General features: G+C 38.3%; 1 protein-coding gene and 2 non-coding genes across 3 annotated transcripts; all 3 read right to left on the bottom strand.

Moving 5' to 3' along the window:
• Positions 1-15,068: 15,068 nt before the first annotated feature.
• On the bottom strand, positions 15,069-15,223 carry LOC124171942. The gene has a single exon (XR_006868020.1). It is a non-coding gene; the product is annotated as a 5.8S ribosomal RNA (ribosomal RNA).
• A 196-nt stretch (positions 15,224-15,419) lies between these two features.
• Positions 15,420-17,258, bottom strand: LOC124171963. The gene has a single exon (XR_006868041.1). It is a non-coding gene; the product is annotated as a small subunit ribosomal RNA (ribosomal RNA).
• A 35,213-nt stretch (positions 17,259-52,471) lies between these two features.
• On the bottom strand, positions 52,472-61,020 carry LOC124171118. Its single transcript, XM_046550255.1, has 3 exons — positions 60,877-61,020; positions 56,692-56,805; positions 52,472-52,638 (listed from the first exon to the last, which is right to left on the bottom strand). The coding sequence occupies exons 1-3, from the start codon at positions 61,018-61,020 to the stop codon at positions 52,516-52,518; spliced, it is 381 nt and encodes a 126-aa protein (XP_046406211.1). The 3' UTR covers positions 52,472-52,515.
• Between the last annotated feature and the right edge of the window lie 11,069 nt (positions 61,021-72,089).

Below are 72,089 nucleotides of genomic sequence, written 5' to 3'. Positions count from 1 at the left end.
AAATTTAATTCTCATAATACCTTAGAGATCAGCTAAACATTATCCATAACAATATGTTTTCTTTTTTTTGCAGACGTATCGCATTGATTACGGCAATGCATGGGAAGGTAGAGAAAGAAGACATTATTCCCACACCATTGCCGTTCATCCATGGAGGAAAGAAACCAGTACCAAGGCAGAACTGGATTTCTGGGAAGAATGGTAGCTGGTGAAACCCAGCTGCGACGAAGACAGCGGAGAGGTACATCAGATATGGCTTCCGATATCCAAGAGTACGAAGAAATGGTACACGAATTGAAAATGCTTGAGAAGAAGAGGAAGTCCTTGATAACGGCATACAACGAAGGGCTGGAGAGACTGTCGAAGCTGAATGTACAACCCCAGGTTGTTAGAATACCACATGACACAGTGCTGGATAACGTCACATGCAAGATAAATATGATAAAACTACAACTATCACAAATGGATCAATATTATGGAATTGATATCCAAAAACATTATTCACTCTCGTCAACCTATGAGGCAATATTATTAGTTTCACGGTTCTTATGTCACAATAGGTGATCAAGTTATAAATTTTGTTCCTTTGCTCTTTGTAAAATCAAAATGGATAGTTGTCACGCATCCTGTTCATGCAATGGCACGAAAAATTGTGTAAGAGCAGTAGGTCATTCACGAAAAACGCTATATTAGCTTAAATAATATTAATTGAACGCTTTGATTTTTTAATTCGGTGTGTTACGGTGATTTTTCCCTGCATGGCCAAATTGTCTTACACATCACACGATTGATGTCATCAAAGGTATCGTCACAACATCACCATGCCATGCCAAAGCCAAGTTATATTTCATTAAATGTACCTAATGATGCATTAAAATTTGATGACTTAGTTGGCTATCTAATTGCATTGCATTCTAATTTTTTACCCTTATTCTCCCATTGATCTCCATAGATTACATATTCCACTGAATTTCATTATTTGAATGGCATCCAGTACGCGTTAATTTTTTATCAACGACCCAGAGCTCCCCTTCTCGCGTACTACCTCGTCGAACAATAGATAAAAAAGCGTTAAAAAGGGGGATGAATTGTCGTTCGTATACGTCACGGTTATGGTCAAGTGGAGCAAATTACAGATATAGGTACCTTCTTGCATGTTATTCTCGCCGTGGGGACAAAGGCTAAAATCTCGAAGAATTTCTTTCTGGGACGTCATAAAGGGATATTTTTTGAGGCCAGAATTAGTGTCGTATACTATGTCAGAAGGTATCTTTGTAGATGGTCACATTAGAATTTGTTTACGCTCATCCTATTTAATCTGACAATACCACGGTATCAATATTTGTGAATACCACGCCAGACAAAGGCGATTGAAATATTAAGAAGTGGGGTAGTAGTCGCCGCGAAATGGATAAACAAAAGTAGATTGACTCTGTAGAGTAGGGCAACTTTCAATTCTACCATCTTGCACGTTATTCTCGCTGTGAGGATAAAAGTCTTCAGTCTTAATATAAGATGTCTCTGCGACGTGATTTTGGCCTTAAAAAGGATATTTAGGAAGCCATCGCCCATTGACGTCACCAATAACCTCGGAATGAACACACCCCAATAACCCCACCCTTCCTCTCCCTCCCCCCCCTCCTGAAAAACCTATAAAAAGGCTGTCACCAACGGCTATGTGCCTTTACAATGGCACAAGCTGCCGAAATCATGGTCGGTGATATTAAAATAGAGTGGAAGCAAACAAGTTGTTTTAATAAGCAGAATATGTTTACGCTTTTTCTCGCGTTCTTACTATTTCGTGGTTGTTGACTGTTCACTGAACGGGTGTCATATCGTCCCTCTCCACAAAGGCGGGATATTTGTAAAGCACCCCCTTCCCTCAATCTATTTTAACGGAGTACCTCCCCAAACAATGGCAAACAAAGAAGTGAAAGGGGGATGAATACTCGTACGAATACGTCACGGTTATAGTCAAGTGGAGCTACTTACAGATATACCTTCTTACATGTTATTCTCGCCGTGGGGACAAAGGCTGAAATCTCGAAGAATTTCTTTCTGGGATGTCATTTTATCCTTAAAGGGATATTTATTTAATCCAGATATTAGTATCGTATAATATGACATAAGATATCTTCGTAGATGGTAACATTAGAGTTTTTTTACGTTTTTCCTTGCGTTCTGACTGTTTCGTAGTTGTTGACTGTTCATAGCCTTATCGTCCCTCCCCAAAACGGCAACCTTTTCGTAATAAACCCCCACGATAATCCTCTTCTCACTGAGTGCCTCGCCGTACAATACCAAAAAAATCATTGAAAATGGGGTTGAATTATCGTGCGTATACGTCACGGTTATAGTCAAGAGGAGCAGCTTACAGATATACCCTCTTACACGTTATTCTTTCCGTGGTTATACACAGGCCCGGTGATAGCTGATCTGGCGCCCTGGGCAAACTGGGATCGTGCCACCCCCCCCCCCCACCCCTTCCCCCCCCAAAACATTAGCATTAACAGGGGGAATAAGGGTCACTTTCGCACCGTTTTTTAATGATAGCCAGTTCCAAGGGCATGGGCGTACCCAGCGATAGATAGATGTATAAATGATATAAATGTATATTTCGAAGCAGTTGGAGATGAAGCACCTAAGAACATAATAGGCATTTTAATACTGCTGCATCTTCCTCCAAAATGCAGATTTTTAGTAATAACAACTTATGGAGACGAAGAAAAGAAACTAGCATAAGCAGAAGGATGTCTTTCTATGCTATTTTTCATTATCAATCCTTCAGATCTAAGGCCTGTACATCACAAGTTATCAAAACGGTTTTGCATTGGACATGATACATGTGCAATGCAAAACAGCTGTGTTCAAATGCTGTTCAAATGTGTGTTCAAACAGCTGCTGATTTGTTGCCCGCGGATGTGGAAAATATTGTTATAAAAATATTTTTTTATTTCCACATTTCACTGTGTGTATTCAAATGCTTAAAGAATTTTGTGAAACTGCGGAAGTCGAATGTAAGAAAATACTTGGTTACTGTAAAACGCGCTAGTTAGCTCTTTCGTCAACTGTAGATAGAATTTTGAAATTATACCACACTATGAAATCCTACTTTCTGTCACAGGTTTAATATCCTAGAATTTTAGAAGAGAGTTTTGAAAAAAAAATTCCCAAATTTAGCTAAAGTTTATACCTAATCAATTATTTATACACAATCAATCACCTATTTTTCAAATTGATATTGAAGTTATTGAAGGTGATAAAATTTTGGTAATCGAAGTAGCCAATGAAGTTTAAAATTTAAAATTTCTGTTTCAAAAGCGGTAAGGGAGTAATTTTCTTCCGTTCACCATCGCTAAGAGTAAACGTGAGCTCGAAGAACAGGGAGCAATAAATCGTGCAGATATCATGATTCACATTAAAAATGTCTACAATAATTGCATAGATTATTTACAAGCGCTTTAATTAAATATTATGTTGAATATTTTCATTGGCTTACATTAAAACATGAACTTAATTGGAATGATGTTCGAAAATCATTCGATCATTGTACACAAAATTTCCCATATAACAGTATTTCCGAAAAGGATCTTTTAACTGAGGACCATTATTTAAAAAAAATATTGGTTAGATAAGGGTAAATCTTGGGCTTCAGCACAAATCTTGATAGAGTACAAATGGTTATAAATACTTCATCATTTTTAAACAAAGCATGTTCCATACAATAATGCATTAAAATTTAGGAATATTCGTTGCCCTTACCACAAACTAATGCTGCGACTGAACGTGTTTTTTCTACTGTAAATGAAGTATGTGCATCAGAAAAATCACTATCAAGTGTTGACACTTTGAAAGAGAAAATTTCATGACCCCTTCCGCAAAAGAAATTAAGAAAAAAATAACTCAAATATAAGAAATATGCCAAGGAAAAAAATTATACTAAACTTAACTTCAAATGCATCATATTTGTAAATTGTAATTGTGTTGGCATTCAATATATAAAAATACTATCTTTGCGTTGTAATTTTTTCTTAAGATGAATTAATATTAAAAAATAAATTCAAATGAAGACCACATTTTTAAACAAGAACCCTATCCCCTTGGTCCATGGTGTTTGAATGGTCTATGAATGTTAAAATTTGGTCACCTTAGGTAAATATCTCGTAACGTTTAATGCTCTCGTATTACGTGTGAACATACAACGGCGTACCAGGATCGTAAATAGGAGGGGCGCCATGGTCTACAGGAGGGAAGCCATGGTCTACAGGAGGGAAGCGATGGTCTTGGGGGAGGAAAGCTATGGTCTAGGGGGTGAAGCCATGATCTAGGTGGGGGCGCAAGCCAAGTTGTGACATTTTAGCATGGAAAAGATGAATGAAACCGGGATTTTAAGAAAATAATAGCAGCGCTTTATTAGTTTATGAGATTATTTTCTCGAAAAATAGTTTTATTTTAGTTACTTATCTTATACTAATACATATCATTTTTCGCTGGTTTGCAGAAAATTTGTTGTTTACTTTCGTTTCAATTTAGTCCTGATTTTGCTTAAAGACTTGTACGATTTTTGCTTCTCGGGGGGCAGCTGCCCTTCGCTGGGTACGACTATGTTTACATATGACATTCTAATCAATGTATTTAGTACGATCGCTTCTTGTTTAATCTTGCTTTGTGTAACGTTTTGCACACAGTCAGGGCTATAAGATGCCTTAGTTCATCGTAAAATTATATTTTTTAATTCTATAATCATTTTGCCTGCCCAATATCTTCACTTTTTAGTGACTTTGCAGCGGATGAGCGTTCAAAAATCTCAAGCGCGTATTCGCTATATCGTCTGCATTCCAAACCGTGACGTCACGCTCACCCATCCCCCTCACTTCCCCGCTGTGCGATGTTGGCCACAGCGTTCCGCCCGAACGGCAGGTCTAATTGATTATATGGTATAAGTTCGCCAAAGGTAACATTTAAATTTGTTTACGTTTTTCCTCACGTCCTGACTCTTCCGTAGTTGTTTACTGTTCACTGAACGGCTGCCTTATCGTCCCTTCCCAAAACGGCTAGCTATTCCTTATGACATTCCTGCGCTCATCCACTTCTCACTTCCTACCTCGCCGAACAATAGATAAAAAAAGCGTTGAAAAGGGGGATACATTGTCGCTCGTATACGTCACGGTTATGGTCAAGTGGAGCACCTACAGTTATACCTTTTTACACGTTATTCTCGCCGTTGTGATACAAGTCACAAATCTCCAATAATTAATTTCTTCGACGTCATTTTTGCATTAAAGGGATATTTTTGGAAGCTAGATATTATTGTCGTATGGTATGTTAAAGGGCATCTTCGTAAATGGTAACATTAGAATTTGTTTTTTTTTTCTTGCGTTCTTAGCATTTCGTGGTTCATCATTGCTCACTGAACGGCTGCCTAATCATCCCTCACCACAAAGGCGGGATATTTGTTAGGCACCAACTTTCCTCAATTCATATCCTTAGTCATTGGGAATAAGAGAGAATAAGCACCGTTTTTAAAATACAACCAGTTCCAAGGACATGGGCGTACCCAGCAAGGGGCAGGGGGGCAGCTGCGACCCCCCCTCAGCCCCCAATAAGCAAAAATCGCATACGTCTTAAAGGAAAATAAAATTTTGCCAGCAAATGATTTTAATAACTAAAATAGAGCTGTTACAGTTTCCTTAAAATGTTGATTTCATTCCCCTTTTCCATGCTTAAATCTTACCTACAACATGAACAGCCATACCTTCTTACACGTTATTCTCGCCGTTGTGATACAAGTCACGAATCTCCAATAATGAATTCTTTCGACGTCATTTTTGCATTAAAAGGATATTTTTGTAAGCTAGATATTATTGTCGTATGTTATGTTAAAGGGCACCTTCTTAAATTGTAACATTAGAATTTGTTTTTTTTTCTTGCGTTCTTAGTGTCCCATTATTATTTTATTGCGTTCTTAGTAGTTCTTAGTATTATTTAAGCATGGAACTTAGTAGTTGTGTTCTTGCCCCCTCCCCCCTAGATTTTACCCTGGCTACGCCCTTGTCCTCGGAGCCTGCATGAGGAGGCGCAATTCAATCCTCGGAATAGTGGTTTTCGTCGCCACTTTGGTCGTATTTTAATCGACTTTGAATACTGTCCGCGACACGGTAATGAGTGAAACGCAATCCACTTTTCTTCCTTTACTTCGGAGTATAGTCTTGGCGAATGCGAGGAATAGTATTGAAGAGTTATGCATTTTATAAATCACACCATCATCATGAAATTATCACGAAATCCAAACGATGTAGTTTGCAATGATTCTGAAGGCCGTTTTCGCTTTATAACTCAACTGTGACATCATATGATGACGCGCATTAAGGTAAATTAAACAATTTCGATTATCACAAAATCCGCATACTTCACAAAGGTGCCAATGAGTTTCCAAGTCTTACAGAACAACAGAGAAAATCGAGGAGAGTGTGTAGTAAATGACTTCTATCAAATAATTAAAACCAACATTTTTCTGAGCAGAACAATAAGTTCCTCATAATAAAACAAAATATGTGACCCCTTTCGCCAGTTTATGAACTGCTCGTTAGGTAACGCTAACGTCGGGTTTTTATCCACCCTTTAAAATCAGCTAATCCCCTTTTACGGATACCTAGCCCTAATTAATAAGGAGGCCATTTAAAAACGATAAGACAACGCTTGCCCCATTCCTAATGTTTAATATGGCTCATGGCCGCATAAAAATTGAATTTATATAATGAGCTGCAACAGCAATTTAAAATGATTTGAAACCTTCAAGAAATTTAATGCGTGTGAATAATCTGATAAAAGTTAAAAACAAAGTATTCTGCAACGTGGACTCGGTCTAACAACCACAACCACTATAAGTCAGACGCATTACGATCACCACTCCCTCCGTGCATAATGTGCGTGTTGGAGTTCTTGTTCGGCGGGAGACGAAATCCAAGCGCAGTCGACTGACTTCCTCCGCTTACATTGTGCGTCTGAAGCTCCTTATTACACTTAAGCCTAAGGATCAATTTGACGTGATGGCTTCCCACCCTGTGGGCTCGGGTTCAAATCCCGGCGGTGGCAGAGAATATTCAGAGACTGTCCGATCTCTGCTTGAATTGTTGAAATTGCATGTGGGAATCTTATTGCATGCTGGTGATTGATCACCCCTTGCCAAACACCCTAGAGGTGGCTCGCAGGGTATTATGTAGATGTAGATGTGAATGTTGTGTGGAGGACATTTCAAGCTCAACACTCCGTCCGTCGGATGGGACGCAAAGCCCTCGGCGCCTTTCGCTAAGAGCAGGCTAATGTCGACGCCGGGTTTCCCTCCACTCTTCCTTACCTACCCTTCCCTCACGGCAAAATTGGCCTTAGCTGCCGGTAGCCACCGCCAAATACCATACTTATTGTCACCCGTCTTCCTTGAAAGATATAACATATCGTCACGTAGAGGGAAATAAATTTTAACCTAGTGGTATTTGCCTTTCAAATTACTTATAAAAATTTGTGAAAAAACAGAAAACCTCAGACTGATTACCAAGTACGAAGAAACTTTCCAACGAACTCATCCACTAGCTATTTGATATGACGAAAGAAAGGGTTAGAAAGAAGATTTAGAAAGGGAGGTACTCAAGTATATCTACATATGGTTGGACTTCCGAGTCGAATCAAAATATATTTCCCGTGACTGAGTACTTAATTGATGAAGAATTTAAACTGAAAAGTAATTTCCTTGAGTACATATTTCCCTTTTGCTGAGAAGAGTTGAACAGCAGTGTGCGTGAGTGTAGGATATTGAAAATAATGCCGTTGCGGTAATCAGTGAAATTGCTCCAATTATCGTCGCTGCCATTGAATTAGATTAATGGAGAAACTAACCCCTGCTTTGCCAACATTATAAATCCAAAAAAATAAATTAAATTGATGAGTAGTCATAAATCTCAGAACCCCAAACGATGTGACATGGCCGAAAAAAAGTACTTATAGTAAGCGGCGCAGCTAAAATTTAAGGCTAGTTGGGGCGCAACTAGTACTTTGGGGTGTGGGGGTATTGCATACCCGCCAGGGTAAGTGGGAGTTGCAGGTGAGTCCTCAAGAAATTTTTTTAAGATTAATGGTTCCAAATGGCGAGTTTCACGGTTATCTGAGGTATATTTGATTAATCCTAACACTTTTATATAATTAATACTAATCCATTACGTAAAATGGATTAAATTTAAAAATTTCTCGGAGCTCTGGGGAGGTTGCAACCCCTTTGCTGCGTCACAGCTTATAGTCACCGGTAGCTCAGTTCCAAGCGAAATAATCTTTTCTAAATCTGGGCAAAATATACCTAAGAAACGAAAGATACTTTCAGGAAAAAAGGTTCCCAGGTTTTGTTTCTGAAAGTGAATATGTAATTAATTTGAAATGAATACATCAATTAGTGATCCAGGAATTTTTTTATTTTTAGTATTCTCTAAATAATAGCCTCCTCACCATCTCCATGTCCCAGAAACGCTTTGCTGAGTCTCACTGTCGCAACGTCTAATGACATGGATTACATGGACATGATAACAGGCATGTATATCAAATCCACTCCTATTATAAACAAGAATTGTTGGGTTATTCGGTTAATACAAATAACGAATTCAATAACGACAGATTTTTTCAATTAACAAGACCAAATTTAATGCATATCGTTGGATGCTTTAAGAATATTTTCATTTTATTCGGAATGATTGTACACTGACATGACAGTTGTAAAAGGTAGTTAATAATTAAATGCCATTTCTTTTTACTGGATCTTTTCGTGCATTACTTTAATTTTCACAAAAATTCAATGTAGAATGTTTAATTTATTATAATATTCACAAATGAATAACAATATTATAATTTATATAATTCTTTAGACATATATTCAGATGTATACAAAAATTAACGCAACATCCTTCATTCAAGTAACTGAGAACAATAACAGGCATATAATTTAATGGCATTATAAATCACATCAAAGCACGAAATAGACTAATGGCAATGGGTACAAGGAAATTATATACAAAAAAAATTAAATAAAAAACAACTATATTCCAAACAAGCTAGTATAAAAAAATAATATCAGTATAAGTATAACAAATTTACAATGACATGGAATGTAATAAAGAACACAGAAGCTTATCAAATAGTTCAAAAAATCATTACCTTGATATACGAAGACCTGCCTAATCTCAGTTATTTCTAAAAGACGTTAAGATAAAATATAAAAACGCTTCTCTCCTGCCATAAATCTCTATTACGGCTAGAAAAATGCATGATATTTATGAAAAAGTAAACAAACAGACCAAGCTCTGGGAATTTATTTTTTCTTCAATGATCGTTGAAGAAAATTCTGTAGGAAGAGTCTTCATGCTCCTCCTCTCATGCATGGATGGCTTGCACCTGAAATGAAGAGATTGAGAAATACAATCAAAATGTGGATTGGGATTCTTAAATATGTGTCACTTCACCTTCCATTCAACAAACGATTATCACTTCAGGTCATTTATAATAAATTATAATTTGATTTGTTATTATCAGTGGAATATCGGATTATGTATAAATCCACAATTTCATTCATAAATACACAATTTTATTATTATTATAATATTAATTATAATACACCAAAGGAATACAAAGCAAATAAATATAATACATTTGTGAAATATCACATCGTGTTAATTATTTCGTATTTTTTTAAATATGATGTTTTCAAAATTGAAGTGACTCATAACATGAAATTTATTGACAGAAATTAACGAGTGTGATGTACGTACGTTACTAATTAAGCGAGGATCTTAATTTATCACTGCTAGGTTAATATAATAATTCAAAGCTGCTTTGTTCCTCTGAGATCAAGATTTACCCTTCAATCTTGAGCATATTCCCTTCGCGACGGAAGTACATTTCCATTTAAAAAATTAGTCATTAGTATTACACCGGCGGTAGGTCTGCGATGTGGAAGGCAAGAGGAAACATTATCATCCTGAGGAGTCGCAACTACTCCACTCATTTTATATCAAGACAAAATGGATTTCTCTATAGTAAAATATTCCATTGGTTACCTAGACCCAAATTCAGATTTCCTGGCACAAGGGTCAAATGTGGTAAAATGCTAAGGACAGGAAAGTGGGAAGTTACATTGCATCGTGCCTGTGGTAGGCTAGAAAACTTGGAGGTACGAAGAATGAACCTCAACGTATTAGGCATCAGCGTAATGAAGTGGCTTGAGGAGGAAGACTTTTGGAGTGTAAGCCACAGAACAATAAACACAGGATCGCTAAATGGTAAATAATAGAGTAGGGATAATGCGTTGGAAGAGCAGTGGGATGCATGTTAAAAGAAAGCTACCTGCATTTTAAGGAAAGGATAGTAATGGTCATGATAAAAACAAAACCCATAGCTTATGTAGTGGTGCAGGTTTACATGCCTTCATCAGATTATGAGGATGAAGAAGTTGAAGACGTCTATCAAACAGATGGGAAGAAAGCCTTACCATATTTAGTGAATGGATTGCTGCCGTCAACGAAGGTCGAGGCAGGATGATAGAAGGGAAATATGGATTAGGAAACCGAAATGAAAGAGGAGAAATCTGCTTGAATTCTTCACTGAACACAGGGCAGTGTTGGCCAACACCCCTCAAAAACCCAACACTTGGAAGATGCCTGAGGGGATCCCAAATCGACTACATTATATTGAAAGTTAGAGTCATGAACCAGGTGAAGGACTTCAACAGCTACCCCGGGGCAGATATCGACTGTGATTATAATTAAGTTATGACGAAATACCCCCTAAAATAAAAATAAAATGAAGAAAGCCGTGAAAAAACATGGCAGGTTGAAAAATTGAAGGAGGTTCAGCATCAACTGACTTTTAAAGAAGCAGCAGAAAAATAATAAAACGGTTGTCCAATAATTCAGGGGGAGAGAGGTGGGAAAGTCTACAGGCAGAAGCCGATTAAGTTCTTTCAGACGAAAAGACGTTATGGAAATTGGTCACGCAGGAAGTATTAGATCTCATTGAAGAAAGAAAAAAGTAAACATTGTGAAAACAGAGGAAGGGCAGTATCAAGAGAATGGGAAACATGATATACCATAAAGCGAGGAAAAGCTACAGGAGTGTGGATGAAAAATATCTGTGATCAGAACAATCTTGTGCATGGAAAAGTAGAGGCCACCAATGGGAAAGTGAGAAACTACCCTGAGGAGAGGATGTAATACCCTTAGGGAAAAAATGGAGAACTAACGATTGATAACAAAGGGATGAACAGCCTAGGAACGAATGCTAATGAAAACGAGAGGGAAGTAAATGAAGATGACATTATAGCCGCTATTCGTCAGAAATAGATGATGAAGTAACCTTTGGATAAATAAGCCATCCGCAACTGATGACACTCCAGCAATCTAATTAAAAATACAAGAGAAAAAGCATTGAACCAGTTTGAAGCAGCCTTGAACACGACATGATAGACAGATAATACGATCTCACGATACGAATGGGACTCATAGACCTGGACATAATTCGATTCGTATTCTTTCATGAAGATACTCGTACTTAAATAGATCATCGGCACTCCGTATTCATCCATCGCGTTAAAGCATGTCCACGAGAACCTCCCAGAGTAATAGGATATTCCTTAAACTGCTACATGGATTCACATCTACCGTCAGGCATACGACGATGTGTAATTGGAAACCCCATATTGCATACTAAGTGTTCAGGTGTAAGTCAAATTTCAACCTCCACTTCTTACACCTACCAAAACCTTATTAACCGATTGAGGATAAGCGTCTCTCACTTACAAACAGCCAACCAAATAACGTGAGGAGGAGGCTAACAAGCGATGGCTGGACAGCTTCTCATTGTAATCCAAACGAAAACAGATTTCATAGCTATTATGGCCAGACCCAGGATATCTTTCTGGGTGGGATACAAGGACAAGGATACCTCTTAATACAAAACGAACACAATGAGAATGGGACCATATTAAAAATATTGCATTGGCGTAACTAGGAATATGCTTTTGGGGTGATGAGAGGGCTGTGGGGGGATGATCCAGCATTTGGGGGGGGGGGGGTGAAGGGGTTATTGGGGTTAGCCCCCCAAGAAACAGGGAGGCCAGGAAAATTTTGAAAAACAACATGTCTGAAAATGCATGTTTCATCATTTTGGCATATAAAATTCAACTTTAAGAAGATGAAGTTATTATATATATAAAATCCAGAAAAGATATTTAAATGTTATTTTATTTCTCAGAGGCTCTGAGGGGAGATAAAACCCCTCATTCCCCCCCATAGTTACGCCACTGAAATATTGCTCATATTTAGAGGTTTTGTGGGGGGTATGCGCCCCCGTGCCACCCCCTAGGTACTGACTACGATCACATTAGACAATGATTTCCACCTACCAAGAAAAATCCTAGGAAATACATCCAGCCCAATAATATTTCCACGGGGGTGACCTATCAAAATAGGTAACTTAGGTAATAGGTATCAGATATAATCAAGAGCCCTAAAATTATATTAAAAATATATGTTTGCATACCTCGGTGAAAGTTTTTTTATTATTTTGTTATAATATTTCCACAGGGGTGACCTATCAAACTTGGGATTTGCGAGATGCAAATGAGAATTTTTTGATAATATATTGCGAGTGGGTAACTGTTGGAAGTGTAATTATGACCTCGGATACAACAACCGACTTCGAAAACGAGTACTGGATTTGTGAAAATTGAAAGAACAGAAAATTTAGAATTACCTCGAGAAATAGAGTAGATCTGTGGATCGCTCCCCTAGACGTTTACAGAATTATAAATTGTTCATTTCCTAAATTAGTTGTATCCGTTACCGAATGATACATATTTCCACTTAGCGTTCTCTCAAATTGGGACAATGTCTCTGAATTCAAAATGCAAGCAGCCAAGCGGAATAAAATAAATTCTCCCAAATCCGGAATTTTCAAGCTCCTTAAGGCTGCAAAGATTTCCGCAAATATTGACATAAATTGTCTTAACTCTGCTTATACATAAAAAATTTCTGAAAACAAAAACATCTTTTCCAAAAATGAAAACCGAGGAATGAGAGAATTAGGAAAAAAAATCGTTTAATTCTCCCCAGGAGGATGTATTATTGCACTTTGCCGAAAGGAATAGAAGCAATCATCACCAATGCCTTGCCTTGGAGAGAAGATATTAGATCCTAAAACTTTATATTTGCGGATGTATCATTCCATTAATTTACCACCGATTTAAATACATCACGATAAGCTGGCCATTAGAAAGCCACCAAGAAAATTTCGGAACGTCAATGGCTGGAAGTCTATATTTTCGAAACAGCACAGAGAAACTAGCTTTCCCATCCACATCACTCATGGGCAACATCAAACTGTCAAAAACAGACAAAATAAATTAATAATTCCCTTGGAACTCATTTGCCATGATAGAATCTATCTTATGCACGTCAGTGCGATAGCAATTATTGCTGTACTCATAGATTAATGGATTTTCAGCCAGGGAACTACCTTATACCAGGGAACGGGTCAATGTGATCTGGAAGGGAATTTATGAGGGAAGAGAGGATGGAACGTTTGGTTAGTGACAATCTGGGAATGGGCCAATATATGGATGAGCGATTTGAGTTCGAGTGGGTCTGCATGGAACTTTGAAATTTAGATTGGAGACGAGATCGGGACAGTCTATGGCACATTTTAGAATGCTATGTATTAGTTTTAAATCAGATTTGAGGAATAAACTTGGATTATTAGATATAGAGAGAGTGTGCAAAACAGTATCAGCGGACATATTACGGAGATGAGGGGCTCTTAACTATATTAGTGAACAAATTTGTCACACTTTTAAGAGTCAAAATATTGGTGGGGCTGAGATTGTCCAAATGGGGAAGCAATACATTACAACAGGAATGAATATAGTTGAAAATTAATCATGTAATGCTATCGGGTATGCAATTTCTGAAAAGGGGTAGAGGAGGCCAAGGAGAGACATAGCTTTGTTTTTTATTTTTGTAATATGCAAACAGTAATTTAATTTAACACCGAGGACACCTCCAATCGCGGACAGCCCCTCGGTGGGAACGGGAACGGACCGGGTCCGTGACCCGAACCCCCGCGGGCACTCGCGGAGGGCCGGACGCCTCGAGAGGCGCGTCGACTTCTCGCTTCATACCGTCGGGCACCCGGCCGGGGATCCCGGGGTCGCGCGCCGCACGAAGCGGCGCGGGCTCCACCCGGGCCCTCGAAGGCCGGCGCTCGACGGGTCGCGACGTCCTACTCGGGGAGAAGTGCGTCACGCCGACGACGGTCACGCGGAGGACGCAGGGTGACTCTCGGAGGAACGGGGGTTACGCCCCGCCCGCCGACGCGCCATCCGCCAAACGCCCCCCGCCCGCCGCCGGCGAGACATGAATCTCCCCTTTCGAAATTTCGGGTACCACCCGTTTACTCCCAAACGGTTTCACGTACTCTTGAACTCTCTCTTCAAAGTTCTTTTCAATTTTCCCTCACGGTACTTGTTCGCTATCGGTCTCGTGGCCGTATTCAGTCTTGGGTGGAGTTTACCACCGACTTTGGGCTGCACTCTCAAGCAACCCGACTCTGAGGAGCGCCCCTCCCGGGGGACGGGCGCGGAGGTCGCACGGGCCTGGCACCCTCTCCGGGCCGTGGCCCCGGTGCCCCGCGGGGGGCGCGAGCTTTGGCTCTGGATCCGATCCCCGTTCGCTCGCCGTTACTAAGGGAATCCTGGTTAGTTTCTTTTCCTCCGCTTATTAATATGCTTAAATTCAGCGGGTGATCTCACCTGCTCTGAGGTCGGCGTGAAAATTGAAAAATTTTCGAGTTCGGGATCGCGGGCGAAGTTTCGCTCTTCCGCTGGAAGCGATCGCCGTTCTTGCGAAGCGAAGCGATGCGTTCGTGGGAAGAGGAAAGGCGACGCCATTCCCTCCCTCTCGTTCGATCCGGGCGGGGAGACCGCAGAGCGGCCCCTCGCCCCCGATCGTCCGACAATCAAAGTCGGAGAACTCGATTGCCGGCCCTCAGCCAGGCGTAGCCCGGGAACAGAATCTGTGGGCTGCAATGTGCGTTCGAAGCGTCGATGTTCATGTGTCCTGCAGTTCACAATACGACGCGCAGTTTGCTGCGTCCTTCATCGATCCACGAGCCAAGTGATCCACCGTTTAGGATTTGTTTTTATTTTTAGATTTAAAAAAAAATTTCAAAGTCTTTTCTTCGGTAAGAACCGACGGGAAAAATCTTTCCCTCTCTCGTTCTCTCGGGCGAAGGGCATTTAAAACCGATTCTCGGTACCCGAGAAGAACGCTCTCGTTGTCTCTTTGACTCTTTGTCTCTTTCCAAGGAAACTCTCGTTTCGAAAAACACAGTAATGATCCTTCCGCAGGTTAACCTACGGAAACCTTGTTACGACTTTTACTTCCTCTAAATGATCAAGTTTGGCCATCTTTCCGGCAACGGCGGCGCCGCCGCGGTTAAACGGCTGAGCGCCGCGCACCAGTCCGAAGGCCTCACTAAATCATTCAATCGGTAGTAGCGACGGGCGGTGTGTACAAAGGGCAGGGACGTAATCAACGCGAGCTTATGACTCGCGCTTACTGGGAATTCCTCGTTCATGGGAAAAAATTGCAAGCCCCAATCCCTAGCACGAAGGAGGTTCAGCGGGTTACCCGGGCCTTTCGGCCAGGTAGGACACGCTGATTCCTTCAGTGTAGCGCGCGTGCGGCCCAGAACATCTGAGGGCATCACAGACCTGTTATTGCTCAATCTCGTGCGGCTAGGAGCCGCCTGCCCCTCTAAGAAGATTGCTACGTCGGAAGCGTAATAGATTCCGACGCCTAGTTAGCAGGCCAGAGTCTCGTTCGTTATCGGAATTAACCAGACAAATCGCTCCACCAACTAAGAACGGCCATGCACCACCACCCACCGAATCAAGAAAGAGCTCTTATTCTGTCAATCCTACCGGTGTCTGGGCCTGGTGAGGTTTCCCGTGTTGAGTCAAATTAAGCCGCAGGCTCCACTCCTGGTGGTGCCCTTCCGTCAATTCCTTTAAGTTTGAGCTTTGCAACCAAGAGCTTTGGTTTCCCGGAAGCTGCCCGCCGAGTCATAGAAGGAACTTCGGCGGATGGCTAGCTGGCATCGTTTATGGTTAGAACTAGGGCGGTATCTGATCGCCTTCGAACCTCTAACTTTCGTTCTTGATCAACGAAAACGTTCTTGGCAAATGCTTTCGCATCGGTTCGTCTTGCGACGATCCAAGAATTTCACCTCTAACGTCGCAATACGAATGCCCCCGTCCGTCCCTATTAATCATTACCTCGAGTCCCGAAAACCAACAAAATGGAACCGAGGTCCTATTCCATTATTCCATGCACACAGTATTCAGGCGACCAACGGCCTGATTTGAGCACTCTAATTTGTTCAAAGTAAACGTGCCGGCCCACCAAGGCACTCGGTGAAGAGGACCAAAGAAGGATGACGGGGCCGTGAGGCCCCACCGGCAGGACGTCCGGACCGGCCAGTTGAGCACCAACAAGCGGCGAACCGACCGTCCGAGACACACCTCCGACTACGAGCTTTTTAACCGCAACAACTTTAATATACGCTATTGGAGCTGGAATTACCGCGGCTGCTGGCACCAGACTTGCCCTCCAATAGATCCTCGTTAAAGGATTTAAAGTGTTCTCATTCCGATTACGGGGCCTCGGATGAGTCCCGTATCGTTATTTTTCGTCACTACCTCCCCGTTCCGGGAGTGGGTAATTTGCGCGCCTGCTGCCTTCCTTGGATGTGGTAGCCTTTTCTCAGGCTCCCTCTCCGGGATCGAACCCTGATTCCCCGTCACCCGTTACAACCATGGTAGGCGCAGAACCTACCATCGAAAGTTGATAAGGCAGACATTTGAAAGATGCGTCGTCGGTGCCAGGACCATGCGATCAGGCAAAAGTTATTCAGAGTCACCAAGGCAACGGACGAGCCGATTGGTTTTGTTCTAATAATAGCACCCCTCCCATCACTGGTCGGGGCACGAGGTTCATGTATTAGCTCTAGAATTACCACAGTTATCCATGTGAGCGTGGGTAAGATCCAAGGAACCATAACTGATTTAATGAGCCATTCGCGGTTTCGCCTTAAAGCGGTTTGTACTGAGACATGCATGGCTTAATCTTTGAGACAAGCATATGACTACTGGCAGGATCAACCAGGGAGCGCGTATCGTTCCGTTCCCCACCGACATGATCGGTCCGAGGCCGCACTTTTTCGATTTTTCGTTCAATGTTAATAACTTTAATGTGGGCATTATGCGTAAAACAGCTTTCTGGGACGCAAATTCTATTCTTATTCTATTCAATAGAATTCTAACGCAAGTTCTATCCACTGCCTCAGCCATCAGTGGATACCGTGCCGTGACGTCACGCTCCGATGACGTCGTGTTTTCAAGCAGCCGATGAAGATTAATTTTTAAAGACTCATAACTCGGCTAAAAACATTATTCATCCGCGAAATTTTCGGTGAGTACATTTGAGGTAGAGACCTTATTAAAGCACTTTAAAAAAATTATGCATGTTCCCCATTGATAAGTCGGTCAAAACTACAAATTAAATTATTTGTTTTGTTTTTACCAATTTCATAACTGGACTTCGTATAAAATTTTAATTATTAGATATATTCAAAATATTGAAATTGTATTTAAAAATTTAATTAGAGCTAATTGTAAGCCCAGCTTGAGTAGACTCTTCACTTCCGTGTTTGTAAACAAATCTCCAAGCAATTGTGACAAACGGTAATGTCCGTGTTCCTGTCGAGGAATCGTTTGATTTCACTTCGTCGGAATGTTTGCGAATTAATTTCATCGGAAGGTGAGCTCATCAACAAAGTGTTCCACAATATGATTGACCTCAAACATCAAAATTGGTTGATTGAGCGAACAATTTTGACGGCCTAGAACGAAGATGTGGATTACTCAAACTAGGTAAATCAGGATCAAATGGTTGGTACTCTGCATGATTTCAAATCTTTTAACTGTGTAACAAACGAAGACGAAATCGCCAACTATCTATCTGAATATTTGAAGTCCTTGGACGTACCTGGCTTACCAAGGCACGATTTACAGCTGAATGTAGGCTGTGATCATTATCTTTCGAAACCTAAACCAACCATAACTATCCAACGGAATGCGTTGGGTGATTTAAAAAAATGATAATGAATGATATTCACGTGACTTTACTCAAAGTAAAACTCAAAGATGAGAAAGTTATCATTTCAAAGATTCCATGATCCCAATTTATATGCCCTTTTGAGCTTAAACGTATTCAATTTCCAATTCGTGTTGCATTCGTGATAACGATTAACAAATTACATGGTCAGTCTTTCAGTTATTGTGATGTTTGTGATCATGCGCTAATGAAAACCCATGATTTTCTCATGGTCAATTAAACGTGGTATGTTAACGAGTCGGTAAACCATCCGCTGTATTTCTTCCTTCTATTCAAGAGCGCAGCTAGGAATTAAGGATAGGTTTTAGGCGCAGCTAATACTACGGGTCTGTAGGGTATAGAAAACTCGCTAAGGTAAGCGAGAGGCGTGGGGGCCCTCCCCCAGACATTTTTTAAGACAAATGGTTCAAAATAGTGGGTTTTGCGGCTGTGTGAATAGTTAAATATGTTTTGCTAGTGACTATCCGTCCCCCTAATATTATTAACAAAAGTTTTTATAAAAAATTCTCTGAGCTCTTGGGGGGGTTTTAACCCCCCAAAACCCCCCTCGCTGCGTCACTGCTTCGCTTCGCTGCATTTATTTAGCTTCATCCGCTTTATCTTGCGCCTGATAACAAAACAAAAACTGTTATTTATCAGAAGGTGCTTGACTCGAGTCATTAAGCACGAATGTGTAGGGTACACCGTGGTGCGTTTGCGCATGCAGCACGTTTACGCAGTGCGTTTTTTCCAAACAGAGATACTATAACTGGCGCACCTTAAGTCATTTGATACGAATGCTGCTTCATAGGGGCTTTTCTTACACGATTTTGAGAATCAGTCAAGCGTCGGTCTGGCGTTGTGTTAACCTTCCCCGTGAACGGGCCAAGTTTACGCAACGAATTTGGACCTAAAAACATTTTTTTACGGTTAATAACACAAATAGCCAACAACTGAATTCGTTTAATTTTTATTTTATTAAACGCTTTACAAAACCACAATGCCCAATATTTCTTAAACAAAATTTAGGAATATTTATTGAAAAAAAATCCGCGTAAACGTAGTCCGATCCACCCTACGTAGATTAAATAAAGAAAATGTCTATCTGACAAGCAATATTGATACTCATTAACGTATTTTTATTGAAATAGTATCCGTATTTCATTATAATTAATAAAATATGATTAAAAACAATGAAGCCACTCTTGATTTATAAATGGTGAATTTAACTTCAAGTTCAATGACTGGTAGGCGGTAAGAAGTTCGCCGAGTCAGTTAGTCATATTATAAAATTATACAATTATACGTATCATTATCCCTATTTTGCCTTCTTAAATATATGAATAAAAACCGTGATATGCACCGTCGTACGTACGTCAGCATTTGAACTATGAACTTCTAAATATGACAGCTGCAGTTGTACTCCTTATACGTCACCGCGTCGACATTGGTGAGGATTCGGAAAAATTGAGGTTTTCGTGAATAAGTCCCCATAAACAAAGTAGATAATAATCCGCTTAAGAGCTTAAGTCAGGCACATTCTGCTAAAAAGATTTTGAAAACGCATTTTGCTAGTCTTTGCTGCGAGTTGTAGTTGACCTTTGAATGTTTAAATATGTGAAAAAGAGAGGTCGGGTGTGCCCAGAGCCAATCACCTAAGAGTTCGCGTGTGTGGCATCTGAAGAGATGCTTCGGCACCGTTTTCCTTACGACCTACCTATAAAGCTCGACTGAATTGTGTTTGGGACATAGCAAGTGGCCCACTTGGTCACCCCGACCTCTCAATTACAAGAAAAGAAAATCCATCCGCTTATATCGCTTAAAATTCATCTCGAGGGTTACCAAGTTGAACGCTAACCATTGAGGGTATCACCTCAAAATCCTGTTTCTTTAATTAAAACCTGAATTTTAATGAAATTATTGAATTATAACGCGAAAATACTACCATGTCTTTTCTTCAATCAAATTAAGAGACAAAGTCAGGCACAATCTGCTAAAAAGATTTTGAAAAGCGATTTAAGAACATCTCTATCGAAAAATATATGCTTTGTTTACAGTCCTCACATTACCTTAGATTACTCCGCCTGTAATATTAGTTTATTCTCAAATAGAACAACAAGCCCTTTCGAAGATTAAATTTAAGTTATGTACCTTTATTCCGTCTAACGGTGATTTTTAGTTAAATATACCTCAGATAAAATGCGAATACATGAGCACATAAAAAACATACGCATCGAATCCTATGCTTATTTTCTTATCATGGGTCATGTATAGATAGACGTAGTACTATAAGAGTATGTATATCCCTCCCACCACGCAAAATATAAAGCACTAATAACAAGAGGAATGGTGATAAATTAAAAAAACATATAGCCCCCAAAGAAATACGCGTGGAAATTAAGTGCCTTTATTACAAAAACAAAATCACTCCGCTGTTGCACTTTTTGTAAATCGAGGATGAACAAGACTCGAAATCAATGTCGAGGCTTGTATTATGCTATTACCACAGACGTCCATGCTGAGTAATGCCTCCATCATAGCCTGAATTTGATAAATCACATCAACATGAATGTAAACTACAGTGGACGATCCTAATTATTCTTAATTTCCGCGTAAAAACTCGGATTTATAGCTCGGATTCGCAATGGGTAACAACACAGAAGCCGATTAGAAGATCCTCTTTCTAATATTCGAGGAAAAAATTGGGATTCTTTTACCCTAAATTATGACCTTCATATAAAGGAATATTGATTTAAGAATCAGATCCTTCCTTTACCTATTCATTTTATGAAAACCCCAAATGCCGAATTAGGAGTGAAAGCACTGCAGCGCGTAAGAAAGGTGAAATGTAACAGCTGTAAAAAAACCATACCTGCATAGCATATAGTCATTCAATTGTCCTTAGATCACAGTCATTGGAAAATCAGGAGTTTTAGGGGGTCAAAGAAAAAGAACTTTCACTAAAGTTAATCAAAAACTATTTCATTGACTCATACTTCCAAGACTAGGGTTGACAACTTGCTAGTCCAGATACTCCACCTCACCCGTCATTAACAAATGACCTCCGTATAGCCGTTGGTGGTGAACTGGGCGATCTGCAGACCTCATCAATAACTTTTCCAAGTTAAAACGCAATGGTAAGTCAGTTCGGCTGCCCAGGTAGTGCAAAATAAACATCATAAACATTTGCCGAACGCATTAACCCTGGCGATCACAAGTTTACAATATCGGTATGTTGACTTGAGCATGCTTGGAAACTTGGACATCTTACCATGCTGCTTACGCCATCCCTTTGACATCGGTGGTTACCACCCCTGTGTCCTCATTAGGGCCACGGTGTATTAAAAAGTACTGTTTTTACTTTCTCAAGTCCTTTAACAGCGGTTGTGTCATTTTCACCTAGGTATTCAGAAGTTTTTCAATCTCGAAATTTTTTAGCATGCAAAATTTTACTTATGGACCCACATTGTGAGGTCAACAATATTCTAATTTCTACTATTAAGTATTAGTGTAACTAAAATGAAAACTAGGAGTAAAAATGTAATTATAAATTTTTCACCAGTAAATGAGACAAAAATAATATTACAATATTGATACTCTCAGCGGAAGCCATCAACGCGGATGGCAGGTTAGAAACTCTGACAGGGCACATAATAAAAGCATCGAAGAAAAGCCTACCAAAAAGGGATTCAAAAATCGCAGTACTTCAAATTTTTATTAATTCAAGATAATTCTATATACACTTACAAAAAATAATATGCAAAAAGGTAATAGAAAAATTATTGGCATATTTTAGCATGTAGAGAAATTTGAATCATGCATTTTACAAAAAATCCCAATACTAACGAAAAGGAGGGACTAAAATGTATTTAACAACGAAAATGCTTAAATTGGAATATAACTCAATATTTAATTTTACAGAGTATATCATTACACAGCACAACATTATCAAGAGCAGTGAAAATGAATAAAGATAGTTAATAAATTTTAAATTACTCTAATTCCTTAAAAAACACAGTAATACTTTTTTACCATATCATTGTAATGAGAAAATATAAAAAAACAATACCAAAATTGGTGGATAAAATCAGCTAAGATAGTAAAAAAGTGAATGAAAAATAAATCAGTAATGTTACCATGAAACATATTTTAACCAAAAGAATTAAAATAACAAAAAGTGAAAACATTATAAACAGAACAAAATAAGATAACATTCTACCACTTCAAACCTCCTAAATACATGGCACAAATACAGAATTTGAAATTGATCTAGGATACCATACTGCTTTAGCCAGAGGAAAGTCCTGCGCTATAATTGAAGCAGGAGATAACATAAATGATTCATTAAAATCTATAATTGATTGGTATAGACTTTCCTCTGTTTATCCCCCTCCCCACGTAGAGGGAGCAGTTTGGATTTTGAGGGGGAGGGAGGGTGGGGAGGGATTTTTAGTGAAAGGAAAGGACAGTTAGTGTCAGTATTGCTACTAACACTACCATTAGTACTACTACTACTACTACTAGCAAACACTCATTCATAAAATCACTTCACATTCACTCATTCGTCAAATCAATTCCACTCTCTCATTCATAAAATCACATTCCATTCACTCATTAATAAAATCACATTCATCCATTCATACAGCCCTGCCTACCTAAATATTACTTTATACGCCTGAATTAATTAAACGCCTAAATACGGAATCGTGGCCACGATACACGAAGATCTGCCTAATTTGAGTTATTTATACTCGACGGTAGGACGCAATAGAAAATCCTTACTCTCCTGCCGCAAATCCTAACTATACCTGGAAAAAATACATGCATTATTAAAAAATATACAAACACCCTGTACAATAATTGCAACAAAAAAGGCAACAAAAAAACAACTATCTTCAGGCTTGGTGTCTTCTTTCTTCCTATCTTCATTCTTCCTTTCTTCACGATAAAATCCTCAATTCTCTAGTTGTCGCCACAGTAAACTTCATATGTCCATTTCATGGACCTGAAGAGTTGTCTCCAAAAGCAATCGCTGTCGCTGTCCACAAGCTTGACCTGTGGTCATATAACAAGAAAAAAGTCTCATAATCCAACAAAGGGGATACCTAAAAAGTTAACTGTCACCTCAGAAATATCATTTCGAGGATGAAGTTTAGAAAATATAAACTTTTTAAGTGTCTCAAGATTTTTAAAATTAAAAAAATGCAAGAGTGGGTAATTCCAAATCATTTGACGATTATCTAGTCGGCGACATTTCAATGTATTTTCATTATTCTTTAAAACTTTTATAGATATGATTTGGCAATATTAAAAATTTTCCCGGAAATAATTACAGTGAGCTGAGTGTGTTATTAATATATCTTTTTTACGACTTACTTGGACTCCATGGGTATTACTAAAAATTGATATAAAAAATATACCATTCTACATTTAATGTATGTACTATTTCATGAATGGAAAACAATAATGAAATCATAAAAATCAATACGATGAAAGTATTTAAAAAGACGAAAGCAGAAGTTACAAATATGGCATCCATATTAAGCACACTACACCTATCCAGGAGGATGTATTTTTATACATTTTTGTAGGTTGTAATTTAATAATTAAGTCTTCTGATACGAAAGAAATAATATAAGTTAATGCTCAAGATCGTGCAAAGAGCCAGAGGTCAAAGTATTACGTCAAAAACCGCCATCACGAAAAATTCAGAAAGGTAGAAAATATGACCGGAATCTCATGTTTCCCTCAGGTAGGATCTCCGAGGCAGTTATGACTTGAGTGCGCACGACGGATGCTGAGTTACCAAAAGCAAGGTCAATATGGAAACCTCGACCACTACATTACAATGAGAAAATTAAAGAGCAAAGTTAATACTTATGATACATTCACGAAAATCCCCATAACTGTCCTTCATTCGAATTATTTAATTTATTAGAAATGAAGTTTCAAATCGAAAATATTTGAAAATATTTATTTATTTTCTCACGCAATCATTACCTTTATCATCGAGGTTCCTAAATGTAAAAATTATAGTGTACCTATGTGATCACTAAATAATGGTTATGAACTGAATTCAAACCTTGTAAGAGGAATGAATGAAATCTTACCGTCTGCCTGCGCCAACGAGCTGTATTCGTTCGATCTCTTTGCACGTGCATTCATCGAGGCCTCCAGTAGTCAACTCACACAATACTATCCAACGAACTCTGCAATTGAAAAAAACGAACACTCATAAAGAGACAAAGCAATGTCCTCGAAAATCGGCTTCATGGCCGAATGAATCGATAAATTTTCTTATGGTGCATGGACGTTACACAGTGAATAGGCTCACCTTTTAATTAGTTTTAAAAAGCTTTGAGTGAAAAATAAACTTTCCTGTAATACAAAGGAAATTATAATAATATTCAATTAATTAATAATTCCAAACAAATGGAATTATATCTTTGTTTAAATAGGAAAAATTAAGGATTGATTGTGAAGAGGGTAAACTTCCACAAAACAATAAAAGTTAAATAATTGTGTTTCAGAATGCAAGAACATGATGGAGATTAAAATTTGTAATGATTAAACAGATAATTAGAAACCAATTATATATAAAAGTTATTCAGACTGCTTCATAATGTGAAAATATTTTGCGGACACTGTTAAGGGAGGTGACATTTTGACTCAAAAACATAAGTAAAGAAAATACGTCGATGCGTGATTATCAGTCATCCAGAAAAATGTTGGCACAAAAAAAATATTTGCAATATTTTTTCACAGTTTTTCAATTCAATTCAAAGTTAATAGATCAATGTCATATCGCTTCCAGTTACTTAGTACCAAGTACAATTTTCAAACTAAGTAGTCAATGACTAAATTCAGGAGGATATTAAGTTTATTTGTTAATTTTCATGGCATAATGGGCAAATTAGAAGTTCAGTATAAGCATGAGCACAATTGAGTTCCGTTAATGAATGCAAAATTGAACATTCTCAAACAGCTCGTAAACTTAAAAATTTATATGGGAAAAATGAACCAAATTTGAATGAATATTATGAGATCATACCGCTCCTTATATGCTGCAACTCATGTAGAGCCGCAAGAAGCCGGCTCGGTTAGGTGCACCATCCCATCTTCTTCCATGTATCTTCTTTCTCCTTATCATCATGTCCAGCGATGGATTGCGGACCTAGGGAGAGAGCGGGTTAGTGCAAACACAAATAAATAACCCTTCCGAGGATTTGCACCACTCCAAAGCAACACACAAGAACGTGACAATGGCATCCATAGGAAATCAAAAATTTCCTACCTAGCCGACGCCACATTCCTGCATGACGCAATGGAATACGTAATGCAAAACCACGGCACAAAAAACTAAAACTAACGCAGGGAAAAAACGCCTAGCCTTACGCAAATTTATGTTTTTTGGCCAGAAGGGCCCAAAGCTAAGAAGTCGTCTTCTTCTGGTCCCGCGATGCCATCCATCTTCTGTCTTCTGTTCTTCCTATGAATCTTCATTCTTCTCTTCACATCCAGCGATGGCTTGCGGACCTAGGGAGAGAGCGGGTTAGTGCAAACACAAATAAATAACCCTTCCGAGGATTTGCACCACTCCAAAGCAACACCCAAGAACGTGACAATGGCATCCATAGGAAATCAAAAATTTCCTACCTAGCCGACGCCACATTCCTGCATGACGCAATGGAATATGTAATGCAAAACCACGGCACAAAAAAAACTAAAACTAACGCACGTAAAAAACGCCTAGCCTTACGCAAATTTTTATTTATTTGCCAGAAGGGCCCAAAACTAAGCCGCAAATATCGCACGCGTCTTCTAACGATGCTCCTCTTCTGTCTTCAGTGAATACTTCCGTCTTCAATCTCCTCTCCTTCGTGCAGTCTTCACTCTTCCTTCCTTGAAGTCCAGCGATGGCTTGAATCTGTGAAGAGGTAAGATTAGTGCATGCACAAACAAATAAATAAATAACACTGACATGCAAGCCCTAACGCGACGCAACGGAAAAATACTCGCAGCACACGCAAATATAAAAAACCACACGCAGAAAAATATCACACGAAATCACACGATGGATAAAAGAAACACACGCAATCGGATTCTTGCCGTTCTTCGAGCTCATTTTGTTGTCTTCAATCTTCGTGGCTGGAAGGGAAAGAGTTACAGACATGTTACAATTAAGTACAAAAAAGCACTCTCAGTTCAGGCGAGGGACTATCAATGTCCACTCATTCCCAATACACACACACATTATCTTCCCTCTTCATTCTTCGAGGCCCCCAGCGATGTCTTCAATCTTCGGGGCCTCAGCTACGTCTTCTTTCTTCATTATTCACTCCTGCAATAAATGGTGTTAGTACAAAACCCACCCAAATACGTTACAAAACAACTACACACAAAAATACCCACGTGGATTTCCTGCCTAAGAATGCATTCTTTGTCTCCTAGGACCGGTCTCATTCGTAGTAAATAATTTTAAAGTGCACTTTCTGCTACCTTTGTTTCAGCGCTGTTTCGAAACCTTTTCAAACTTGCTCCTTCGAGCCGTTACCTTTCGTGTACTGTTGTTACCTAGAGCTCGTACTTTGATAATCGAGGGTGAATTCCCTTTCCACCAGGAGTCTCTCATAACTCCTGTTGTGTGGTTCAGGTCGGCCCTAATTTACCATTTCACGTTCAAGATTACCTGATGTAAAGCTGATGAAAATATACGGCAATGCGCAGCGTCCGAGGAAAACTGCACTTTTCCGAGCCTTCACCTCAAGTCGATGAATGGTGTTCTAACTCTTCAATATTCATTCTGAAATTGAAAAAGCAAAATTGTGGATTAAAATTAGAGTCAAATCTCTCCAAATAACATAAAGGGAATAAGCATTGGATGTCCCGCGAGGCCATCGTCTTCTTCTCTTCTTCATTCTTCCTGCTCCATCTTTCATTCTTCCCCTCACGTCCGGGGATGGTTTGCACCTAGAAGAGAGCAAAAAATTTAATTATATTCGGGGGTTAATTAAACATGGGTCACTCCACCTTAATTCAACAAGCGTTTGTCCCTAAGAGACTCAGATTTCGATACAGGTCTCCATCAACCTCAAACTAAATACACTCAGATCATTTTTTATATGTGGTTTTAATACCTTATCGAATTTTTTTCCATAAAAATTGGCTTAAATCATATAAATCCCACAATTTAAGTATCAAATTGTCGTAGAGCCAATATCTATTGCTTATTTTACAGCTAAGTCCTTTCGGAAGTCACTCTGAGTAAAAAATTTATAAAGTGCACTACTTCTCTATTATTGTTATATCTAAATGTTTAAAACATTGTTATTCAACTTTTCTCAAATAATACATCTCATAATTGGCCCAAGCATTTATTTTTTAGAATGTAGGTCATGCATTGCCTTAGAATTACAAAAATTAAATTAAAATCAACTCCTGAATGATATTTTTTGAAAATATTTAAAAGTTTGCTTTTTCTCCCGCGCGGCTTTCCGATTACTATTAATACCACGGATATGTACTCATAGACTGGTATTCTATATCATAGTAGTATGACCTACAGTTTCAACTATAAACTATCAACCATGAATTCATCAAAATCTGAGACCCTACGGGACAAGCTATTTTGGCAATGAGGCGGAATGACTGAAACTATTATACCCGTCTGTCTTTAAAAAGCGTGGAAATGGATGCTAAACAAAGGGTGTTTATTTAAAAAGAAGGACACCCAAAAAATTCTCTAGAAATTCACATTTTTGTTCAATGACTTTTAAACAACGGGCTATTTTTAGGGAGCTTGCTAACGTAATATTGAACAGGGTAGGTATATTAAAATCTCTCGTAAACAGATTTAATTATTGCACTTGAATGTGGAATTCTTTATATCCTCTTGATTTTAGCAGTGAAAGATTTGTATAAATACGTGAACTGAATGAGATATATGACTTTAATTATTATAAAAGCAACACTAGAGAATTCGTAGAATAAGCAGTACCAAATAAATATATAGCAAACTAACATATTGAGAAATATTACATCGCATCAACTATTTTGTTTCTAAAAATAGGCAGACAGCAAAAGTTAAATATGTAACTCAAAAAATTGAAGTTATTGACCAAACGATGTTAGTACTTATATTACAAGTTGAACAAGATTCTTTAACTAAATTGGATTTGTACTAATTGGAATTCAAAGTTGCTTTCTTCCAACGAGATCACGATATAACTTTATCTAGTTTATTTTGGATAACTTTTTTTTTGATAAATTAATACGGAAGCTCGATTTTAATCAATAATCAGAGTCAATAGTTACATAAAAGTTTCCTTCTCTCTTCACATAAGTCCTTGAAATTGATACTGGAAACAAAGGAGGCAATCAAGCGAACTTTATGTCTATATTTCACGGGTTATCTTAGTGGTAAAATGAAAAATCAATAACTTAAAACCATGACCCATAACCATGCGTTGTTATCACGAAAGAATTGAATGCGTATTTTCAGTGTAAATACGTTGATTTAACCTTCATTCGTTAGATTTTATAAAAAGCAATGTTTTATTATTTTTTATGAAAACAATACGTGATACTTGCAAGAACTCCCTGGTCCCGCACGTGAGATTGGGTGAGAATCGGCTTGATCCCCTCGCCCCTCCTAAACGCCAGATCTAATGAACCCTTTCGCTATTAACAAAGTAAATATTCGTCTGGACGGTCGTAACTTCCTCATTCCTCATCCTCAAAATTCTTCGAAGAATCACAAATGTAGACGGCTAAGCCGGACCCGGGGTTTTTAAGGGGCGGAGCCCCTTAACGAGCGCGCGCAGCGCAGCGAGTGCTCATGTAATGTTCACTTTACGATTGAACTTATTATTTATTAAATAAAAAATTAAGGAGGAATTATTACTTAATTCCTTAATTTCTTGCGTACACCACGAGTCACTCCAAAAATGTCGCCAAATACCGATTCACAATAGACTGGAGGATGTATAATTCGCCCCTACCTAGGTCGATGAAAAAAAACTGAAATTAGTGCAAGTACAACCTATTATCCCGACTATAGAATGAGGGCTCTTTTACCACTGGGTGAGGAAAAGGCATAAAATATCACATGATGACCCAAGGGAAGAGAGCTTTCTTCAATAAAATGAATTTACTTATAGCCGAAAATATTAGCGTAGAAGTATGAAAACAATTTATTAGAACTTACATTTGGAGGATGCGTCTTTTTCATAGTACGGTATGATCGATTGCAGCGTCGTAGAAGGCCAGTTTGGAAGCGTTCGATATGTTTTGTGACAGAAGAATGATGATCAAATGGATAGATCGTGTAAGTAACGTGAAAGGGGTTAAGAGGAGCGCGTGAAAAGACGATTGTATCGTTCATATAATGTCAAGGAATGAAGTGTATCAAAGTGATTGGTAGCTATAAAACACATAAAAAACATTTCATATGTCAATAAAAGTTCTTGCAATGACAATAGGATGGTATCCTATTACTTTTTTACTGCCTAAATCGAATGAGTATTACTCCTGGAGAACGCATTTCACGCTTTTAGATTTTTAAATGACGATATCTATTTTCCGCGATTAAATGAAAAGTGAAAAATTTCAAGCGTGCGAAAACACGACGAGTAAGTATGAATGATGGGAAAACCCCGTGTGACATCATTCTGGTTCCCGCTGTCGCCGTGTGAGGTGACCTTGGCGCAAGAATGTGTGCGCCGCTACGATGCAAGCTGCTAGCAGGTAGCGCTTGGCTTACATTAGGATTATTAATACCTTATCAGAAGAAGGAAACTTTCCGACCATAGGCAGTTTTAATAGGTGATTATTAAGAGATGTTCCCCTGAGCTCTGTGTCTCATGCATGTATTGGTAATCTCAGACGATGTAAAACTTCTATCTACTCGTATAGAAACTAGTTCCCTGTGACGTCCCGTGGAGCGGAATCGCATGGGCGCCAATCTGGCCTTTTTCAAAAGCGGTTAAAATTGACAATTGCCATTCGTCTAAACTGGGATTTGTGAAACCAAATAATTTGTATATTATGAATACACTAATGGTGGGTTACAAATCGCAATCAATGACTTTCTTTTCCTTTGATGAAGGAGACAACTAAATGTTTTGCTAACATTCCACTCCTATTGAAAAGAAACTTTAAAAGTGCGGAAATAAGATGGTATAACTGAATCCGCCATAGACACGATAGACCAATGAAAATATACCTTAAAGAAAATTTGGAAGGGAAGAATGGTAAACGTAGACCTTGGTCGAGATTCTTAAATTTATGAAAGATGTAAAGCAGAAGAATAATACATACGCTTAAAGAAAATCTGATAGGAGAATTATATGGAGAGCTGCGTCAAGCCAATCATCTCATGGCAATGGATACTATATTTTTGCCACCATATCAAAATCAGAATAAACTTATCACGGCCGACCGTAGTTGCAATGCCGTAATTCCTGCGCAATTGAATAGATTTAAAAAATATAGAGCGGTATTTTACGGACCCTTACTCGTTTCATTGTGGCCAACATTCGGTTATAAATTACATGCAGAAAAATATTGAGATAAAATTTGGAAGATATCCCGAAAAATAAGTCACAAATAATCACATCATAATATATAGCAAACACATAATAACGCTCTGCTGCCGATTTAACAACCATTCCTTTGAAAAGGATCAAAATCATTGAAAATCAGAGCGTGTTAATCACAGTGCAAATGAATCAATACAATTGTTTTTTGAGTGAAGGCGTAACGATTGCCTTCCGCTGCAGCGGCGTCCAACTCTTCGCATTATACGCCATATCTTCATCAATATGGAAGATTAAAATACATATAAAGCTTTGCGATGCTTAGAAGCTTGTGCAAATATCTAACGAGCGAGTATGACTCTTCTAAAATGCTTAAAAAACTTCAAACTCACTACCTATAAAATTTCCCGGGTCAAGATCCCCGGTTGGGCCCCCCCAATATTATTCGTAAGGCGGCGTCCCTGGTGTGGAGAATCAGATGCGAATACGTAATAAATATACTTTTTTTATTTTGTAAAATACACACTTTTAACGTCAACGCAGTAGATAATGTTGACCCAAAAAAAGTTCATAATGGATTTTTTTAACTGAGCAAATTTTTACAAAATAATGAATATATGTATTTTCAGACATCCATTTATTTTTTTATAAACAAATTCATTCACTGAGAGGAAATCAGCAAGGAAAGTGGCCATAGTTGTATCATCGAGTGCATGCGACTAATGTCTGTCAGTTCTCGATTGAGTAAAATTCTTACGCTTAGTATCGACAACACGCAATAAATAATGTGTTCTTAGTCTGTATTCTTACGTACGATATATCCTTAGTTGATGAGATATGTTCCATGTCTTCTTATACGATGTATTCTTAGTTGAAATAGTTTTGATGATCCTAGAGCAGGAGATATAATATATCTATAGCTACAACGCAAAGTTTATAGTAGTAGTTATACATAAACGGTGAGTACGAATACTATCTAAAAGAAAGGAAAATCTAAAGAGAGGAAATTATTCGCCACGGAGCCCGAAAGAAAACACTCCCGAGGCTCTTCCTCAGTGCATTCCATTTGCTGACATTAATTCCGATTTTTCGCCGACCCGGCTCCATCAGTTAAGTGGGGCTCTTGAGTGTCTACATTCAATTGAAAACTCAAGAGTACAAGTGTGGAGCCAGAGTTCTTGTATCAGGCTCTGTCTTCTAAGGAAGGAGGAAATTGGGTGCAAGATAGGCATGGAGAGTCAAATTCCCTGAAGGCAAAGGATACTTGGGCACTCGTAGTAATAAGCAAGTGGATTGTAAATTGGTATTTCGGATAAAAGTGATAGCATGGGTAATAGGATTACGTAAAAGGCAAGATTAGCGGCCAAAGATTTTGCAAAAAAAAAACGGTGTTGATGTATCGTTTTTGCGACTTTTTTTTGCAAAGGTTAAGAACTCAGCGTTGATGAAACTAATTGATCTATCAGCTCACTTTGGCTGGCATATGGGCCACTGGGACATTAAGACGGCATTTCCAAATGGAGCACTGAAAGAAGATGCAACCAGCGGATAAGAAAATTGCAGGAGAATAGAATGTATGCAAGTTAAAGAAAAGGCTTTGTGTGTTCTAAAAATAATCGTCTAACGAATGGAATGAGGAATGATATTTTGTTCTACGTCAATTGAATGAGAACCATGCGATTATAAACGGGTGAGGGAACTGTATTCTTGTTGTTGCGATATTTGTATTTCTGTTTTTGGCAATGATTGTGTTAAAAAGGCTTGTTGTGCTCAAAAGTAAACTTCTGATTATTTTTGAATTGAAAGACCTCGATGCAGTGAAAACTGCTCTTGATATGAGAGTAACAAATTAAGGTGATGGCATATTGGTAGATCAAAGCAAAGGAGACACAGCAGAAGCAGCGAACTCCTCAACAAATAACCTCAGCGACCGAAAGAAAGTCTACTGCAAATAAAGGGGACCACGCACAGATTTGTAAATATCCCAACAACATGTCAGATAAGGACAATCTTCTCACGTGCAGATAAAAAACTCTTTAAACCCTCAAGAAGAGAGCTTCACTACAAGTCGAAGGAGTGTACCGGATCCCTTGTCAAACCTGTGGGAAGAACTACATTGGCAGATCAGTTAGAACACGCCATGAGGAACACGAGAGAGCAATTCAACTGGGGTAGTCACCTAAGTCCACGGCAGCCGAACACGAAGCGCTGGGCCACGTAATCGACCTTAAAGGAACAGAAATTGTGGCCTACGTGAAAAGAGTGTAAAGACTCGTCAGAGTCGCCATTGAAATAAAGGAAATGAGGAGAAGAACAATCTCAACAGAGACATCGGCCTTAAAATAATTCGTACTTGTCAAACCGTAATTCGGAAAAACACTCAAAACCTACTCCTCCAACCTCCAACTCCCATTCCCCCCCTAAAACGAATACCAATAAATATATATGAACAAAAATTCCTACTTCATCTGATTCACTTGAAATGGCGACCATCATTCGTCGGGAAATGTTAGGGCCACCTGAAAATTGACGCAGTGACATAGCCTTTTTTTCATTGGCATAGTGATTATCGCTATCACATTGTTAGTGGGGCTGTTAAGTATTATTAGGTTGAACTTCGCTACACCCTAACGGAAGAAATGATAGTAAGCAATTTAACGAAACATCCGAGAGCATTATCAAAAAAATCGATACTTTCTCACTACAGGCGCCGTAATATCAATTAAATGACTAAAATACTGTGACGTAGAAGGCTAGGGTCGACCACCACATCTATCCCTTTATGTCATAGCTACGAATCGGCGAAATACAGTTGCCCGAAGTGTGAGACTTGTGGAGTGTAAGCTACAGACTAATACACGAGGGATCGCTAAATATTAATGCTGGAATAAGTATAATGCTTATCAAAAGCGCAAATTAAAAAGCCACCAAATGTATGATGAAAGGTAGGTAATGGTTAAGATATAAAGCAAAGCCCATTAATACTGCATCTCCGAATGTTTCTAAACCTAAAAAATTGCTAAGAAATGCAGAAGTGGAGTAAGTGAATCAAGATACCGCGGGAATAATCATGCAGATTAGAGGCGAAGAAAATGTAATTATTCTCGGTGAATTTAATACCATCACTGACGAAGTTTAAGATGGATGGAAAGCCGAGAAACAGGGATGATGTATCCAAAATGAAAGACTGACAAAGAACACAAGCTAGTGGTTGCGAATGCAAAATAAAAATGATCGCAAGATAAGGAAAGAGATAGTGGACTTGATAGATTCTAAGTTCATTAAATTCTTCAAAGATGAAACGATTCAGCGACTATAAAATGGACGGCAAAAGTTACCCTAAGGCTTAAAACGACCGAGACTATGTCTCATTAGAGATGTCATGTCATCCAAATTAATAAAATAAAAACTTAAAGCTGTGTAAAGTATTTGGTAGGCAGAAAATTAAGAAAATCGGTATCAGGTGTAATTTCAGGAGGTAGAGGATAACAAAATAGCATCGGATATGACCGAGAAATCGGGAGAAGAGAGTCGGAAACATTATCACCATAAAATATTACAGTGTAGTAAAAAAAACAGGGAGTCAAGAATAGTATTAAACCAGGGAAACGAGCATTGGAGTAGGTCGACAAGTTTAAATATTTCGGAAGCAGAATAACAAGGTGTAGAAACAAGAGAGAAATAATCAGTAGAACAGCCTAGGCGAAGCGATTCTAAGGAAAAAACGATTCAGGGATGATACGATAGCGAAAATAAAACAATTGAGGAACTAGAAAATTAGCGGCAAAAGTTACCCTAAGACTCTCATCAGCGACAATGCTATTTCACCCAAAATAAAAAAAATAAAAACTGAATAAAGCGGTGAAAAGCATTTGGCAAGTAGAAAATTAAGAAAACTCGGTATCAAGTGTAATTTCAGGACGCAGAGTAGACCAAAGTAGCATCGGATGTAACGGAGAAATCAGAAGAGGACAGTCAGTAACACGTTATCAGTGGGCTATTGGAAGCAGCTGAAAAAGGTCTTGGGAGAAGGAAATTCATCTGAATAGATCACGTTAAAAGTCTCGAATCTAACTGAAAGCACCACTTAAGTACAAGAATACTTACGCTGTGGAATATCAAATGAGAATAAGGAACGATATTTGACATAAAGCCAGGGAGGCCAGAGAAACATGGTCGAGGAATATAAAAACATCGTTTGCATGGAAAAGTGGAGGCTCGCTAGGGGCACCTCTTCAAATTAATGAGCGTTAGATGAATACCGTAAGTGAAAAAAACAATGAACTTATGACTGATGACTAATAAAACTGAAGACATGTATTGAATATCTGTATGAGACGTGTATAGGAGGACGACTACGTAGGAAATCAATTTAAATGGATATCGATTATTAAATATTAGTGTAGCAAAAGAATAGCATTAAACTAGGGAAACATACATTGGAAGAGGTCGACCAGTTTCTCACCACATTCCTTTAGTCTTCTTCTTCCTTAAATAATTTGACGTATCAGTAGTTTGGATTGAAATTCAATGCTTATAATTTTGAATGAAGTTAATTAGCAATGCTGAACAAATGTGTGAATGATCCACAATTCATTAAAAAAACAAGTAGGGGTGATACTTTGTAGGGCCCAGCTATGAGGAATCAAGAATTAGGAACAAGGTCAAGTCATCTGAGGCTGTGTTAATCCTCCCGGAATTTTCATAGTTTAATACTTGAAGGGCACCAATTACAGAAACAAATTGGGAGTTTACATTTATGATTATCACCGAGGAGAAATCAGCACACGCTTGAAATATTTACAAAATTGAAAAAGAGTCGATTGAAGATGGGTAGAACAAAGACCGATGCCATCTGAAAATCACCATCAAATATTAGAGTGTAGCAAACGACAGTAAGTTAAGAATAGTATAATACTAGGGAAAGAAACATTGGAAGAGGACGACCAGTTTATATACTTCGGAGGCAGAATAAGCAAGTGTAGAAACAAAAGAGTAGGACAGTCCAGGGCAAAAATACTTTTCAGAAAAAATAAAGCATCAATTTGCTTATAAAAGCAGGAAATTTTATCATGAAGTTTGGAAACTTTTTATAAGAACGTAAAATTCGAGTATGCTTCTCTATGGCAATGACTCATGGGCAATGGCAGCAGCGGAGAAACTTATGGATATTCGGCTGTATGAAAATTAAATGGATCGTTCGAGTGAGGACTGCGGGATTCCTCAGAAAAGTGGGAAAAAATAGAAAGCCTAGTCAATACTTAAAGTAGACTACACACCATTGTAATCGAACATATCTTGAAAAACTGATCTTGATGGTCTAATGAAGTCAATCCTCGAATGACAAGTGGTTATTAAGAGCGGAAAAGTAAAACGACTGATTTCGTATTTAAGAAACCAAAAATGAAGGAAATGAAAGAGCATTTGAGAGACCGTGACACTTTTAAATGCTAAAATGAACCTCTCAAAATTCACCCAAACTACGTAAAAATTATAACAGCTTTAATTCCTCCTAGTTGCCTTCATAGTCACGGATATTCATACCAGTAAACAGCTGAGAATTCGTAGCATAAAACACTACTATAAAATAGGAAATGATGAAATATCGTCCTAAAAATTATCACAAAATAAGTTACATCTTGCGCACCACGCAGGATTTAGATCTTAATGAGCTTCTGATGCTAATAGAGACAAATACGTGCATAAGATCTGCGTATGGGAACATTCAAAGGCCTATAAAATGAAGTGAATGATATTGACTCACCATATTTCTTCAGTCTTCCTCTTCCTTGAAACCTCATCGTAATGCCCCATTCAACCCCAACCGTTTCACGGAACTGATCCGCTACCCCTAACTCAATCGAGGACCTGAAAAGAAAAAGTTCGCATTAAAGGCTAGCAATATTCACGCAATAAAGGTTCACACTTTACATGGAGCATAACTTAAGGATTATGGTAAAATTAAAGGCTTAAACAAATTATCATACCAAACGACCACAAAGGTGAAATAAGTGGAATAAGAAAGTTCCAAGTGAAGTGCTGCAAATCCAATTATGATCGCCAATATTATATTACTTTTCCTCATCATAAAATTATATGACCAATTATTGCGGAGCGGTTTCGGAGTGTCAGATGCATTTCTTAACGAACTAAGTTGATTGCTATTTCCAAGGTTCAAATATCAACCACTTTTTGAAATGCCTCGTTTCAACTTTAATTATGTGGAGTAACTCGCCATTGAGGTTAACCAATTATGGTAAAAATTTTGAAGGATGAATAAGGGATCCTGGCTAACAACTGAGGAACTCGCGGATGGGAGCTTCATTTTGAAATTTCAGTTTCTCTCACAATCAATAAAGAAGCAGCGTGGCTGGCCTGAAATACACTGTTCCACGTCTAATGTTGATACCTTATATTAACAGTCACTGAGGTAAAAGTCGTCACTTTAACCTTCGTCAAAAAGTAACTTATCTGCTGAAGTACTAGAAGCAAGCTACCGGATTGCCGTAAGGAACGTAATTCCTGCAATCGAGCCGTTATCTTTGATGTTCTAATAAACACGATAAATGTAAAGATAAAACTACTCACAGGTTACTTACTCATTTCAAAAGTTGGCACTTCATGATGGAATGCAAACATCACAATTTAAACTTATTACACTCGGAAACAATTATTACGTACTTTGCCGAGCGTAAAACGAGTCTTATGATCGAATATTCACTCTTGCAACAAACCAAATGCGGGATTTAGTCCATTGCCGATATAATTTTCACGAATACTGTAAAATTTCAATTCTTAGATCACAAGATAATGAGTAAAAACAGGACGTTATTAATCGGCGAGGGTATTTCCCTATCACTAGCGTTCTTTAAAAAAACTACTTTGACACTAATATTAACTTTTAGGCACATTTCACACGTGGTAATAAAAGGTGGAATGTGAAGACAGCTGGCGTAATAAATACTGTCACTCAAAATATAGACCACCAATATCGCGATAACTGAATGAGGTTTAAGACATTGTATTTGCGAAGTATCCTACACTTCAGAGAATAAATTGAAAGTGCATTGAAAATAATATGAAAAGGATTCACCAAAGAAGAAGTTATGGTACTCACCTCTTAACCCCAAGAGAACTTGCCGCGAACTGAAGTCCAGAAAAAGTGGGAGGGGATGTTCCGACACTTCGTCAGCCATGTCACGTGTGCCTGTGACGTCACGATAAATTCGAACCGATTTCTTTATTTAGGCAACGATAAATCTAAAAAAAAACGCTTGATATCGTAAAGGTCATTTGAAATTTTATCCTATAAAATAAATCAATAAACACGGTCTTTTTATTCATTATAAATAATAAAATATATCACGCGGAAAATCAATAATACGATTAACCAATGAGATTCGTTCATTATGTGCCGCTGTTATAGAAAAATAGCGCGGAAATTCTCAAGCGCCCAACGGTCGAAACACACGTGATCAATGTTCCAGAATATTCTATTCATTTGCGAAGGTCATTAGGTACGTTTGCAAAACACGTCATCGCATTACGAAAAACAGTATAGCAGGGTGTCAACGGTCCGCATTCAACTGTGGCCCGCAAAGCAGCACCTCCCCTTCCCCCTGCTTACGAAGAAAGCACACCCCATTCCCTCACCAACCGTCCTTTCGGCGAGTCCCTCTTCTGAATGTTTTAAATTTGTTAAATTAATTTCCTGGACTGCTTCAGCCGTTCCTCCGTTCGTTGAAGTCACCGTCTCATTATGCGGAAACGAGGATGGAGAGCGATTACTACAAGCTACATATATTCAGAAATACTAAAAGGAAAGCGGCTATTACAGCGGTATTGACTTAGGTAAGTGAGCACATGTAATTTTTATGAAATAGTGAACAGAGAAAGTAATTTTAATCATGATTATCCTTACCCATAAACATGTCTCTCATATAGCTCATCATGTAAAATGTTTGCATACGGCAGTGAATAGCGGAGATATGTAGTGATTTCACAAACGATAAGAGCATTGCTAATCACACTGCGATTAGTACATAAGGGATAAGTATTTGTGTGTTCTCTTTAGTGCATAAAAAATCTCTTCTTTAATCTCTTCTTCCATCATTGTCATCGAGTTTTCAAATTTAGCGACGATTTCAATATAAAAACCACACTGAACATTAATAGCTTCGATTCAATCAAGGTCGTATGCATTGCTTACACTTAAACGTAGTATTTCGGTGGAAAAGATTCCATGAAACGGAAATGTTCTATTGATGTACGCCACCTGCGAATGTGTTATTCGATATTCTCATAATTGGTGCCATAAGTTTAATCGTAGAAAAACTTTCAAATTACCCCCAAAAATTATTTTTCATCTTTTTAACTGGTCGATGGTAAACAATGAAACCAATACAGAGCCAAATAAGTGCTTCGAAGATCTTCAGTCTTCCATATGATCTGTGATATTCAATTAAGTCCGCAATGTGATCGATCATCTTTTTTCACTATGCCACAGATATCGATAAATCTTGCTAACTTGCATGCTCGCTTTTACATTTTCACAGCTATCACACCATTCTTGGCCTCAAAATACTGTCAGTAAGCTTTAATAATTATGTCATTATACTTTCATGTGCACGCCGATGAAATTAATAGCTCTTGATTGAATTATAAAAATAACATAGTAGTATTAATTTTTTCTCGTCATTCGCAGATTTGTTTCCATGTTAGCCAAGCTCAACTTGAGCCATATCCGGATGGAGAAACCTGATGCCGTCAACTTTATACAAAGAGATTGCTAAATGGTTCATTACGAATCAACTGAAGATATATGTCACCTGCGAAAGTATCTACTTCGAGGAGAGCATAAGAACGAACAGATACAATTCATTTCTTTCCGTGAAGATATTCAACATTCTTGGTCTTCATCATCGAGTCTTACTCAAGGTAAGTCTTTATGATTTCATCTTTAGAATAAATCATTTGGCAAACAACTAAAATTAATTATCTTTTATATGGCAAATTTTATTCTTCAGTGAAGCCATGAAAACTGGTATCTTGAGTTGCTTTAAACATATTTAAAATTAATACACATTTTTGGTTTTATTTTCCCCGAAATTAAACCAAGGTCAATCGGAATTAATGCGGATTTTAGGCGCCACCAGGCATGCCTATCAGATGTTTTCTGTTTGGAGAGGTTAAGTGATGGAGATTTCGCGACAGATCATCGAAGCAGCAATGATTCGACGCTAACATTCTTGCAAATTTCAAGAAAAAGCTGTACGGAAATAATCAATGAATTTCCACTTCAGCAAAAGCCAAGTTCATTGGTATTAGCATGGTCACCTCTACTACAATGAAATATCAATTGATAAATACTTACTAATTGAGTTCCGTCATTTTAATAGACGCGTTTTTTAAAGGTAATATTTCTTAATGTGTAATTCAGACTTTGCAAGCGAGGTATGCTGATTATTATTGTGTAATTTAATAATTATGGTCGTAGTCAACAAAAGCTGGGGAGAGATCCTTCGTCTGCCTCATAACTTTTAGACATGAGATAAGCCGACAAGATATTCGATCAAGATACTTGAATATTGTGGCGCAACTCACTAGTTATGGCAGTACAACAGGAAAGGTCTCGTGGTTTACTTCAGCTCTCAAAAGATTTCGATTTTTCGGTAAACTACATAACGAAGGAAAAATATGGGGAGGAATTTATCTTTGACAAACAAATAAAAGAAGCAAATGGGGCAAAAATATTGAGTTAGCACTTATGGCTCTGTTGTGTCTGAGGTTTAGACACTCGGTATGCAAGGCAAAAATTGAAGGTATACACCCTGAAAAACGCGAAAGTATAGCGTTAGATTATTCCAAGTAAAATAGCTAGTTTAGCAAGTAATATGTCGATTAAAAAGATAGAGCCAAGAATATAATCATAATTTAGAAGATAAATTCGGTCAAGCGATAGTGGTTCGTCTTTTTAACTCATGTTATATAGGTTAGAGATGGAAAAAAACAATCTTAAAACTGATAAAAGAATCCAGCCTTCACCATTAGGGGTGTCATTGGATAAGAATCGGTCAAATCCGCATTCCCTGCCTTAAACGGTTTGTGCTTCACGCAGGTTTGAACGGTCACGCGTTAACAGAGCAGTGGGAAGTGGAAAAGTAGCTTGTGTACTTCTCCCAAACAAACACCTATCTCCCTTTAACACACATTTCCAAAGAGGGGATTTAGTTATGACGCTTTCCCGGCGAAAATATTCGAAAAGGGATTTTCGAGCTTCCAGCCGGGTGGTCTCCGTTCATTCATGATGAGATGATTCAGTTGTTCTTTTTTATATTACCTTGTTTTCAATGAACAAATACTGTTTGAGAACTTTATCCTCACGACACTGCTAGAAATTTCAGACACTTTAATAGAGTAAAAACAGTTAGGAATGGCGTATCTGTGACTAAGATTATCGGGTGCAAAATTAATGTATTAGAGTATTAAGAAGTTAATTATTCATTCCAAGGTATCGTACATTAACTTAGTCGAGCATGTGAAAATATGTGACCGGGTCACGCGATACCGAAAGAGCAATAATAGCATTAAATACCTATTGAACTAAGCTGAAAATCCTTTTTAATTTATCTCGCTATACTACAAACAACGATAGCTCCAACATTCAAAGAGTATATTTCATTTACAAAGAGACCCCACGAATTGGGTCAAAGAATTTTCCTTCCCATAAGGAAAAAATAAGGCTAAATCAATTTTTAAAAATTATTTTCCGCAAAATCTGTTTAACCTCCATGTTGAATCAAGCTGCAAGAGGAGAAGACTCCCTACCTTTTATTTGCTGCCGGGTCCATCGTCGACAGAGCTCAGCTTTACAACAGCGAGTCTCCAAAATATTTATATTCACATGCACTTCACAGTGAACACAACAATAACAATGAACCCTACACACATTCACTTCACTCTTTAGCTGAATGAACACTCGCTCAATGGGATGAGTAACACATCAGGTAACTTCACATAATTCCATGAGACATGCACACTGCTTCCATGATAATTAATAACCAATGATAATAATCCAAGCCTAGAGGAAAAGGCTTGAAGAGATAGTTGACACCTTGATTTTAGGATTGCAGTGTCATCTACTGGAATTATTGAATTGTTCACTCAACCTTTCGTAAACTGTAAATAAAAGATATATCTTCAAGCTATAGCACTAAAAATTCGGCACTGATGAAAGTAGAAGTTCTTAATTATTATACTCGGAAGGAACATGAAGTCTAAGCGAACAATGTGGGCACAAAAACTCCTATAATTGTGACCAAATCATAGTGCCAAAGAATGTATCATTCTTGGACAAAATTATCAACAAGTATGTTTAAATTTGTATATTATCATATATTTATAGGTCATATACGAGAATAGGACTTACCCGTAAACTTCATCGAAGGAGGATACACCTCCAACCGAACTGCTGCGAGACTAAAACTTAACTAGGCATGTTAGAATGAGGAGGAAAACCACAGTGATGCAATGCTTCCTACTAACAGTCCTCGGAGGTAATGGAGGGCGGGGAATCGCTAAGGATATAAGGGGAGGTTGCCGTGCACATATAGCTCAAGGCAGAGTCAAAATTGTTGGCCCGATTTCGAGTCAAAGTGCATCGCGAAGGCGTTCGGAAGAGGCTGGGTTGGCGCGTCGTAGGGTGGAGACCTGGTTGTTAAGGGTAGGTATTGAAGGAGAAGGAGAGGGGATGGGGAAATTGGAGTCAGGGCGCCACAAAAGAGTCTTCTGCATTCCTATTGTGACGTCACATACTTAGGTCACAAGGTCACTTTACGGAAAATAGTCGCACAGTGAGCTCTTATTTTAATTTAATTAAGTGTTAAAGCAATGAATTTACAAGTAGGAGTTAAACGTGAATAAATGAACCAAATAACATGAATCTGGACGTATATTATGCTATTATACGTAACATAACTATGGCCATGCGGTGGTCCTCTTACATGCTGCCAGTTGGTGATTAATAACCCCCTGCCAAACACCCTAAAAGTGGCTCGCACAGAATTATGTTGATGTAGAAGAATTAGAACATGCATTATTTTCTGCTCATTGCTCAACCGCCTTCACAATTAGGTTGGTTTGGCGGTGAATTCTTAAGTTAATACTTAACACATTTCCTTCCACGTTTATTTGTATCCTATTACCACAGGCAAACAACAAGGAGAAGTTCTTAATCATAAGAGGTTATCGAAGGTCCACGAAAGAAATCACACGTAAGAAACATGTGATAAATATTTCCAATGATAAGTCCTAACTCGATTATTATAGTAAGCTTTAATGGCTCAACTCAACTATAAAATATCAAGTGATCAACTTCCATTCGAATGACAATTAAATTAGCATGAACTGTGGTACCCAGAACTGCAATAAATTACTTATTATTATCACCGCTTAATATGTAATATTATAGCACAATTTTTATACCTGGGTGGAGGTCGTGGGGATGGCGGTAGGTTAAGATGCTTGTAGTATTCTGATCCTCCGGAAAACCAACCACCTCAAGTATAAATAGTTTAAAAATAATGGCTAATATTTTAAGCCTGAATATCTTTCATGCGTGTTCAGTATTTTCTATCTTTTTTTTTTTGATCTTCCTGATTTGAGTTAATGTTCTGGGCCCGAGTATTTTTTAATTATTTTTTTACGTTCTTTTTCATATCCGAGGGCAGCTTTTTTCTATCTCAAATGGGTCATGATTAAAAGACGAAGTCATTGATTAAAAATCATTTCATTGCTTACTATAAGTATTCTTTTGCTTAACTTTCGGCGTTACCGCCCAGGCGATTGATGTTCTTCATAGATCGTTGCTGCGAATGCCGGCATCCTGAATCTAATCGTCCGCTTTTAAACGCTCTTTCCTAGCCAAATCGTCACTCCGTCGAAATATGAAAGTCAAAAATTACCAGTTAATTATTGCACAGAGGGTGGTCGTAAAAGTCCCATTGAAACTCAAAGAACAGTTAGTGTGCACCAGCGCTTAGAGGACAGGCATTGTCATGTATCAGAACACTTACAGAATTCAGCACGTCTCTCATTTTATTTTGAATGGATCCACGCAATCAGCTTGTTTTTTTACACCAATCACTTGCATTTATCGTTAAACCCGCCAGAATGAATTCAAAAAGTAACTCGCCATATTGGTTCCAAAACAGAGAAGCATAATATTTTGATTGCTTAAGGATCGCCTGAATTTCATTTGTTTGCTTGGTGACTTTTAATGCTACTAATGCTAATTGCTAATGAGGCATGCTACTCGTCTTAAACGAACAACTTATTTTCTCAGATGACTTATAATACAGATAAGATAGGATGATAAAGAGGACGCCGAAATACCCGCTGCGGGCAGTACCCATCCTGATTACTCACACGATCCATGCAATAGATTTAAATTGCACTTAGCGTCCAAAAGAATGGAAGCGCTTGCGGAGCAGAGCCACCTATCATTTTCTACCTTCTCCCTTCCCTAGACCCTGCATCCGAGTCAGTGGTCACCAAAGTGTACCTGCTATCTCCCCATGTCCAGCCGAGAGAATATCTGTGGCCCAAGTCCAGGACAGAACGGCTTATGATGGTGTTGGGGGAAGGAGATAAGTCGGTGTGTTCCTGGAATGAGCGGGTGATGGCCATTGGGAAGGCGGACGGATGAGGAGAAATCTTTGTTTTCATCAAATTATAATCTTAAATAGTCTTCTGTGATTCTCATACTACCTGAGCTCTACTTAATCTTAAAATTTAAGGTAACTTCCTTCACACGTTTGAATTAACATTTCATTAGTGATTCTTCAATGGACATCAAGCCATTATAGAATGTCATGTAAGGTATCTTGCTCGAGATAAAATTAATCCAAGATTCACAATATCGTCGAAGTTAATATCTGCCACATGTTTCTGAAAGAAATTTCTTCGCGACCTAGGCAAATTACGATGACATGAAATACTAATAATACGTAAAACCTACCTTATTAAATCATTCTAAATTTCATCTTACGCCCATTAGGCACCATGTATTTCCCTCCTTCTACTTTTTTTTCAGCAGCATCTTGTCAATTTTCTTCTGAAATTATCAAATCCTTTAGTTGAGAGCATACATGATTCCATCACCTTATAAATGTTCAATTATTTCCTGAATACGGGCGTGTGACCATAAAACAATTGATTGGCCAATGATAACTTGTGGGAACTCTTCTCCATCATTGAATTCAAATATATTTTGTAAATTATCTCAATGACCTGAGCCTTATTGGCTAGGCTATAACAAAAAGAACAGGTTTTTCAAACATGAAGAAGTGTTCATCATTATCTAAATAATACCCCGCAAGCCGCCTAAAAGGCGTATGGGAGGGGGTGTTAGGATTTAGTGTAGGGATTAGGATCCGTTTACACATAAAAATGAAGTGCCGAAACGAAGTTTTGACTAGCGTTTATTAAAGCCCTTTATGGTTCGGGGGAAAAACGAATTCCCATATATATCCATTCGTAAAACAATTTCTCTTAATTTATCACTTCTATTGGGCCTGGAAATATAGTGTGGCTCTAATAATATTTTCTCCGTGTCACTCTCAAAGATTTTCAATTGTTAACGCAGTAGAAGCCTAGCGCGCAGCCTACGAGTCTCCAGCGGTTCCCAGCCTAATTCGCTTAACTTCTGGGTAACGCTATCGGTACGCCCGTAGTAGTTTTTAACGAAACCGGCAGCCTTCCTTTATTTTTTCAGTTCGCGGATTAAGTCTTTCTGCACCCGATCCCATACGCTCGCTGCATATTCAAGGTACCGTTAGAGGAGTGCAAAACTGTTCCTTTCTTATACTTTCTCATCCGAAATTTTTCCCACAATACGCTTAACGAATCCTAATTTCTTCATGGAAATGCCGCAAATATCCCCTATATGTGTTCCCCACCAGAGGTTCGACGATGCTCTCAGGTATTTCACTTCGTCTAATGCCTTTATGTTGATACCATCCACTGCATACACATGGTTGTAGTTAGACGAATTCCGCAAGAAATGTATCGTCTTACATTTGCTCAGGTTGCCTTCGAGTTCCCACTCTTGCCTCCACAAATGAACGTTGTTTAAGTCCGATGATAGAATTTCATAGTCAGAGTGATCACTAATTTCGCGATAGACGGCAGCGTCGTCAGCAGATAGCCGTATTTAATTGCTAATGCGGGAGCAGAAATCATTAATGTATACAATGAAAAAAATGGGGCCGATTACGATTCCTTGTGGAACACATCATGTAACTTTTACTACGTCAGGGCTAATTTCGTCATGAACTACGTTTGAGTACGATCACTGAGAAAGTAGTGAATCGAGTTTACCACTGTTTCGATTAATCTGCATGACTGTAATTTTTATAAAAGTTTGTTGTGAGGTACCGTGTTGAAAGCTTTCATAAAATGTAGAAATAGTGCGTCAACTTGTCTTTTCGATTCACCAGATTTTAGAACATCGTGAAGAAATAGCGCGAGCTGTGTTTCGCATAAACTACCTTCTCGGAATCCGTGCTGACAGTCACGGAAGAAGTTACCTCTGTCCAAGAAAGTCACGATATTGCTCACGACGATATGCTCAAGAATCTTGTCTATATTCGAGGTTAATGAAATTGTACGGTTGATTCCTGTGTCATGTCTATTTCCCTTTTTGAATATCGTTGTAACGCTTGCAAATTTCCAATCTAGCGGTAACTTTGTTATGTTATAATGTATTGGACTAATTCCGAATTATTTACAGCACAGCACCTCACAATCAGCATCACCATGAAATCCACTGTACGAATAATGCAAAAGACAACGAACGCATCGCAAGACAACACAGCGAGCACTCTACGTCATCTATTCACCAGCCCTGATGAGGGCACTGTGGCCTCCTTGGGGGTTTAATCGGCTTCCCTAAAGTTTCGGACGAATACCAGGTCACAAGGCATCACGGAAGAAGACAGATCCGGATGATTTTGATATAACTATGTCCGCCACATGGTCATTTATAAATTTATTAAATAATAATAACTCATTGACAAGGCTTGCCGACGAATGGATACTATAGCGAGGACCTTGTTGTACTTATCTACTATAACTTATTAAATGAGGTTCATGGGTCAATTTTGTGGCAATGCCCAACTTTGATGTTAAATATTGTAATGCAATAATTTATGTCGTTGCCAAAATTTGTACCATTAGCATTTAGTAACCAACCATCAGAATGACTTATATGTTTTAGTTTTTGTAACAAATAAAGACAAAACATCAGCATCGATGGAGCAGCAGCAGCCGAGAGAATTAAGTGGCAAAGATAAACTTATTCTATCACCTTAGCATTTATGGTAAGTATTCATTGTAATGGCGGCTTGTCATATCATCCGCAGAACAGAGTAATGTGTTCCAAACGCCCTCCTGAAAAGTGCTACGGCAAGCAAGGTGCAATCTTTGAAAAATCTCCTCCTACCAGTACTTGTATCCGGTAGTATAAATGTGTATAACTAGTATTTGTATCCGGTAATACAGAGTATGAAGCCACTATAGTTATCACATCAGCCAGACCCCAGAGTGTTACCTTAAGAATAAATTATATGCATTTTCTTCGCCATTGTTAAAATTCATTAACTCAATGCATGTCGTACAACTGTTAAAGAACTCCGCCTTTAGTGTAGTAGGTTTCTAGTTGTGATTTTGTTTGAAAGGGTAGCCCACAAAAAAAGGGTTTATATCTAGTTATAGATTTTAAATCAATCGTTGGCATTAATAAATTCACTGTCCAACACCCGTTGAGTAGGGTAATCCCCGCAGACAACAGCCGAGGAAATTATCTAGAAAATCCCGGGTAAGACCTGTATCACCCAGTAAATGCCAAAAGCGAAACGTATAAGGCTTACGTCCTTTTTTACTCTATAATTTTTATTAGCAACGTGTTATGGAATTGACAAATAGGCGATATGATTTCATGATCGTCAATTATAATGACAAAGCAGCAAAGTGGTCACATTTTAAAATGTGATTACATTTTAAATCGGAATTGAGGAGGAAAACGACCTTCAAGAAGAAGCATGGATAAAATGAAAAAAACACGAACAACATGTCTACCGTGAGTGCACATGAGATTAAAACATAGAATCAAAGGTATTTTCTTCAATCATGGCATTAGAATCTCTTATCTTTTTCCTGGAAACAGTGGCGCCGACTCCATGGGGCCTGAGGGGGCCTGAGCCCCCTCAAAATTCGTTATGGGTGTGAGGAAAAAATGTGCCAGGCTTGTCGATTTTCCCCGGAGTGTCCAGATATCGAGATTCGAGTTATCACGGTTCTAATGTTGATCATAAGACTCTTTTAAAATGCTTAAAAAAAACTTAAAATTCACTACTTATAAAATTTACCGGGGCAAGATCTGCGGTTTGCGCCCCCCCCCCTAATATTTTTTGTAAGTCGGCGTCCCTGCCTGGAAAGCTATTATCGTATGAGAGTCAAATGCACTAACCGAAGTAAGTAGGTTGCCAAGTTAAAGCTCTCTTTCGATGAAGTTTGAATTTGGATTTTAAAGTGAAATTTGATTGTATTTAGTACTTATGACATTCTCCCCTTAGAACTAACAAAATCGGATAGGGTAAAAATTAGTGATGGGTCAATTCAAAATTTTATCGATTCCGATCCCGATTCTGACATTTCGATTCCGATTCTACCGATACCGATTCCATCGATTCTGATGCCAAGGGCTCCATGAAAAATATCACTTAATTCCAGGCAACAAGATAACCACTTAAATTATTATTACTCCTTGAAAGAATCAGTTGACAAAAGCATCTTTCATATCATCACTATGCAATTAAAATATAATACCTAAATTTCAAAACAGAACATACCTGAAAAGTGGTGTTACCTCATAGGTATTACTTTAGAATATTGGCTCTCATGCTTACATTTAAAATAAAAGTATATCCTTTAATATCTATTTTTTATTGAAAATATCTTATCATTATCAATACTGTCTCACAAAATTAGTCTCCTTTACAGACTTTAAATTTTTGCTCAGAAAGCAAAGCATCTTCACTCTGTCAGGATAAAGCCTGTTGCGTTTTACATCACATATTTTGCCTGCCGAACTAAAAAGTCTTTCACTGAACACAGTGGATGGCGGCATGGCAAGAAACATTTTTGCTAATACTTTCTGCCTTGGGTACGATATACAAGTCTTTCAGTATTTCCCAGGGTAGGAATTTGGTGTTACATTCATCTCTGATAAATAAGCTTCCACTTCAGCTTCAACAGTGTTTGCTATGGTAACTTAGGGTACTTTTCCAAATGCATCACTCTATCTTGACCATATACCTGTCACAGGCTCCCTAGTCTGATTTTCTCCTTCGGAAGATAATAGGGAAGTCTGAGTAGCACTTTTTGATCTTGAGTCGAGTTAAAAATTACTTGCAAGTGACGAGTCGAGTATGATAATTTCTGAACCAGGCAATACAGCAATGCATACTACAATATATTCTACTCCAATTTTCTATGATGAATGTCTAGCCTAATGTAAGAAGCAAAATATAATGAGGATCGTTGATGGTTATTGTCAGAAGTAGGAGATGAATGAAAATTAATTTGTCTTCAATAGTTCCATAGGCACAGTTGAAATTAATTAACCCCAAGTAATATGTTGACCATTTAAGTGATATATGTATCCAAATTACAAGGGAGAGCACTGAGTATAGTAATTTTCACAGCTATAATAAAGATAACATACAACGTATATGAGTCATGTAATATTTGGTCCTTTCAAACTCTCAAGCAGAAAAACCAATTATTCTACGGGTTCCAACTATTCAGTTTTTGACGTCTCCATGTTACAGTATTACTGCCTGCAGAAAATTGCCTTTTGCTACACACCTGTGTGACGTGGTAAGTACTTTCCAACCAAAATTGCAAGATTTCGGAAACTTTGGAATTTCTATTAAAAATTATATCAACGTTTTAATGGATCTTGAATCTTCATGGAATTCAAGTTCTTTAAGAATTCCATTAATTTTTCTCTCTTAAGCAAACCGACTTTATCTCTTCACTTTTCTTCAATACCCGAGCCATATTTCTTATGTATAGGATGGTTCTGAAAAATATCCAATCCTTAGTAATTTCACCCAAGTAATGCTCTAAATGATCAAGTCGATCCATGCATAATCCTTTTTAACACCCTCAGTTTAGTGTGTTAGGTCAATGAAGACGATTATCCGTGCTTTAAATGACGATTTTCAAGACTAAAGTTTTAAAAAAACAAGAAAAATCGGTCTCAAGAGTTTCGCGGCGTGTAGCTCAGCCTTAACGCGCGATTGAAAAATCGCTCTTATTTCTCTCGTCGCAAACGTTTTTTTTCCAAGATTTCTACTGAGTACTCTTTAAAATCTCTACTTTATATTGCGGTTCAAATTTTCCGAGTTATATTTTTCGTAAACGAAGGATAATGTCTACTTTTTGTCAAATTTCATGTGAAAAACGGGTCGGCCATTTTGCAATGTAAAACCAGACAGATGAGAGCCAAAATCTTCAAAAGTCATTGAAAGTATAGGCAAAGCACCAGGTCAAAGGAATATTGCGTTTTTTATTCCATAAAAATCATACCAACGCAACACCACCTCGATATATTCAAAGATTTTCGAGGAAAAATGAGATCGCGCGTGGTTTTGAAAAGTTGGTCATGTTTGGGCCACTGTATCATCACTAAGGGCCTTATTTATGTAAGATGGCATATGCATTTATATCTGGTAATAATTTATGAGTATTTACGCCAAGTTTCAAGTCTCTATCGCCAAAAAGGTTATTTTGGACTTCATTCCAGCTTTTTCCGATTTCGGACCAGTGTGCGCCGGGTCGGAATACGATCGGCCGCCGCGGCTGGCGTAAAGGTATTCGGCGCCCACGTCGACAACTATAGTGTATTCGTCAAGCTGAAACTACCAGGCCAAGGCATTAGAATGACTTATCGGCTTTAAAAATTGTATTATTACATGAGTTTCATGATAGCGCTTCCTGTCAGCAGATTGCTGGACCTGCTAGCCTCGAAAGCTCTGTAACCTTAACTACTCGACTCGACATTAGTAATGCTTCTAGAAACGCTCGAGTCGAGTACCAACTACTCGTATATATACTGTATGTATGTATATAGTACTGTACACGTATATATACGTGTCGACGTTTCCTGACCCGGTAGACGACGGGCGTATATATACGTGTGAGATTTTCCCGGCCAGGAGATCGAAAGCCTTATATATACGTTTTCCAGCTCCCCTCTATTAGGACGGCCGTGGGTTTACGACGTCTTTGTCTCGGGACCCAACGCTTCGGGGTTTAGGATTAACCCTCGGAATCCGGGAGCACGTACCCGGACCCTTCGTCTTTTAGAACCCCTCTCAGCGGTACGGGATAGCGGTCATTCAAATGTTTATTCAGTCAATTTTTGAAATAAATATTTGTTCATTTCTCAAGATATATACACTAAGAATTGAATTATTTGTCTTTTGAGCAGCGTTTACAATTTTTAAACGAAATTCTACGACAAATATTAACTTATATCTCGAGTTATGTATACACATCAACATGGAAATTGTTGCTGCGTTAAATGCGTTAATAAAGGCCTTATAATTTCGTTTAAAATTTGACAATGCTCAGATAAAAATGAGGAATTCAATTCAAATTCTGTAATTTACGAGCAAGCAACAATTATCCATTTGCTAAATACATATAAGCAATACATAAGTTGACCGCGAACCAATGCCGCAGGTATGGTCGTAAACCCGGAAAGGAGGGAGCACAACTACTCTCGGAGTCCGAGATAATGCGGAGTCCCAGTGGGGAGGGGTCGAAAAAGGTACAGCGAGACCCTTCTAAACGAATGCCCTCCAAAAATGCTCCGTACCACGAGAAAGGAGAGTCTCTTGGGGCTCAGTACTGCAGTCATGCTAAGACGAAAACTCCGCCGTCTCGAAAGGGTTAAAAAGTACATTGTATGTGTACTGCCTGCTAGGGGTACGAGAAATCCACCACTATCTGATTTAATTATTGATAACATCTATAAAAATGTTAGCATCTACATAACAAAATGAGTGATGTTTCCAATAAAAACTGTATTTCATTTGTTTTGCGTTCGCCTTCAGAAACTACTTGAATGGTCATTTATTCTAACACAATGAATTTTAGAAAAATTAAGTGCTTAAATATCCACTTATTGTACAACTCAAGTTGCTGCCGAACAAAATATTAATTATTCTTATGCTTAATAAATTATGACGAATTGTTTTAAACAACTTTTTGAATCATTTATACCAGCATTACCTTTAATTGATTTTTTTAATTTAGTGACATGCGGTCTCACAGACCGCTAACCGAATTCAATTGCATATTTACAGAAATTGATAAAAGGAAAGTTAAATTTTAATAAATGGATGTCCTTGTTATTCAAAAATATGAAGCTAATGAGAAGTATAGATATTCTGAAATACTAATTTTGAAGATATTCATATTTTTAGAAATGCAGCGGTCTACCAGCACCGCACGTCGCCGGGTTAGGGTTAACTGATTTTGCATTTCGGGTTTGGGAGAAAGGTATAAATACAAAACGAAAGATCTTCTGATGCGTTTACAATCAATAAATCAAGGAACTCTGTGACACCTTTTATTAAATCTTACAAAAAAAGGCGAGTACATTACGCATCTCCTTCTCCTCTGGGAGGAGGCATCAAAGGAAGAGGAGCACCTAGTTGCCCGGCTAAGGGGTTTCCCAGGTTATCATCACCCCCTCCCACATCCATTACCTCTTGAGGCAGGGCCTGTAAAAATAATAAAGAAAGGCATTCGTTATGGTGATGCAGAAATATGTTCCCAAAGGCTGTAACACTAAATCATAGTCAAACATCTCATTAAATACTTAAAAACATCAAGCCAGTTAAATTAAGAGGCAACAAGGTTACCGAAATTCAGGATGTAAATGAATGATGGATACAGTACACTTGCAATACCAAGTATGATAATACTTAATTTTGATGGCTCAAAGTAAAACTGTGAGTCCTGACAAAAAGCCTAAGCTAGATTCACAGTGCATTTGAATTTGAAAGGTTTAAAAAAAATGGAAATTTCTTTAAGCTTCACTTTCAACAACACAGTAGAAGATCAAAAGCCACAATACTTGGGACCAGACTCACTCCAGATTAATGATATTTCTTGTGAATATTTCAGTTACCAGGATGTAAGCAATTCTGCAACGTAGATTTTTTTTAACATGATGTCAGCAAAAATGATGCATTGTTAAGTCATGGGTCAAGCAATGAGAAAACCCCATCAAATTCATAAAATGTATGATTTAAGAAGTAAATAAAAATGATTCCATACATTTAAAAATTTCATCCATTAATCACGAAGGTCCATGCCATTTTCACAGCTACTAACATTAACTTACAAGGGGAGACCACATTCCTTGCTCCGCCTTTTTCGATGCCGTATTTTTTACGGCCTTCGGAATGGTGAACACAACTAGTAGTTGTGTTCACCACTCTCTTAACTAGTAGTGGTTCCGTTAAATGGGCCTTAGTTTGGCTGTAATTAATTAATTTTCATGTGGTACTATTCACAAGCCGTATATAATCACAAAATATCGCACTTATCAGCAGACGGGTCAGGTGGGGTAGTGGTAGCGTATGGGACTCCCACCCAGAGAGCCATGGATCGGGGCTTCGTCATTGTAATGTGTTTAGTTGTTTTTTACGGATCTAGGATTTCTTTCTAGGGGGCACAAGCAAGGCCATATCCAGGATTTTGTTCTGGAGGGGGGCACAATGATACCACGTTATACAAAACGAACGCAATGATAACTGGACCGTATTAAAAATCTTGCATATTTTTTAAGTGTCTGGGGGGGGCACATGCCCCCCCCCCCCCGTAGATCCTACTGTGATAACCGTATTCAAATTTTGTCTATTTTTTAATCATCTGGGGGGGGAGGGGCACATCCCCCGTCCCTAAATCCGACTATGAATGCATGAACCAAATTCGAACAGGTTCTATTTTCTGTTCATGCATACGCACAAGTTGGGTGAATACACGGTGCATTTTCTTGTTCATAATTTAGACTAACTTGTACGGGCTAATGTACTATGTAAATAGGCCTTTAGATGACACCATTTGCAGGAACATTTGATGATCTTGCACATAAAAACTACTCTTTTAGAATTCGTTCTATTTCTTCTTACCAGGAATTCTTCACATATATTCTCTTTTTTGATAAATGTCCGCACTGGTTTGCATATTTTACAATGGCATCGCAATTTTTCACCACGGTATTGAATGTTGAGACTGGGAATCCGATCGGATTGCCAATCCCAACATTCGAGTTGCTTCGCCAGCGTTTGAATCGATGCGGGTTCCGGTGTGGGAATCAACTAGCTCTAAAATTTTCATTTTCTCGTCAGTTAAAAATGTCCGCTTTTCACCTCGAATTTCCATTTTCAAGCAGGATAATTTCTATTTCCCGTACTAATTGAGGATAACTTGCCAACACACGAGTATCTGAACTACTCCTCGGCGATCAAGTGCGTAGTACAAACTGTCGTGCGACTTCATAATTTTTTAAAGTTACAGTTGTTTGCGATACGCTGCTATGTGAATGGGATAATTCAAGTTTAAATAAGTTTTTTTTAAAGTATTTAATTAACCCATCTACGCTACAAAACTATGAAGTCAGCGCAAATGATCCCAGTTGTCGGTCAAGTTTTATATTTCCGGCATTTATCACGTGTCAGTCTGGTTTCCTTTCAAACTCACGTATCAAATTATAGGCTACATGATTATTGTCAACATTGCCTCAGGAGTTCTTGCATTATAATTATTACATAGCTCGCGAGATCGATCGATTGCTCAAAACACCTACTTTCATATCGTGAATCTTTCCGCCGCTGACAGAAAACGAGATGACGTAGTTCAACTTTCCGACGTTAGTGGCGTTCTGTCCCGCCACATTCAAATTCTTCCCGAAAGTAGTTCTCATTGCGTCTCTTTCTCTTGGATTTTTAAATACTAATGCGCGAAATGAAGCCAAAAGATAGTTTTTAAGGGCTGATATGCACGATTTATTGTTTTAGTAGGCAAATAATTTTTTTTAGCCGGCGCGTCGTGATGCATATGGCGGGAAAACGAAAAAAACGGCGTAAATGCAGGGATCTATTTACATTGGAGAGATAGGAAATATGACGGGACCCAGAAAAAAACTTGCGATTTGCGGGAAAACGTAAATACCGATAACGCAAATACGGGGTTCTACTGTAAATGGTTGAATGATGTTTCTATATCACAGGCAGTTACTTGTGCAAAAGCTGTGGCTTTATCTGAATCTATAAAAGAAGATGAGGGTAGTGATTGCTCCGAGACATTTAGAGGAAGCTACGGTTGGTTCCAGAATTTTAAACTTTGAGCCGGCATTTTAGTGCTACAATATCAGGTGAATCTGCAAGTGCTGATAGCATAGTCACCGCAACATTTTCTGATGAACTCCAATCTGTGGTTGAGAGTGGCTCCTTCCCCCTCAACTAGTTTTAATATTGATGAGGCGGAATTCTTTTGGAAGAGAATGCAATCTTCTTGAGTCATTTTCAGGGATGGAAAATCTGGGTTATTTTCAAGGCATTTAAAAACCATTTCACATTACTGCTTGATGCTAAGGCCTCGAGAGACTTCTCATTAAAGCCAGTTATGATTTATCATTCACAAACTCTTCGAGTAATGGATTGATATTCAAAGTGGCATTTGTCTGTCATTTGGATGAGCAACCAAAGGGACTTGGTACCACAAGAATTGTTTTTAGACTGGTATGAAAATTCGTCAACTGCCAGCAACGCATTACAAACCCGAGATAGCATAGCATTTTTCCTAAACACAAAGACAACCTGCACAAAAGCTGGGAAGTTAATAGCATGTACAAATTTATTTTTCAGCAAAAAAACGTCTTTTAATGCATGCCTTCAGTCTAAAAAGATATTTTGAACAATAAATGTTTGCATAAATAAGGTATTTTAAGGCTACTAATAGGAATGCACATGGTTTATAGGAAATTCAATGCCCAAAACTAATGCTACAGGGAATGCATCCTTATCTTCCCAGCGTTAAAATGCTCTCACATAACACAAAGACTCCAAGGAAAGCATCAGTGTGACATGAGTGTATTCATGATTTACTAAATTAAATACTTCCAAGGATTGGATTGTATGCATGGATAATTTCTGTGCAAGCTAGGTTTCAGATACTGCAGGAGTGATCCATGTGTCTACACAAATTCAGAAATTTTATTGGGGTGATATGTTGATGACTTATTGGTTGTTGATGTTCAGTATAAGGCTACTGAGTTCAAATGCCAATTAGCTATTCATTTGAAAATTTGAGATCTAGGAAAGGCCACGAATCTTTAGTCATTTAAGATTCACTGACCATGAGCCACCAGTAAAATGGGAGGAGTTAGTGTCTACATATTATTGAAAATGATAGTACATCCTTCTCCATAGCAATAAAAGAAACATCAAGTTGTAAGTTGTATAATAACCTCACCAGGGCATTCGGCCTGGGGCATGACATTTCATCAATTTTAAGCGTGAATATTGCAGCAGCTCCTTCCCTAGCTGGCGCTGCTATTGTGGGAAGCCCTCCCCTCCCGACTCCCATTTGTCTCTGACCCCTCTCACTGACAGAAATGTATTTCGTAAAATAGAACCACCAGAGAAATTTCACATTGGTAACTAAAAAATACTCAGAACAGCTCAAGAAATGTTCTTATTTCAAGCCCGAACTGAGGATGTATGATAATCAGGAGTTGTATTATTGGTAAGAATGTGGCTACTTACATGTCCCACGTCCACAGCAGGAGCGTCGCCTGCTCCAATTTCCTCCTGATGTTGTGGCTGAACAACTGGCTGAGCGCCCAGAATGGCAATAAATCCCATGGGATCTTCCTCGGGCTAACCCATCACAGGAATAAAAGAGAATAAATGTTAGTCTTACCAAGCATGCATTTATTATCCATGCATTTCAAAATAGATGGACCAATGATTGGCTTCCAATCATTTTGATGGGAAGTTACCACTCCTATGTATTCTCTCACATTTTCCCTCGGTACAGCTTCTTGGAAGGCTAAGTATGTTCCCCACTGGGTAATTGCTGACATAGCTGCCAACATTTTGGGAAATGAGATGGCTCCCATCCTCAGGGTTGATGTCAAGTCAGCGCAGTTGTCCGAGATTTATAACTAGTATTGTTCCTCCTCCCTCAGTCTCTACTGATTGGCCAGTGTTTCCTTCATTGGGCAATCGGATCCTGTTTAGCATCGACTTTCAGGCACTGCTTAGTGCATAACCTGGGTCGCAATAGAAATTGTTATCTTCAAGGCAGATCTTGATGGATGCCTTTGTTGATCTCTATCAGAATTTCCTCTCCTGCTGATCAGCAGTCTCCAGGAGGACCAAGACTGGATATAAATACCAGACAACGGCACGGACCTGGACTCAGCCCTGAACATGGGAGCTAACTGGGTTCCCGAAACCTTGCCAGTAATGTCAACAATTACCAGGTGGGAAACCAGAGTAGCCTTCCAAAACACCACTCTCAAGGTCGCAACTTTTATATACGCAGATGTGTCACCTTTACTTAACTCCCGTATAACATCTCTACTTTTTATGTACTTTATTGTTCAAATCAATATCTTTGAGAAGATAAAAAGCCTTTTTTCAACATCCCCAATTCCATATTTAAATTGGATGTGACTGAAGTAGGCATGAAAATCACACGTGGCAATGTCATGTTTTATTTGTTGGTTTGAATGCACCTAAATTGATATCAGTCAGTTAGTAGTTAGAAAAGGGTAAACTTCAACAGTTCCAGCAGGGTTATACCATTACTTGTGTGGTAGCCAAGGCCTAAAGGCCATAACATTATGACCTGGCTAGGAGGCTGTCATAATACAGGCCATACGAAATAACACTGCATGCCTACGGAGTTCTAAAAATTTAAGAGGTGTCATCGATTATATAGTGACTGTTTCAAGAAACGTATGAATATTGCGCAGGAGCATATATGGATTCAACAGGCATTGGCTAGATATTAAAAGAAAGACATCAATTTTATCTGGAAAGGAGGAGGATAAGGGATACTACGTATAATACTTTTGCATATTATGATGACATTTTCATTAAATATTTCTGCGCATCAAAAGAGGTTATCTCTCACCTAGTAAGTAGAGGAAGTGGATGGACTTAGCGTTTGCTTATACTGTATAAATGCATGTAAGAGATGCACCCCTATTAAGAGCATTGGAGCAAAATTTTTGCAGCATTTTTTAAATTCTATCGCGTGGTGTTGCAGTCGTATACCTGGACTTTCGACAGTTATCAAAATTTCCACTTTCAATGCAAACTGCGTACATCACATTGCTGTACCTTCGTTTTGAAGGCAACAGAAATGATTGCCAGGGGCTTTTCGATACAGAGTTTATGCAGTACATTCATTCTTTGACCAACTCAACTAAAGATTTGTGGTTAGGTGTTTTCTCACATAAGCTATCAACTGATGCGGAGTCAGTGCCTTATTTTGTTCCATGGATTCCATTCTACTAAAAGTTTTAAAAGAGGTAATATTCGTAATCACTGAAGCATCGTCGCAGTTACAGGAACCGAAATTATTCTGAACACGGCGAAAAAAGTGACGACAAAAACTCCAGAGTTCTACATGGATAAATGCCTTGAAATCACTTTTTAGGTTCCTGAAAACCATTATGTCAAGCAAAACCTTGCGCTCACCTAAGAATTCATTTTGCAGAAAATTTGCTAAAACCATAATCCCAATTAACAAAAAACACACCGTTTTACACTTTGTTCAGACCGACTGTATTACCGCCCACAAAACGAACAACCAGCAACGCCCGCCGCTTCGCCTTTTTTCTCGCGCAAAATTCAAAAGACTTGACGTTATCGCGAAGCAAAGGTGCGATAAACGAATGATGATCTCAAAATTTTCGTGACGATATCGCAAAATGACGTAAAACGGGGTGACATAGAACGAGGACTCACTGTATATTCATATTCTAAATCATTATTCCGTGTAATTGAATTAATAAATCATGATTTAATAAATTATGTAACATACCAAATGTAAGTAATTATTCTATATAGGTAGTTGTGTTATAACATAAGTAAATAGAGATTGAATATTCTGTAAAATGTTTGGCTAATTTTTTTCCCTTGCTACACTCCCACAGAGTAATTGACATTTTCGATGTACGCAATTACGTTGAGTAACTATATCATGAAGCAATGGCAGCATTTCTGTCCTATTTCAGAAATGGGGAATTTCAATATTATTCGTCTATTTTTGTTTACCGTGGTACACTTCATCAGCCATTCATCCCTAAATGGAAGTGGAAGTGCCCCATCCTGGGAAGAATAGGAGTCGGGGTTTGATGGCCTTGCTTTCCCTTTGCAAACAATATGCTCGCACCCTCTCCCAATGGTGCCTGTGATTTTGTCCTCAGGTCCAAGTCTTTTGAGATTATTTCACCAACCTTTTTCCACAAGAAAGAGAGCCATTATCGATGGCTTGCTCACGTAGCCAAACTCTCAAGCGCATGTCAGGAGGCATTTTGATTCGGTCATCTCTTCGGAATGAATGGATACGATACAAACGGGACACTTGTTCATAACTAATCAAATTCTTTTTTGTTTCCAAATGAACATTTGCACGTAAAAGGTACTATCAGAGGCACCACTAGTCAGAAACCACAAATCCGAGTCCACCCTAACTAGATGCGCTCACAGAGAGTTCCCTGGCAGTGGAACGAAACTATATTATTTATCAAAAAACACTACGGCACATTGCATATTTTTGGATAGGGAGTAATGTGAAACTATAGCTGCTTTATCTAAGCAGAGAACATTTAAATGAATCATAACACGCATAAAATATTATCAGAAAGGCATAATTGATAATTATTAAAAATTAAAAAGTGCAATACTAAAACCGAAAATTTATGACATCTAACCTTTTAAATCATCCCTCGAGTTAAAAAATGTAAACTGGTTAGAAGAAAAGACTTCAAAAAAGTTTCCACGAGCTATTTACGTAAAAATACTGCAAGCACCGCAGCCTTTTCCCTCCACCAGATCCAAGCGTCATCTGTCGATGACGGCAAACAAAATCTTAAATAACATAAATATTTTTATGCATATCGACTCGTTTTCAACATTTTTTATCAAATGTTACACTTCTAAGCCAAAATGAAGAAAAAAATTTCTCGGACCATGGTGGAGTTAAAATTTTTACCTTTGGGCTGAAAGTGTTGAAGCTGTTTTTCTTTGATAAAGAAAAGTGAAATATTTGTTGGTGTAGTAGTTGTCTGCTAATTATTGCAAAACTTTTCCTTTACAATGACTATTCAAGATTGTTAGAACTAGTGCAAATGGTTCTGGCAAAGTCGTTTCTGTTAATCATGGCAAAAAATTTGCTATTCAACATTGAAATGAAAACTATTCAACATTAAAAACACCTATATTTGGAAAGCACAAGTCAAGTTTTTCTAGTGACCTTCAAATGAGATTTCAACTGTGAATTATATATTTACATAAATTATTTCTTAAGAAGTTGGAATTCATGAAATTGAGATTATAAGTATATCCTACTTTTAAAATTTACCTAGTTAAATGAATATGTAATTTCAATTGATAAAGTTGCAAAAAAGACTTAGTTAAAAAATATAAATTTCAATTGAAAACTATTTCAATTAATGCAACTGAAAATTATTCAACTTAAGCATTCAATTTTAATTAGGCACTGTTTCAGTTGAAAAATTGCTAATAAAAAAGGACAAAATTTCAATAGAACCCTACAGTTGAATATTTTTCAAAACTTCAATTTTTTCATACTTACAATAGGGTAATGGCAAGATATGTAAATCACTACCGTCTGATTTAAATAAAGATCACCAAAAATTATTTTCTTTACACAATTTTTATCGACCTTGATTACGACACTAGCTTGCTAACCAAAATTTGAGGCAGCTGGGCCGGTTGTGGCCCAGGTTCTGGTTGGTCCTCTTCTCTCTCTGCCATTTCCACCTGGGGGGCCTCCTCCACCTCCCTCGGCTCCTCAGCAACCTGCCTCGGGGGTTCTTCACCTTGGCGTTCCATTGCTGGCAAATATCAATGGAGTTGCATCAGAAAGGTTTTTCTAAGATTATTGTAACCTTTGCCTGTTTTCTTAGATGAAGGAAACTACCCTATTTCTATAAGAGCGTTAGTGCTCTCTGGGTCAGCATGCCAACAGCTGAGCAGTTCTTAAGAGTGCAAATCAACATATATCATACCTGGTCCCATTGACGGCATTCCCCAACTTTCCCAGATTATTTTGAACCATTTCAATGCCCTAAATTTTCTCTAGAATTCCTATCCCTTATAACAACCATGTGCAAACCCATTCAACATTAGATACTTTTCAGAGTGTAATCCTTAGATGCTAATGGTTTTCTCGGCCAAATAATTTATGCAGATGACGGTGGGCTGGTCAGGAATTTCTTTTGAGGGGGGTCCAAAACTATGCTAAACTATGTTAGTTGAATGCTAACTATTAGAAATCACGATGGTTCGATTCATATAGATTGGTGGAAGAAACCACACAAATCGGACAGATTTCTAAATTTCCAATCGCATCACCCTCTTAAACATAAAGTAAATGTAGCACTTGCGCTAAAATTTAGAGCTCTGAATTTGAGCGATAATATATTTCACGAAAAAAAACCTTAAAATAATTGAGGATATTCTAAAGAAAAACCATTTTCCAAAGAAACTTGTTCATTCTATACTTCACAAAAACAACACTTACTCACACACGTACTCAAAATTCACTAAACAAAAATGATTCAGCAAATACAACATCCCCATACCGTGGAATCATCTATATTGGTAAATTATCTGAACAAATTACGAAGGTATTCAAAAAAATAAATTATAAAATTGCACACAAAAATCATAACACTCTAAACAAGCTCCTATACACGAAAATAAAATCTGAAACCCCTAAAAATCTAAACAGTAATATAATATATAAAATTTCTTGCCTCGATTGTGACACTTGTTATATAGGACAAACATCACAATATTTAAAAAATAGAATTTCACAACATAAATCAACAGTAAAAGGTGGTATAACTCTGTGTGCTCTTACTAGCCATAGCATAAGCAATGGCCATAGTTTTGATTTTGAGAACGCCGAAATTTTAGATCATGAAGTTATATTGAAAAAAAGACTTTTCAAGGAAATGGTTTATATTTCAAAAACAAAAAAAATGTTGTAATAAAAAAACAGACATCGATAACCTCAGCAAAATTTATTTTTATTTAATACATCAAAATTAATTGTAACCTAGGTTGTGGCAATACCTTAGAAACAAAACATAAATAAATATGTTCAAAGTTTAGAGGTATGTCAAAATTTTTGTATATTCCATTCTGTTCTTATATATATGTTTATATATACATATTTCTTTAAATTATATTGTATTATAAAAAACACATTTGTTCCTTCTTTATGTATAAAGATTGTGTATCGTCTTATTCTCTGTATTTTATATTGTTTCACACTTTTTCTAACATAGCCCTGAAGATGATTTAAGAAAATAAATCGAAACGTTGGCTGCTAACTTTTGTATAAATGACCTATACTCCAGGAAATACCATATTATATATTAAATAAGGTCAAGAAAAGGAATAATAATAATAATTACTCTCAGTCTGTTAAAAACTTAGGAGTTACTCTTAGCAATGTACTCACTTGGGAGGAACAAGTAGCACATATTTCAAATAAGTGTTATGAAACGTTGGCACAGCTTAAGCATTTTAAGCATTTAATACCTCTTGAATTGCGCAAAACGTTTATTCAATCGTTGTACCTTCCTCATATTCAGTATTGCTCGCTGGTAATGTTTGATCTAACTAATGAATTATCTAATAAAATGCAAAAATTGTTAAACGCTGGTGTAAGATTTATATTTAATGTGGCATTACATGAACACATTACTCCTTATTACTTAAAGATCGAGTGGCTAAAACTTGAAGAACGAAAAAAGTTACAGTATTCTATTTTTATGTTTAATTTATTGTCAAGCAAAACTCCTGATTATTTATATGAGAGAATAATGGTCAACATTAGCAATTGTGACAGGGTTGTTAGGGCGCGGAGACGTTTTAAAATACCAAAATGCAGAGCAAACTCGTTCCTGCAATCCCCTCAAAATACATCAATGAGAATATGGAATGATATCACTGATTACATTGTTAAGATTAATAACATTTACCAGTTTAAAAGGCTTATGACAGCTCACTTATATCAACTTTCCGTGCAAACCTAAATGAAAAACGATCTGGTTCATTGTCTAATGCATAATAATAAGTGTATATATATTATGTTGGTATATTTGTAACTATTCATTTTCAGAAGGTGCGTATAATTTATTTTTTGTTAATGTTTACATGGGTATACTCTTGTATTTGTGTTACCTTTTGTGTACACCGAATGAAAAATAATTTGGTTTCTTGTCCAAAGAACAATAATAAGAAAGTGTGCATATATCCGTGCATATATGCATTGAGTGTATATGTATGTATGTATGTATATATAGTTCACACGTGTGTGTATATAGCTTCAGAAGAGATGCATAATTTATACTTTGTATTTTTTTTCCCTTGTGTATAATCTTGTATGAATACCTAAGCATGTTTTCACTGTCATGTAATTGGAATTTTGTCTATGTTAACATATGTATACTCCTTTATGAATATCTACGAATGTTTCTATTGGCATGTAATGCGCAGGTATGAAATTCAAATAATTGGTATATTGTCCACTTGCAGCACCAAAACTAAAAAAGGTTAAATTGTAATCCTGTTCCATAGGACACTAGTCCTCGAGCAATAAAATTCTATTCTCTCTTCTCTTCTCATATGTGAAATTAAAAACAACATAAAACAGTCACTGTACGAAATATTCTCCTTTTATGATGAAAGTTATTAACATGAAATGAAATAATTGATGCTCCGTCATTAATAAAAACGATAACCGTGCGTATTTAAAATCTTATCATTTTCGTCTGGGGACACGTGCTCCCGTGCCCCCTCTAAATCCGCCTATGCTTAGCTGAAATTTTCGAATTTAGATGTATGCGAACGTTAGCATTGGTTTAATGTAATTATTCTGAAAATATTCTATAAATTCCCGCCGATCCACTATGGCAGTCGGCTGATGCACGGGACATTCGAGATGCAACTAACTCAGGTGTTCGTACTTGTGCGCTAATCAGATCCTGCGGCCACACTAGTTCCCGCAAATTCCTTAATCCTCGGATCACCAAATTATAGCGATCAGCCTATAAACTATGCCATTGCATTGTGTATGAATTAGCTAACTGGCAATGGGACGACGATGGAAGAACATGCGAGGTTTGAATTAAAGCTTTATCTCTTATCGGGATGGATGCAAGCATAAAATCCGAAGCCGCACCTGTTAGTTCCTTTGTTAATGGCCTTATAGCGTTGAAAACGGTCGGTTAAGTAAATAGCTGAAGGAAATTGCTAAGTACATTATGTTAAGTTACGGAATTCCGTCAAGTTATCGACCGAAAAATTTTATGCCTGTATTTAGAAGTTTGATTACTTTTTCTTTGTATATGAGCGGTTGAAAATTGAAGTTCAATGGATTTGACGCTTTTTCGGGAAGAACAACTGCTACTCCAGCACATGGTGGCCTCAGGACTGATAGGGAAGGGTAGCAGTGGCGGCTTGTGAGTCAAATGCTAGGGGGGGCGCACTCCACCGGGGGGTCATAATTTTTTAATATTTCGTGTATTTTATTAAGTTTTTACGGCAATCTAGGAATTAAATTCTGTGATGCCATACGTTCCGTTTTTTTCAACAAAAATACCTAGTTTTCCTAATAAAGCTTGATTAATAAATACTAAATGCAGTAGACTCTCGGTCATACGGACCGGACTCTCGATGATACTGATCAATAATCTTGAAGAATAAAAATATATTTGCTGCGATATTTTGCAAATACAAAAGAAAATACGTAACTTTAGGTTTTAGCGTCTACATTCTTCGTGCGGATATGCCCGCAATACACTTCTGTTGTTCGTTTTGCAATCATAATGCGTTATTTGTCAAATCTATGTAACATTTGCAATGACTTAGGTAGCAATGACACTTGTAACACCTGAGGAGGGAGGAGAGTGTCACTGACTTCCACTAGGCAACAAACACTACTAGAATGCGCGCGCTTTGCTATTGCAGATGTAAACTTTGATGGCGGTGTTCGCGTTTCTTCTTGAATACAGTATGATTTAAAATCAACAATTAAACATTTCTCACACATTTTTAAAAAAAATATGAAATACTCACAGTCCTTTAGTTATATTGCAAAAGTCCATCCTTCTTTAATTTGGCCAGCAAAGTGATCAATTACACGTTCGTTGAAATCAGCGCTGGACAACAATTTCTTACTGATTGAACACATGGCAAGGGCACTAGTCTATAAATAAACAAGGGACGACACAAAATAGGCCGACGAAAAATACGACCAAAAAGAACTAGGTGCCTGGGCACAGAATTGGGACAATTTTTCCCTATATTTCCCTTAAAAAAACGAGCACTGTTGATTATTTCAAAATTGTCTTCTTGAATGTACACACAGCACTAAGAAACTTCTTAATCGGCAATTACGCACAATTAACTCCTCGAAAATGATGTCTGAACTCATTTCACTCCGTTCTTTCCGAGAGTCTTGCCGTTACTATAAGGACGACTCAAGGGAGATAGAAGTCGTGGTCCACTAATGCTGATTCAGCTGAGGGACGGATTTAAGGTCAGCAAAGGCATTCAAGCAAACAAAGGACGTCACGGACCATCTCCTTGAATCTAAGATTCATATGTGGTAAACACACGAGACGCCAACGGGTCGCATTTGGAATAACCGTTTCTTCGAAATCATTGCCATGATATAATAGTAAATAAGTTCTAGATCGTAAAAGAAGACGACTCGACTGAGCCACAGATGGGAGCTGTAAGGATTTTCGCACTGATATGAACTCTTCGAGGCCACTTAAATCAGACCCAAGTGGGCATTTTCCGACAGACAGCTACCGCTCTGCCGCCGAGGAATTAGGTGAACATGAACTAATACAACAAGGACGGCTAGAAAAATGATGAACCTACACACAAAAGGTGCATTGTACGCGGCACTTCATGACATTAATTGAATGACTGTATTTAAAGTCGCGCTTGACGATTTAAATCATATTTAATCCTTCACCCTATCACGCACGCAACTATTTCTTAAATTATATATGAGTGGGGAATGTTAACTGATTTTTCCTAATACTGCAGGTCTTTTGATAAATTTATCTGAAAAATAGATGCCGCATTTCTAATCATCGGGAAGATATGAATACATTGTTAAGGCCTAAATATTATAATATTAGTTTCCCCAAGGTTCTTGAAATTCGCAATCATAACAGAACTGTGTCAAATACTCGAGAATAGTTTTCCTTCGCCAATACGGCCTTTAACTGGTTGGATTTTATGTGTTCCGGAATTCAAACACCAAAAAATGCAAGCATAATGGGATAATTTATTTACTGTAGCAATACCTACCAGTAATTAAAAATTAAAATCGTATAACTACACCCAGTACAGTGACCATTCTGATTCCGTAGGTCCCTTTTCTGTGGCAGCACCAAGTAGACGCCAGATTATACGCCCGCCGGCCTGCGCAGCGATGTCAACTCACTCGACGCCCTGCGCATTTTCGGACGACGTCCCAAGACTTCCATGAGACACAACGTTAGACGCGTCATAGCACCAGCGGCCCCCACCACTACCACTCTCCATATAACTGCATGGGGATGGATTGGGACGTTCTGGCCAGCGCCCCACGGCTACAAATACGAACTTCTCGCGCTATTTCTTTTCGTGTTTTTCCAACACTTTCGATGTATGGGACTGAAAAAACGTTTTGATTAATCAGATGTATAATTATAAATTAATGGATATTTATTTTTTTACTTTTTCAAATATTTGGGAGGGGCGGCGTCCGAGAGTCCTTATGGGCAAACCGCCACTGGAGGGTAGAGATCTCTTGATTAAAGTAGAAACGCTGGCGGCTATATCCAGTAGTTAACCTGGGTGTTATCGAACATTCAATATCGAAACACAGTACATTAGTATTTATAATTGACGATCACGATAAATAATATTGGGACGATACATATCGTCTTATCGGGCCCCAAATAAATTGAATAAAATATCTTCATTAGTAGCTCGATAAAAAATTGCCTCCCGATTAAAAATATAGATATTATATAGGATATTTATCGGATGATACATAATGATTTCTAGCGTGATACTTTTATTGGGTGCTAGATCTAGATTTTTGTCATCGGTAAAATTTTGCAATAGGGGACAGGGAAAGTAGTTTTTTCTGTGGATCTTCGATGGCCCCCATTAGACAGGAAATGGAATCCAGGACCATTAGATAACCAACTAAGCCCTGTAGCCATTATTCTACTACGCTCCACGTTGTCACAATATTTCGTTCCCGTGTATGACACCACCTGCCAATCGCCTCGCGGTGCTATTGTCTGGATCAGCTACTCACGGCCGAGGCGTCGCCCTTGTCTCCGGCGGGGAACCAGTCTTGGCCGGCATCGGGGACACAGGGTGAAGGGCATGTCCAGGCCACCGGTCATAGAGGCTCACCGATGTCAGCGACTATGTCCAATAGTTAACCTGAGTGATATTGAACATTAAATATCGAAATACCATACACTTAGTATTGATAAGTAACGATCAGGATAAATAATGCTGGGACGATACTCATCGTGTTATGGGGCTCTATATAAATGTAACAAAATACCCTAATTAGTTACTCGATGAGAAATCGCCTCCCGTTTTTAATATCGATATAACATAGGATATTTACTGGATGCTACAAAACGATTTCTAACGTGAAACTTTTATCGGGTGCTATATCTAAATAATTGTCATTGGGCGTTTTTCCATGATTTTTGTCTGACAATCACTAATCGCCAATGTTCAAAACGCGATACCGATTTCTTGATAACTTAAAATGTTTGGCTATTTTGATATATTGCCCGTGCCTAGCTGAAGTAGTGTCCGATGTGCAATCGCCAGGCTTTGCGTTCAACGGATTTAAAGGATTTAGTGAGTTTTTGGGTCCAATGGGTTTAATGAGTCTATCAAGAAACAGAGAGTTAAATGTGAACTAAGCCTAAGAAATGTGACAGGGAAAGTCGGTACTCACACGTATGCAGCCAGTGACAAACGATGAGAGACAGTGGTGCTAAGGATTGCAAGTCAACGGTTTTATAGTGGTGGGGAAGGTAAAGCAAGTGTTCAGGACGGAAGTGAGTGACGTCTGCAAACTAAAACAATAAACATTTTACACCGTCGTGGGATGGCAAAGCATAATGCTTTTCCTAAGCTTAAGAAAAAACGAGATATGATTAACAGTTTCCAGTGAAATGTCGTGAAACATATTCGATACTGATAGAGGAACTCATCACCTTCTTCTAAATTTTATCTTCAATTAGCATGAAGAATGTCAAGCGTCGCATAAGCGGAGTCCGAGATTCATGATTCACAGAAAGTCTATCTCGACCGTATGTAGTTTAAGCGATCGCTAAATTTAGTTTTTACTATCCTTCTTTCTCTTCCTGGGATGTAGAAAATTGATTCTGAGAAATGCCGCAAATAAAATTTAAATAGGCCAGAAAAATAACGGAAGTTTATTGACAAAATCTTCGAGGAACGATTGATAATAATGTTTTTGTAAAAACAGTAAATATTTCAAAAAACACACATATTAAAGAAAATCAGGTAATTAATATGCCTTTTGGTAATGAAATAAGTATAGAGAATTTAGTGGTGGCATCATCGAGAGTATTCAGTTTTACGTATAATAACGAATACATTTTAAAGAAACGATAATGTGAGTATTTCAGTTTTAATGATTCTATTACTGATACTATTTACTGAAATTACACGATTACTTCACCAAGAGTTTGCATTTTACGCAAACCTTTATGGATTAAAATTAACCCCTTATCTGTTAACCGAAAACATCTTAATGAGGTAAACGAAAGACATTATTATCAACGTAAAATCAGTCATCAATATGACTTTTGCTTCAAATGGGAATATAGGAAAATTTTATGGTTTGATTGGCAATTTTATGAACATAACAACACTGCAGAAACGACGCCGAATTTTGTCAGGGGGGCAGGTATCAGTTTGCTTCCCCCTTCTACCCTCCATTCCCCACCATTACTATACCGTACTCTTCCGTACCCTTCTACCCTCCATTCCTCACCATTACTAACTCCGCAAGCTATTTTATGTGATGCAGTAATTGAATGCTATTTTATGTGATGCAGTAATTACACACCGTATGCATGCTAGTTAGAAGTTTCATTTATGAAAAACACTTATGAATAGCACTAACATAATTGATAAAGTCATACCTCACTGTTTTCGTGCACACGACCTCGCTGTCGAGCGCTCAGGCAACTAATGCATAACAGTAGTAGACATGACAATAAAAAAACTCACTCCAAACCCATGAGTAACACTTGTGTCGTGTCTTATAATGAAGAAAATAATTTTGTATACAATGCCAGTGTAATTTAGGCATGCACTTATATATAAAAAGTAATGCTTATGTTTCACTTTTCTAAATAAATTTTTAAAATGCTGCCGCCCCCTGAAATCTGCCACCTGGGGCCAGTGGCAGTTACATATGGGGGGCGCCCCTCCCCTTGCGGGGCCGCCCGCATTTCCGAACGTTGCAGAGCCACAATTGTAAGCCTTTTATATCATGAGAAGACATTGTCTTGTATATTTGAATAATCAGTTGAAATAAAACTCTCTTAAACTTTGCATGTGGCTTGATTAGGTATTTTTAATAGGGTGGTTTCCTATTATTTTTTTATTGCCTAAATCGAAAGATACTCCTGGAGTACGTATTTCACGCTTTTAGATTTTTAAGACGATATCTATTTTTCGCTATTAAATGAAAAGTGAAAAATTCAAGAGCGCGAAAACGCGACGGGTAAGTATGAATGCCGGAAAACGCCGTGTGACGTCATTCTGGTTCCCGCTGCCGCAAGTGAGGTGACCTTAGGGCGAGGCTCTGAGCACTGATACGACGCAAGATGCTAGCAGGTAACAGAGTACCCTGCCGGCTGGTAGCGCTTGACTTAAATAAGGATTGTAAATACCTCATCAAACGGAGAAAACTTTCCGACCTTAGCCAGTTTTAATAGGTGATTATTAAGACATGTTTCCCTGAGCTCTGTGCCTCATGCATTCATTGGTAACCTCAGACGATGTAACTCCTATCCTCTCGTGTAGAAACTAGGTCCCTGTGACGTCACGTGGAGTGGAATCGCATGGGCGCCATTCTGGCCTTTTTCAAATGAGGTTAAAATTGACCGTTGCCATTCGTCTAAACTTGGATTTCTAAAACCAAATAATTTGTATATTATGAGCTCGCTGCGCTCCGCGCGCTCGTTAGGGGGCGGAGCACCTTAAAACCCCGGGTCCGGCTTCGCCGTCTACATTTGTGGTTGTTCGAAGAATTTTAGTCCGAATAATCTCACCTCAGCTAGGGGCCGGCATCGCCGGCCAGGGGGTAGAGAAGCGCCCCAATCAATTCTCGGAACGGCTTCGCCGTTCCTCGTTGAGAGGCGGCTTCGCCGCCCAGGGGTTGAGTGTGCCCCCCCGGGGCTACCCCGCTTAATACTCGGAACGTCATCGCCGTTCTACGTCTGGGGTCGGCATAGCCGCCCAGAGGGCAAGGGCATTTCGGAACTGTTTCACCGTTATTCGTTTAAGGGGCGGCTTCGCCGCCCAGGGGTGGAAGGAGCCCACAGCGGCTGCGCCGCTTGAACATCGGGCGGCTTCGCCGCCCGAGGGTTACTGAAGCTCCCCCTCGCCTACGCCGATGCATGAAATAAAAATAATAATTAGTGTCGCTCTTAAGGATATCCATTCTCAATTGTTCAAGCATTCTAAGCCTAGCGCGCAGTCTCCGAGTCTCAAGCGGCTCCCAGCCTAATTCGCTTAACATTTGAGTAACACTGTCTGTACGCCCGTATCTGTTTTTGACGAACCTCGCAGCCTTCCTTTGTATTTTTTTCAGTTCGCGGATTAAGTCTTTCTGCACCGGATCCCATACGCTCGCTGCATATTCAAGGTGCGGTCTGACGAGTGTGAAATAGCACCTATCTTTTACTTTGTCATCCGAAAATCTTCCCACAATACGGTTGACGAATCCTAATTTCTTCAGGGCTATGCCGTAAATATTCCTTATATGTGTTCCCCACGAAAGGTTCGAGGTTATCGTAACTCCCAGGTACTTCACTTCGTCTGTGGCCTTTATGTTAACACCATCTACTGCATAAATATGGTTATAGTTGGACGAATTCCGCAAGAAATGTACTGCCATGCATTTTCACGGATTAAGTTCGAGTCCCCACTCTTGGCTCCACAAATGAACGTTGTGTAAGTCAGATGATAGAATATCATAGTCAGAGTGATCACTAATTTCGCGGTAGATGACAGCGTCGTCAGCAAATAAATGTATTTTACTACTAATGCGGGAGTAGAGATCATTAATGTATATAATGAGCAAAAGGGGTCCGATTACGCTTCCTTGTGGAACACCTGATGTAACTTTTACTACATCAGAGCTAATTCCCTCAAGAACTACTTTTTCTTTACGATCACCGAAAAAGTCGCGTATCCAGTTTACCATTTTTTTCGTTTAATCCACATGACTGTAATTTGTATAGAAGTTTCTTGTGAGGTACCGTGTTGAAAGCTTTCTTAAAATCTAGAAATAATGCGTCAACTTGTCTTTTCGTATCACCAGATTTTAGAACATATTGAAGTAAGAGCGCGAGTTGTGTTTCGCATGATCTACCTTTTCGGAATCCGTGTTGACATTCATGGTGGAAGTTACGTCTGTCCAAGAGAGTCATGACGTTGCTAACGACGATATGCTCAAGTATCTTGCCTATAATCGATGTTAATGAAATCGGACGGTAGTTGCCTGGGTCATGTCTGTTTCCCTTTTTGAATATGGGTGTAACGCTTGCAATTTTCCAGTCTAGAGGTAACTTTCCTTCGGA

The sequence above is a fragment of the Ischnura elegans genome, chromosome X (assembly GCF_921293095.1).
Source record: "Ischnura elegans chromosome X, ioIscEleg1.1, whole genome shotgun sequence".
Classification (NCBI taxonomy): domain Eukaryota; kingdom Metazoa; phylum Arthropoda; class Insecta; order Odonata; family Coenagrionidae; genus Ischnura; species Ischnura elegans.
The sequence above is the reverse complement of the archived record's forward strand: the minus strand, read 5'-3'. Positions and strand labels throughout refer to the sequence as shown.

Excerpts from the sequence above, each read along its gene's own strand:
- LOC124171118 (XM_046550255.1), bottom strand. The coding sequence starts at position 61,020 with ATGGAACGCCAAGGTGAAGAACCCCCGAGGCAGGTTGCTGAGGAGCCG. Across the intron at positions 56,806-60,876 it reads CCCAGCTGCCTCAAATTTTG|CCCGAGGAAGATCCCATGGG; the intron begins GTTAGCAAGCTA and ends GTGATGGGTTAG. Across the intron at positions 52,639-56,691 it reads CTGCTGTGGACGTGGGACAT|GCCCTGCCTCAAGAGGTAAT; the intron begins GTAAGTAGCCAC and ends TTATTTTTACAG.